We start from the raw sequence: 72,089 nt of genomic DNA, 5'->3' as shown, positions 1-72,089 counted from the left end.
CTTTCTCCAGCAGCAGCACCTGAAGCATTGAAAACACAGGGAGGGAAATGGTGGGGAGCTGAGTACACCTGGAGGTGTGTAGCAGACATTGCTCTGAAGGCAATGGAGGATAACAGTGGGGGGTTACATGTATATATATGTAAAGAATGGAGATACCTACATGCTTTTATATCTGTGCTCTCCCTTATATATATATATATCCCTACAATAGCTACCTATAAGAAAGATAATAAAATGAGCTCTCTCTCCCTTATTATATAGGTTCAAATGCGTACCTGCATACAGAGAGATTTATACTTATAGATGTTTATGTGGGGCCTTGACATAGTTCCAAGAGAAACCTTTCTCTTCAGCCTGGAAGCATGCTAATGGCCCCTAAGGCCAGCATGTCCTCCCTTAGCGCAGGTTCTGTCCCAGAGGTCCCAGGTACCCCGGTGAGCTCAGAACTCCCTGTTTCCTCTGGTTGGGCATTCCAGTGAGCATCAGGTAACACCAATGCCCTTCGGCTGGAAAGCTGTCTGACATCCCTTGCAAGAAGGAATCACTTGACTGAGAAAGGACAAAGGAGGAAACATGCTGTTTCTCTGAATGCCACTTCCATTTTATCTTGCTTTCCGCCTCTTTTGCCATCTCTCTCTTTCTGCCTTTTCTTTCCCTCGTATATCTGCAGCCACAGAAGCCCAGAAGATTCTTTGCTCCTCCTGCAGGCAGTGGTCGCACATTTCCTGGAAGGCCACAGAAAGGCATTAGCATGCAGTATTAGTCTCAGCTCTTTGTCTTTCTTTCTTTTTTTCTTCTTCCTTTTCAGAGGGGTAGCTAGTGCTTGTTCTCTCTTCTGCCCTTTCTCTTTGTGCCTTTCTCTCAGCAGTGTTTTGCGCTCCAGGCACAGCTGAGAGGCCCTTGTGCTTTGACCAGAGATCTAAACGATCAGTGATCTACAAGGAAACTGCACATTTTCTATCCCACAAAAGCCTTGCAGTGAACATTTCTAGGAGAAACAATGCCCAGAGAAAGTGTTCTAAAGCGTTTTCTGAGGCTATAGGCATGAAGAATACTCTGTAAAACTATGGCGCAACTGGCATCTTTGAGAGTAAGAGCCAAAAGAAGGAACGGCATGTTACAATGAGCACGTAGGAAGGGCTCAGTCATCAATACCCATTCAAGTGTGTTCAGAGAGCTGTCTGCAATGTGACACAAGAATCATACCAGCCCATACAATGTACCTGTCCGGCTGTCGGACATCCTTCACAAACAGGGTGTGCTGCCTGGCGCTGGGCTGGCACAGGGGTTTGCTGCCCTCGGGAGCTGCTGGCATACGGCAGCAATCTGAAAGTACACAAGGAGAGGAGTTCATGTGAGTACAGGATGGGTTTGTTGTCCCCCTTGTGCTCGCAAGCTGGGTGCCTGCTTCTGCAGCAGGAGGTGCTCCTGCAGGGGTGTTTTACTGAGCATGATAAAGCAAAAGAGGAAGGCGAAACCTCGAGCTGTAATGCTCAGATGTGCCCCAGCACTCCCCAAGTATAGTGCAGGTAGCTCAGGCCTGGGCCCTCTCTTTGAGAGAGAACAAGAATCAGTGTCATTGCTCAGACAACTGCCCTGCTGGGAAGCTATCTAGAGAGCATTCTGACTTCTCCCCTTGTCCTGAGATGCTTATAGATCCTGGAGATGGCTCTTGTGAATCAAAAGGATCAAGTTCCTCTAAATGCAGAAGGAATGAGGAAAAGCTCCTAAGCCTCTAGAATGGTTACTTGCACTTAGTTCCCAAAGAGATCTGTGACTGGAAGCCCAGTCAGCAGAAAAACGAGCTCAACATGGGAGTCTCATAACAACCTGTGACACACTTCCCACCCAACAAGAAAATGCAGCGATGCCCAGCATTTGTGACAGGTGCTAATGCCCCTCCAGAGGTAATACGGCCTCTGTGTGCTGGGGAAACATCTCCCTCACACAATACAAAAACACTGGGTCACCCCACCCCACTTCTCCAAGAGTCTCACCTGACAGAAGGCACTGCTCTGCTGGCCACCTGCTTTGCTTCTTCCTTGAGGGTGGGCAGTATGTGAGCTTGTGACCGCTTTTGAAGATGAAGCCTCTTCAGGGTAAGGAGGCACTTTGCGGGACTCCCTTGAAAGGGTGAATCAGGAGAAACTGCCCATTGGGTAGCTGAAGACAGTAGTACAATGCTCCCCCCAGCGCCAAGGCCCTCTCTTCTCAAGACAGAACAAACCCAGATCTCCCAGCCTCTCCTGGAACATCATGGGTGCCTGTCCCCTAGCGACCTTAGTGGCCGTGCTCCCTTCTTCCTGCGGCTTACTACCTTGGGCGGGTGTAGCATGGAGGATGGTAGATTTGGAGCCTGCTCTTTTAGGTGCCCTCTCCTGCTCAGACCTGGAAAGAAGCAGCAGATAAAGATGGACCAGACAGGAGAGTCTCTCGGAAACCTGCTCTGCACATGCCTGCCACGCAGTGGGAAAACAGAGGCCATTGTGACAAGGGGCAATAACCTTCCAGAGCTCAGAGAGACTTTGTGTCCAAGGGAAACATCTCTGCCCATGTGCAAGTACAGTATTGTCCAAGGCAGAAGTCTCACCACATGCTGCTCCATGCTCCCTCTGCAGGAAGCAAGCACAGGGCATGGTGGCAGGGGATAATCACCTTTTAGAGTTCAGAAGGACTTTGTGTCCCAGCAACACCTCCCTCTCACATGTACCAGACCACAGTATTAGCCCAGTCACCTTCTTTCAGGCTCTCACCTCACAGGAGACTTGCTCCTCTCCCTTGCTTCTGCTGGCCTTGTGAGCCCAGTTATGCTCCAGGAATAATGTCTCTGATGGGGAAACAGGCGCTTCCCAGGAAGGCTACCTGAAAGGAGGATAGGAGAGAGAGCTCATCAGCTGCACTAGTCCCTGTACTATTCCTGTACAAGCATCTCGGCTAGAATTCCCTAGCAAGAAGAACAAATCGAAAGCCTACAAACCTCTATGACAGCTCCCATCAGTTCTTACGTTACCTTTCCTTGTATTGTCATTACCAGCCTCCTCTTCCACATTCTTTTTTGTGGTGGGGATAGCTGCATGGGCCACTCCAGGGGGTCGTGGTATTGGTATCAGCTTGAATTTGGATCTGGAAACAAGAAGACGAGAAAAATAAGCCTGACAGGAGAGGCTCACAAAACCCTGCTACAGGCTTGCCATGTTGCAAGAAAGCACAGGGTATGGTGGCAGGTGATAGTAATGTTTCTGAGCTCAGAAGGACTTTGTGTCTCATTTCGCTCCCACAAGTACCAAAGCACACTGTGGGCCTAATTGCCTCCTCCAAGGCTCTCACCTCACAGGAGACTTGCTCTTCTCCCTCCCTTCTGCCGGCACCGTGAGCCCAGTTATGGTCCGGGAAGAATGGCTCAGTTGGGAAATAAGGCACTTCCCAGGAAGACTCCCTGAAAGGGGGACCAGAGCGAGCTCATCAGAACAGGAGCTCAGGATCACTTTGAAGAAAAACACCGTTCAGATCTGCTCCAGCCTCATAGAAAACTGAGGCAGCAGTCTGCATTCCCTCCCAGCCATGCTTCTGAAGAGGTCTTTGGGCTCTTTTACACCTTGTGGCTAGCACCCCTGCCTCGTTTCCTCTTAATGTCCACAGTGTAGCATTATTCCCTGGGGCGTTACCCTTTGCCTGCTTTTTCTAGTCCCTGTTCTTCAAAGGGTGGATAGCATGGACTTTTTCAGGAGCTGACATATTCTCTTTTAGGGGAATAACTTCACACCAGGGGAGCACATTTTGGCATGTCTGTATCACTCTCATATACACAATCTTGCTAGCAGCACGTTCAGCCCTAGCCCCCTCTTCTCATGAAAGGAATACAACCAGTTGTCATGACCTGGGGTCAACCCCTTCCACACTTTAGCACTCCGGGTAGAATTTGTCCCCCAGAAGGCTGATGGGGCCTGCCTACAGGTTTACTCTTCTCTACGGCAAACCAAAGGGCGGTTTGCAATGTCTGTGAGCCCAGTGGAAAGTGTCCTCCAGCCCTGCCAACGGCAGTTTGGGGTGCTGGGCTGTCCTCAGAGCTTGATTTGTGTTGCGTTTCTTGAGATTTGTCGTGCTGGGTAGGTAGTGTCGCCACAGGTGGGTTGTCCTCTCCCACGCACTGCATTTAGAAGGTGTCTCGAATCCCATAGCAAGAAGGCCAAGATGAAAGTGTACAAAGCCCGCTCACGTGTCTGCTCTTACGTTACCTTGTTTGCTATTGTGACCATCAGTCTCTTCTTCCACGGCCTTTTCTGCTCTGGGCTTTATGGACACCGTGGCCAATTTTGTGCCTCTTCTCTTTGAGGGTAGCTCGAGCTCGAACCTGGAAACGAGCAGACAACATCAGTTTGAACACAGGGCTCCAGTTCCCTTTGCACCTTGTGCTAGCAATTGGGTTGCATAGGTATTTCAGGGCTGTTGGGAAGTCCATAGTTTTCCAAAGCAGAACGTGCAATGTCTTGGGGGTCTATATTCAGAAGCTGAGTTACGCAATAAAGAACTGCAGCGCCTGGAGAGGCAGAAGTATCTTTGCTAGTAAGCTCAGGGGCTTTGGGGGCCTTACTGTGAGAAAGCGCATTCTAACGCCGGTGCGCTTTCTTGTGCTTTTAGCCCAACTCTCGCCTGCTGTTCATAAAGTTTGTGGAGAACAGGCTCTTCTTCTCCCATTTGCCATGTTGAAATTGAATTCTCATCTTGCCCTTGAGTTCCCTTCCAGACCCTCCCAGAGTAACGCCATGTCATTGCATTTGGGTGGAGTAATGTCAATCGCCTAGGTCATTAATGGAACTTACTAGCAGCACTGGATTCAGTTTGCACGCATCACCACAGAGACCCCCCGGACGTTTTGCTGAGAAATCTCTCCTCCTGTACACTTTTGGCCCAAGATGAAGGGCATTATGATAACTTTCATTTACCAGAGTCTCACAAAAGATGTGGACATGTCACAAGCAGATGACCTGTATGGACCTGCTCTTTGAGCCACCTTCTAAGAGAGCAGTGGGGTGAAACTGTATGGGAAAGGTTGCCTTAGTTCCTCTCTTTGTCACAGGCATGGTGTTACCGGGGAACCGTTCCTTAGAAAGAGTTAGCTTTGAATTACTTCACAAGTAGACAAGCCTTGGAAAAGTGCTGCTACCATTCAGGAGCCGAGAAGCTGCTAGCTTGGCCAGCCGTGGGCTACAGAAGGCAACGTACTCACTTTGGAAACATGAAGACACCACCAGAGCGCATCTGAAATACAGTGGCTTCGCTGCTTCGTATGACTGAATCCATTGCCCACGGAGTCTGCAACAGTGACAGAGACGGATCACCACGCTGTGTTAACACAAAGGGTCTCTAAGCCATGGCTTTCTGAAGGTGCGTGTGGGGAAGAGAAAGGGAAGCACCATGGAACAGAGAGGTGCTCTGATCTTTGGTCTGACCCAGGACACCTCTTCTGCATTGCAAAGACCACCAAATGCTGGAGAGTAAATCTAGAGAGAGCTTGCAATATTGCAGAACCTGCTGAGCCCATGTGGCTCGTTGAGTCCTGGCAGGCCAATGGCAATCAGATCAACGGAGCTTTGACAGGCTCTGAAAGTAACTGCAAGGAGCACTGCGGAAACAACCAACTTACACAGAGGAGAGATTCCAGCAGGTATCCAGTCCTATCCATGGTCTGAAGAAAGTCCTCGTAAAACCTCATTTTCACTTTCTTTTCTCTGATAACCAGAATGCCAATATTTTTGAAAACAAAGTCAGCATCCTTCCCGTTTGCTAAGACCTGGGAGAAAAAATGCAGCGTCTCTCGGATACAGGCTTCCACTATGTGCTGCGGGTACCAGGTGTCCAAGGTTATCAGAGCAGAGTTGAGAGGAACAGTTGGCATAAAACCTAGAAAAGAGCAGAAGAGGGTTGCAGGACAAGTCAGGGAGCATATTAGAGAGCACCAGTTTCCTCTAAATTCACAGCCAGTTGTCAAAACCGTTCCAAGACGGATAGTCTAACTGTGTGCTACTTGGTGGCTATTTGTTTTTCAAAAGCTGAAGCTCTTCTCAGGACCTCTGTACATGGATCAGCCACGGCTAGAGCACAGGGAGTGTACGCTCCACATAGGCTGTGAGGCAAGGCAAAGCAACGCAAAGCAAAGCAAAGCAAAGGGCTGAATCTGTCTGCTTACCAGACAAATCCCCGTAGACAGGTCTGAGCCCTAATGACTGTGCGTAAGACACAGACAGATCAAACACAGGCCTCCGAACAGTCAGGGGGGCACGGTTTTTCATATAGACATCTTGATCAAGAAGATAGAATGTCCCTATTTCCATTCTGACAGCCTGAGAACAGAAGAGAAGGGCAGGAAGAAAGCATATGTGTTTAGGCAGGCAAACTGACTGATGGCTTGTGAGAATGTGGCCATGGTGCTTGGTGCCTTGCCCACTCCAGAAGTACAAAGGGGCTGTCTCACTTGGGAGAGTTCTGGAAAAGGTGTGGAGTCTTGTCCTCTCTTGCCTTTTACCCCCTCTAACAGACAGCTGGTGAAGCAGAAGCAGAGCAACTGCCCTATGCTATCTCAGATCCACGGGGCGTGCACCAACTGGGACAGACCCTGAGAAGTGTCCAAGGCTGTCTGGGCTTGGTCCCTCCGCTCTGGCAGGGTGGCCTCAAGAAGCCCCCAAAAGTATCCAGCACTTTCTTCCGCTAGAGCTGGGCTTTTTTCTTTCTCTCAGCTGACAGAGCAGCTGCTCTGTGCCACATTGGTTGAGTGCAGGGCACTGCTGGGCTGCCTTTTGTGCCTTAAAAGGAGGGGAAGCATTATGGCACTTGATGGCACAGGGGTGTCAGGGCTACACGCATCATCAGAATTTGAGGGGAGAAAGAGGGTACCTTGTCCAGAATAAGTTCTCGGAAAATGTAATCCGACACACCACCCCAGATAGCAACGATATCTGGAAAGCAAGTGAGAGACATACATGCTCTAAATCAGCAAGCCCACAATCATCCTGCTCGCTCCGAAGCAGGGAGGCAACAGATGCAAGCAAATCAGCCAGCCTTGCCTCCTCCTGTGCCCTCCCAAATAAAAAGCACCTGAGACGGGGGCTGCAGAGCCAAGATTTTGACTGATGTTAGACTGTCAGCCTCACTGTGACCCCAGGAAAGGTGCCAAGCGGAAACAGAGAGCTCAAAGTGCTCCTGAGATCAGCCGGTCAAAAGTACAATGTTCCACTTCACAGACATGCCTTTCAGGCAGCCTCCCTAGTGTCTGGCCAGAGCTGCAACACAGTTCAGCCTTCTGGAAAGGCGACTCCTTTCCCTCTGGTGCAGCTCTCCAAGTGTGAGCCATTCCCTAGGGAAACTCACCAGTGGCCTTCCAGCCTGGCAAGAGGATGCTGCTGTGCCCACAGGAGTCTCAGAGGCTCAGAGAATGCCCAGGTTTGTCCCCGGCAGGGGCCAGTTGCATCCATATTTGACCCCTGCACGCGCAGACTCGGCACTTCCACCGGGGCCACTCCAATTCTTTCTGGCAGCGGGGAGCTCAGGGTGGCCAGTGCCTTCTCCGAGGCTACAGAACCCAGGAATCCTGGCTGCCAAATTGACCCCCAAGCCAGTGGGCACAACATCTCTCAGGGCTCTCTTTACAGCTCCCAGTCCTGCCCACACCTGGCCCACAGGCTCCAGGGTCTTCACAGCACTTCTTACACTTGCTTCTCTCTTCAAATAGACACATGAATTGCTCCTGAAGGCCTTACCATCGGTGGTGAGATCGCAGAGTGTTGGAAACATGTTGGGCTTCATGCCTGCCATCTTGTCACACCCTCTCTCTAGGTTAACACCAGCAGAAGGAGGGGGAAAAGGGACTTCCTCCTCTCCAGCCTCCTCCTCCTTCTCCCCTTGTACACTTCAGCAAACAGCCCTCCACCGCTAGCCCACTGCCTCCCTTTGCCTTCTCCGTCTCTCAGAAAAGCAGCTCCTGAGGAGGAGAAAAGCAGCACAGAGACAGCAGCTAGCGACCGGGAACCTGCAGGCCTCCCAGTGAAGTGTGGGCAGGGGCCAGGGGTGCTGCGGGGAGAGGGGAGCCGTGGCTATGATGCGTGAGTGCCCCACTGTGACCCCAGACCTTGTCACACACAGAGGGGCTGCAGGGCCCTGACAGGCCTCAGGGAGACCCTGCCAGGTCATGCCCTACAGTGGAGAAGGAGGTGGCACTGGCTGTTTTAGGGAGCTGCCCTCCTCCTGCTCTCCCCACTCCCCAGGGGAGGGAATAAATAGAGAGGCCTGCGTTGTAGGCCACGCTCATACAACTGCTGGGAAGGAAGGGCTGATGCTGGTTGGTATTTCGTTAGGCCATAAGCATGGAAATAGCACAGCCTGGCGAAGGAGCAGAGAGATTTCCTCTGTCACCCTGAGGAACGGTTCCTTCCTCCCCTCACCACAGGGATTGTCCAAAACTTTGAAGCAACTCTTATCGCAAATGCCTCCAGGTGGTGCCAAAGCCTGTGAAAAATCTCAGCTAGGACACCAGACAGTTTGCTTCCGCTCCCTCTGGGCTAAACTCCCCCTGCCCTGAGGAACGCTGAGAAGGCTGGGGGTGGGCGGCTGTTTTGGTTTGGCATTGGGTTTTTTTAACAAAGTCCTCGAAATCACATGGGATGAGACCGAGGAAAGTGTGGGCACAGGCTGAGATTAGTACGGGAGGCTGAACACCAACTCGAGCTGCAAACTGCTCATTTTGTGCAAGCAGGACATGAAACTCGCTTGCAGCCTCCAACAGTCCTGTCCTGTGGAGGACTTTTGGACCCACTCCTAATCCAGACCATGGTGATACAACAACAGAGACCCCAATGATGCATGGAAATAGCGCACGCGTGTAGCATGATCTGATGGTTTACAGCTCTTTCTGGGTCCTTCTCAGTCACACACGAGCCTTTGAAAAGCACCAGGGCTCTATCCCCGTGCAGAAAGGAGAGCTTCCCTCTTGGACACCTCTGCAATGGAAGAGTCAGGGCAGGGAGCAGCGTGTCCAGAAGAACAAAGCTTTCCTCCTGTTTTCTGCCTCACCAAGTTCCTTCCTGTGTGGCTGCCCCACATCCACATGCAGGAAAACAAGGTGCAAGGGGGTGGCATTCAGGCTTGAAGCACAAAAGCACTGTTTCTTTTTAAGCAGCTGTCCACAGGTGTCCAGCTTATCGCTCAGCCTTGAGACTTAAGCAATAGATGATACACACAAGAAACTTTCCAAACATAAGCTTTCCAGACCCCTTCGCACAGGCAGAAGCAAGGCGAGTCGTAAGTGCAAAGGAGGACAAAGGCAAGCATTGAAGTTCAACCTCACATTGATCTGCTTGTGAACAAAAGCCAGTCTGACAACTTTGCCCAAGACAGTACCCCATGGCAGGGAGGAGGAAGGGGAGGTATGAAGGTGGAAAGAGCTGGTTTTCAGAAGTGTTCACTTGTTTGAACGGGCCACAAGTTTTGTGGACTGTATTTGAATGACGACAGCCTGGAGAAGCCAAGCTTCCCAGCCGGTGTTTAGTCTGGCCTTTGAATCCTGAGGCATTAGAGGATGGCACCGTTGGTTGGTACTGAAGAGACCGCTCCCCTTGACAGCAGTCATTTAAACTGTCTGAAGTCACATCACAACCCCGGCCCAACCAGGGACCTGGATCCCTGGATCACCTGGATTGCTCCTGGATCTGAGCCCTGTTTCTTCATCAGAATCATTCAGAGATGCGACCGTCTGGAAGGAAAGCTTTAAAATGTAGCTGACACCACACAGAACGGAAGCCCGTTACAATCCCCTACATGTCAGGCGTAAGAGGCAGCTTCCATGCTCAATTTAGCAGTCACGGTCATTTTCACATACCCTTCCTGGAAATCAAGCCAGTGTTGGAGCTGGACAGGTAGTTTCTGCTTGCAGCATGGAAATGGCCTCAGCACTGGAAAAGCCAGCTGCCATTAACACAGAGAAGCCCTAAATCAAGATGCCCACTTTTAATGGAAAACCGATTTACTGTCTAAACTGGCAGCCACTGTTTGGGAAATCAGTGTAAGCATAAGCAGAGCCCCCAAACCATGCATGACTAGCTAGGACACAAGCTACGTGCTCATTCCACATGCCGGGAAAGAAGTACTAGCTGATCTTTATCTCTCTGGGGACTCTTTTGGTCCTTGTCACTCCACCAGGGTGCCTGACTGTAACCATGCACATGACCGCTAGGAGACAGAAAAGGGATATTATGGCAACATGTTTGCAAAAATGGAAAACCAGAATAAAATGCCAACTTCTGAAGAACATGTGCATGGGGAAAATAAGAAAAAGGTCATAAGGGATTCCCAGAAAAGCTATGTGAACCAGAAGAACCGGCTAACAGGCCTGTGAATTGCAAACTGTAATTTGAGGCAAGTGTTACACAGAGGGGGCCAGTGGCGGTAAGGGAGTTCCCTTTGCCCATGGTTGTGTGGATCTTACAGCTAGCTGTAAGACCATTATGGAGTTCAGGCTGAGGCAGCATCTGTTTGCTTATCCTTAGGTTAGTAACCATATAGAACATTTCAAAACGTTCTGGCTGACTGACTGAAAAGGGAGAAGTCAGATGTGTGCTGTGATCTGTGTTCATTCCTGTTCCAGCCTGCAGCCACCAAAGAAAAGAGAACAGACCTAAAAGTGGCAGGGGTGTTCATGGAAAAAGGCTAGAGAAGCCTAACTAGCAACCCTGTTAATAAAATTTCTCTGTACTTGAGTTAAATTCATTCTCCAGTGTTCCATTTTGTACATGTGTGTAGCAGTGGCGTGTTGGTAGACATGTCTGTGCCACCACTTCTGTTAAAAGATATTTACTGTGCTCTTGGGGAGGTGGGAAGGTTTGAGGATATAAATCTCCTTTTAGAAGCTGCTAAAAGGCCAATTGCCAGTCTGAACAGAAGCCAAGTGGCAACCTGGCTTGCAAACCAGCATGCTTACAGCCTACAAGGCAGCAAGAAAACACTTGAAAAGAAACCAGGTGATTGTGGCAGAGCTGGATGCACAATGGCAGGCAGTCTTCGTGGATAAGCATCCATTTTTCCAAACACAACAATGGCATTAAGTGCATCTTAATGGTGATAGACATATTGTCCAAGCATGCCTGGTCCATTGGTCTAAAAGGCAAACCAGATTCTGAAATAGCTGGGGCTTTTAAAACAATTTTTAGATGGAAGTATAAGTGCCAGAAATTACAGATTGACTAGGGAAAACAATTTTTAAACCAGCTTTTAAACAAGCTGTTAAAACAGTATAATGTTCACCATTTTGTTACTAATAATGAAGTAAAAGCCTCTGTCACAGAGCATTTTAACAGGATGCTCCAAACCAAAATGTGGTGATATTTTATAGCACCCAACACTTTCCGCTACATTGATGTATTGTTGGAGTTTATAAAGAGCTACAGCCACAGCTTCCACAGAACTATCATAATCAGGCCTGCAGACATGGACCCTTTAAAATCTGTGAGGCTCTGGAAAACCGTATTTGGGATGTGTTTAAAATTAAAGAATCTGCCCCTCTGCTCAAAAAAGGAGACGATGTCAAGGTGCCTAGAACAAAAGAGAGATTTGAGAAAGTTTATGAGCAGACGTTCACAGCTGAAATTTTCATAGTAGCTGAAAATGTATGAAGGGGACACACACCTGTGTACCGCTTAATAGACTATGATTACGAAGCAATCCTGGGGACAGAATTCAAACAGTCAATCCTGACAAGGAGAGAATCTACAAATTTGAGAAAATCACTGCTGTAAAGGGAAAGGAAGGAAGAAAGAAATAGATGCTGTTGAAGAAGCATGGCTGGCCCCAGAAATTTAACCGTGGATGGAAATCTTCCCAGTCCATGACATCTAGTGATTTGCAGTTGAGTGTGGGGAGAAAAGAAGGATGACAGATGGGAGTTTCTACATCACACTGCCCAGCAATGCCAGCACCAGACTCTTCCCACAAAACACCAGCTCAATTATGGCTGGAGAGCCCCCCCCAGAGCTCTCAGACAAGTGGGAGGTGTGGCTGGCAGAAATGCAGCACCTCCATAGCTGTACATCAATGTAATGGTGCTGCAGGATCAGAGATGGCAGTATACTTTGCGGAAAGGCTATTATCCATCCCTCTCCATGTTGACAGAATGTGTGAACCATCTTCTTAACTCCCACAACAAAGCTTCAGCTCTCACCTCGCTGGCAGTACGTCTGGTCTACAGCCCCCGCATAAGGAAAACATAGCTTAAAATAGATGAAAATCCTTCTACAACTGGGGATTTAGCACATATTTTGCGGGCTTCTCCAGGGGCTGCTGCTATGAAATTTCCCTTTGTGGTGAACATCACCAGAGGATTTAACTTGCTCTACACATACACAGCTCTTGTAGAGCACCAGCTTATAGGGACTTTGTGGTTCCATTATTGCATTGTTCTGACTTGTGATAATAACAATAAGATCATTACAGTGACATATGATAAACCACACTACATGCCAGTATATCACCAGCACCATGACACGATCAGCATTGAAGTAAAGACTATGATTGGGAAGCTGCATCTTTGGCCTCAGAAGTTTCTGATACTTTAAGAAACCACACCAAAATGGTAGTGGTAAAGAATTACAGGACCCATCCTTGTATGCAAGTTACGACAGAGCCCAGGCTAGCAATAGTCTCCCCAGTTTTCAAGGCATTCCTGTGATGTATGGTGTGGGTGTTGGAGGTAAATCCCATAGCCTATTTAGAAAAGTTATCCTGCTTTTGAAACAGTGCTTGGAAATTGTCAAGCCATACGTTAAAAGTGCCACTCAAGATAATGGAAAAACATGTTTGGACGTGTTTCCAAAGTTGCCCTGGACATGTTAGAAATGCCAGCAAATCAGGAGGGCTCGGGGTTTGCTTATATTCAAAGAAAAAGCCTTAAAAGAAAGAGAGACATCATGCCCCTGGAGGGAAGGCCTGCCCTAGCCCTTTAAAAGAAAGAGGATGGAGGGTGCCAGACAAAGTCTGATCAGGACAAGAAGGAAAAGAGAAACAAGACAGTCTGAATAGTGCAAAAGAAACAGAACACCCAGAGCAAGAGGGCCCATTTTACCACTAGAAAAGGAAATATATTCTAACAAAGATGGCTTTTGTTCATATCTACTCAGAAGAACATATCAAGTGAAAGCTGGATTTGTTTGAAGTGTCCCCGATGCAAACCAGCACTGAGAAAAGCCTGTTTATTGAGATGCCACCACTTTCCACTATAGCAGAGTATGCATCCCTGGACTTTTTTATAACAAGGAATGGGGAAGATTGCATAGATCTGAACAACATTCTTCTGTACCTTTGCTGCAATATTTAAAAGCTGATGGGTCCCACCTTGGTGCTGGTGAGGTCATGGGCCTTGTGAATTACTTGCTGGACATTATGCTGGGGGACCAACTGATAAGCCAGAGCAAGAACTGCTACCCCTACTGCACCTTCATTCATATGTTCCTCAATTACAGCCCGGACACGCTGTCCGTGCACTTCTCCATGGGGCTGTCCTACAAAGACACAGCTGGGCAGCAGAAGTGTCAGTAATCAGGGGTTTAGGCCACGCTTAGCTTTGATGGCCCAAAATAGGAAGATTGAACTATTGGGACCCCTTCCACAGTGATCTGTTCTTTTAAGCTTTTGTTGAATGGTGTGGATATAAAAATTAAGCTGATGTGCAGCAAAGACAGCCTTTGTTTGATGAGCTCCTCAGTGGCAGGAGCCTTCAAACTGTTTATTACCTTTGACTCGCTGCTTGTGAAGGAAGTGTGGGTGGTGCCCAGAGTGCAGTGGGACACCCAGAGCCATTACTTATGGCTGGCGCTAAATACCTCGTAGACTGGGTGAGCATGAAAGAATTCAGCATACTGTCTGGCAGTCATGTCAGCAACCAGGAAAATTTGTTTCTGGGACACCTGCCCAAGCTTATTGTTCTTGGATTCATAGATGCTTTTAGTGGCAATTATGCTAAGAACCCTTTCAACTCTGAACATTATGATATAAATTTTGTGTATGTGGTTGGTGAACAAATGCCCACGAAACCACTGCAGGCTCATTTTGAGAATGGCTGCTTTGTGAGACAATACATGCAGCTCATTCAAATGATGGGCAGCCATATGAAAGATCATTCCCTGCTTGTTGACAGGGAAGAGTTCACCTGTGGCTACACCCTGTTCACCTTTGACCTGTGTCCAGAACCAAGAATGTGCTGATCACTATTCCCTGATTAAAACAGGAAACCTAAGAGTAGAAGTATGCCTTCCAGGGGACTTGACCACTACCATTAATACGATTGTGTATGGTGTATTTGACAATGTGATAGAAATAAACTGGAGATGTGTTCTTCAACTATATGTGAGAATAGACACCAAACACCTCTCCTACTTTTTTTGAGCAGACTCCTACACCAGAGAAACATTTCTAGGCATGTAATCAAGTGACTAGCTCCCTAGGGCCTGTATTTCTCCAAGCCCAGCAAGCATGGCTGTGAATATGCATCCTCATAACCAACTGGGAGAGCACTGGCTGGCAATTTTCTGGGCAGATCAGGACCATGCAGTTTTTTGACTTGTACAGGTACTCCCTAAACAGTGCTCTCTTTTCTGAAAGCATCATGTCCTTTTTAAAGCACAATGCTACAGATACTGCTTTCCAGAGGAAGCAACGGCAACATCCCCTCTCCATGCCCCATGGATATCACTGCATCTTTTTCCTACATCATTGTAACAAGGGACTACCTTTTGACAGCTTTTAAAACTGTATTCTAACAATCATCTAGTACAAAATGACTGGATCGTGATGCATTTTGTTAAAAATGAATATGGAGCTTTCCCCATGACCGGAACTCATCAACCCACCTAAATAGTCACCAAGTGGGGGTTTCCAATCCCCTGGACAACTCACAAATGTCACAGAGTCTGTGTCATGATAAAAACAATGATCTTGCAGGGCATCCAAGAGCCCTGTAGACTGTAAAGCTCTAGGTGTACATATGCCATGGTGAAGCAAGCTATAAAAGTGTGTGTTGCACTCCAGGGTCACACGTCCTTTGGCATGCTTCCCTGAGACAGTGGCTGCACCTTCATCAATCAAATCACAGGCGGACAAATCATAAGCCAGAGAAAAGAGGTAACTATACAACTCTGCTTGTTCTCTTACAATGGCATTGGGTAGGCTGGATCTCCATCCACTTTTCCTCACAGAATTTAGTAACAGTTTTGCAATTTGGCATGTGACAGGGTTTTTCTTAATATGTTCAGGCTGCAAAATAACATATTCTTTCTGTCTGTAATCTTCAACACATTTTGCTTCTCTGTTATCATCCATGCACTAGCCTGGATAGCCTAAAGCTTCCTGCTTCTGGTGGTATAGTTTTATATAATCTGAGAAAACACTGTTACCCTTCTTTTCAAAAGGCCAAACCTCATTGATTTCACAAACCTCTCCTCCAGAGCCTTGTTCAGTTGCAGGGCACACCAGTGCCCACAAGGGCTCTTTTCTTCATCACTGTGGATGCAGACGGGGGGGGGGGGGGGGGGGGGGGGCAGGCTTTCCTGTACAAGAGCAGCACAAGAGAAACAATAGCTTGCCATTTACCCTTACAGGAAGCACAGGGAAAAAGTGCCCACAAGGTGGGTACACCTTTACTTTGACCATACCAAGTAGGCCACTGGGGTGTCAAAAATTCTCAAAAATAACTTTGGGATGCCCAAGAGGGTATTCTGTTTTGCTGGTGAAGGAATAGAGACTAGTAAAATCACAGTAATATATCTTTTCATCAGAGGTTGCTTTGTAATACAGAAAAATGGCATTTGTCCTGCTGTTGAAAAGAGCATCTCTGGGGATCAGCAGTATAGGCAGCTTGGTCCTGGCTAAGATCTCTGCAAGCTCCCCATCTGATTCTGTCATAGCAACCCACTTATGCTCCCATATAGCATATCTGATGTTAAAACCCTATCTCTTTAGGTGGACCATCTTTTGTTGTGTTGTGGAATATAAATATCCAAAGGTGGCCCATGCCAGAATGTTCCAATCATTTTCATGGTAGCATTTTAAGCCATGGAAAAAGCACCCATTAAATTCAAAAGCTGTCAGCACTCCATCAATGACTGCATAGTCATCCAAGAAGTAGGATCCTACTTGATATTGCACTCTGCAATGTATGACGGTTTTGAATATTTTTCTTTTCGGCCATGTACACAAGCCATTGACTATAGGGGGTCAAATATCTCTTTTTCCTCTGATGATAGCCATCTGGAGGGAGGAGTGTTACCGTGTTAGGTTTAAGAAACGTAAACCAGTACATGGACATGCAAATAGAGGCCAGCATAATATACTGAAAGGTATCCATACAGTGATAAGCTTTCACCTTTTTATTGTCCTCTTTTTCATAGAATGTGTGATGGATCATCACAATAATCTCATTCCTGTATGATCTGCAGGTCTCCCTCAAAATCTTTACATCTTGCTGGCAGTAGTAACTCAGTTCCTTTTGCAAGTCAGAAATCTTCTCCTGATTAGCTATGTGCCATGCCAAGAATTGCTTTTCCTCTTCAAGCATCATGCTCTCTACCCCATAACATGCCAGTGGTGGAAGAGGGCCCACGTAACTTTGATTTTCAGCAGTGATGAAAAAATGGGGGAAAAAACCTTTGCAGCCTTTGACACCCAAAGCTTGGGGAAGGCTGCCTAGTATATAGGTAAAAAATTTTAAAAATATATGAAGTGTATGCTCAGGCTGGGTACTACTATGCACATGAGTTTACCACCTTGGGAGATTACTTGCACATCCATTTCTTCTTTCGGAAGCTGACTAACAACGAAGTAAACATCATAGCTTTTGGCATTATGTACTAGGAGAGTGTAGCCCCAAAACTTTGTGTCCATAATCAACTGAATAAAGCCCATGAGAGTCCCCTTTAAGCTCTCATTGTCCTTCAGTTTTCTTTTCTGCCCCTTCTTCATCCCAAGGGACATCCAGAGCTAACTTCATGGCAAAAATGTATTTCAGGATAGCTGTCCCAGTTTCTTGCACACACTCCCTGTCATAAACAATATAGCCCTGCCCTGCTTCTGGATTTTTGATCACGGGCATGAAGTACTTACAGATCTGTTCACAGCACATTCCACACTTAGAGTCTTTACATTTGTTAAGTTTTTCTACATAGGCCTTATGCTTCTCACAGAAAATCATAGCCAAGCAATTAATTTGTTTTTTAATAGCCTGGGTCTTGTGGCTCTATAAACATTCCTCAGATCTGCATAACAGCGTGCAACTGGAGCACCTTATCCTTGTCCCAAGTTAACTGCACAGTCACGAGACAAGCAGAGCTGGCAATAACATTTACAGCTATGGCTACGGTTATACAAAGTATGACAAAGCTCACAAAAGTTTATCACCCCAAATACCTTCCTGACATCCTTATCATCATGATAATGTTCATTGTGTAAAAGGTGGAAACAGGTCTTGGGATATATGAGACTGTCATTTGACTTAAAAATACCCCAACCCTTTTTTTCTTGCAGATAGGAAGATAATGCATATATTAACATGTAGCAGATCCTCATACAAAGGGGTGTCACTTGGTGTGACACTCAGGTGCACAGACCACCCCAGCTTGTCCTTTACCTCTTTGCTCTGCTTAACAATCCTGCATCTGTCAGGTCCCTCACTGCTGTAAGCACTGTGAGACTCCCAGCAAAACGGATGTCATTGTTGCTGTTATTTAGATCAGTTAAGTAGCACTGCTTTTTGACTGTAATTTAGGAATGAAGGATAGACTGTAGGGTTCTGTGTACCCCACCTCCAGTGAGTACTTCCTGCTCTGATATTCTCCTGGGGTAGACAGGATGGGGTGGCTGGTTCCGCCAACCAATCACAGGGCTGCTTGGAAACACGTGGGGTATGATGGTGCCAAAAGACAGCCATCAGTCAATCACAGAGCAGTATGAAAACATATGGGTTGACACTTCACAAAATGACAGCTCCCTACCATAGACTGGCAGCAGAAACAAAATATTGGCCCCTGTGTTTGTAGGTGTAAAGGACTTCCTGTTCTGACATACTTCCAGGTAAACCAGAAGGAACAGCCGGTCCTGCCAGCCAATCACAGGGCAGCCTGTGGACAGGGGTGGTATGATGTTTTATGAAATGGGGATCCCCAGAGCCAAAAAAGAGGAGGCATACACATGCCATGTGACTGAAGGATGGAGGGACCTCCAGGGTAAGCAGGACACATGACCGCCAGTAGAGACTGGGGCTTCTGCTGGAAGTTGGGGGCAGGGCACCTGTCACTTATACTGCTAGTACTTATCCCTTAAACCAGGGTCATCTTGGAGGCTGTTGATTTCAAAACAAACATCAAGGATCTCTTTCTGAAAACCTTCCATTCTCCCAAGGCTTCTCACTGTCTGTTTCTCCAGGAAGTGGGAGAAAATAGGGAATAAATATGGCTTGCCTGCTTTGGAAGTCTAAATACTTACTGGAATTCATTATGAATTCAGTCCCAGGAAATGTGTCACACATCTCATCTGAAATCCTGCATAGAAATGCAGTCATCTCCAGACAATTACCAGTTTCCTCCATTATCAAATGCCCTGACCCTTACATTCTATTAATGCCAAACTAGCTTATAGTTTTAAGATCTCAAAGGCTGTCCCTTTGGTTAGATGAAATAGGAAGTCTTGAAATAAATCACTAAGTGCCATTATGTAGGATTATATTTCATTTATATGAAAGACTGGCATTTTGATTAGAACAAATTTTTGTTTTAGAGAGAGAGGAATGTCTAGAGGACATTCACACCATCTCTGTTGTTTGCCTAACATAAGCTGGGAAGGCCCAAATACTAGAGCTCTCTTTGTCTCCACTTAACATATAGGTAGCCTAGATAAAGCTAGTACAGACTCCTAGTTGCAACTGTTAAATATGTGAATGATGAAGCCTCAAATTTCAATTTTTTCAAAAAATTCTTTTATTGTTTAAATAAAAATTCACATGTATGACAGAATTACAAGAAAAGTATGTGCAGTAAATACATTGTTTGCTTCAGTTTTACACTTTGTGTTAGACATGAAATGGAGCAGAGCAGGTGGTTCCAAAACACCGGATGCCTCAAAAGGACAAGGAAGAGGGGAGGAAAGGATGGGTCTGAAGAAGCAAAATAGAGTTCCTTCCCAGGCTGTGCTGTCCCGTCTGACTCAATCTGATCACAATTCCATCCAAGAGTGCATAGGGGGCTCTTATATAGGGAGTAAAGTGGGAAGTTCGGTAATAGATAATACTCTGTGTTTGCAATGACGTGTTAACTTGGGGCTGAGGTTTGTTTTAGATTCCAAATGCCATGGCTTTCAGTTCTGCTTCTAGACTGGCCCTATGAAAGCTCTTGACTGGATTTACCCTTGAAGTTTACCAAGGTTAAACCTGCGCCTAGAATAATTTAAAAAAAGCCTAGCCATCCAAAGCAGTGTCAATGCAGCTCAGTAATCAGTGGTGAAAGTCCCATCTTCCAATCTTCTAGGCAAGTACTAACACCCAAGGAGTCAGGTCTTCTTGCTCCAATAGATATTACCTAAAATGTGGAGTCACATTTAAAGCAAAGTAATAGTATTTAGATTATCAGGATTCTAGCCAACCTCATTGGCCCATATTTTTTAACTGTAAAGTAGAATTATATGTTACTATTTCTATAGTTGCATGTTTATACGGAATACTCTTAATAGCAAAATCATGATTACAGGGAAACCTTACGTAGGAAAGAAGGTTCTCATTCAAACCATCATTGTAAGATGCACACATATACACAGACTTGTTAGGAAACAGTTAATACATATTGCTAGCCCTTTCCCCATAGGAAAGTAACACTCAAAACCAGTAACTTAACAGAATCCATCTTTCTTTAGAATCATCTTTCCTTTTAATTCAAAACCAAATACATACAACCCTCCTTCCATCCCCACCAAAAAAATCTAACCTAAATATTTGGGGGAAAAGATAAAGCTGAAAATCCAAAAGTCTCTTCACGAGGAGTGAACCAAATACCCTTAGAAAAAGGAAGGATAAAATCCATGTGTTTTCTCCTATCTTCTTTTTTCAGATACATTGAGGAGATCAAGAATCCATCCCTCTGAGGGAAAAAACCCACATGACAACCCTTTTCGGTACTTCTTTCCTCAGAGTGTAGATGGAATGGCTGAGCAATGGCATCATCACTGCCATCAAAGCAGGGGCAGCTGTGTCAAATGCTAGGGAATAGCTTTGGTTAGACTGGACATGCACAGGCTGAGTTGACCTGTGCGATGAAGATACAGATTTCCCCCTTAAATATACATGGAAGAATAATTTTTTTTTGAATGCACTTTCTCAGAGGACCCTATAAATCTGCTGATTGCATCAAACAAGACCTTCTTTTCTTTTTCATTTCTGAGGCTACAGATAACAGGGGTTCAACAGAGAAGTTACTACTGTGGTGAACAGGGAAGCTACTTCGTCACTAGGGCGTCCAAGCTAAGGACTTGGTATGCAATGGTGACTACAGTGGTGTAAGATATGCAGAAGGCTTTTTTATGGCTTTGCACAGGGGGTATGCTCAGGATAGTGGATATTATGTAGGTGTAAGTGATCAGTGTGAGGGAGCTCAGCCATGATGGGAAGAGATAAGAAAATCTAATACTTCAAGGTAGCTGGTGTCTGTGCAAGCTGCTTTCAGCAAAGGGGTAAAATCACAGAAGAAATGGTCTAGAACCAGGGCACAGAAGAATCACAGAATCAACCAAAGAAGTAAGCATGATAAGAGCATGATTTATCTCATCCTAATGTAGACATCTTGAACAGGCTAAATCGATTCTGGTCCAGATGTATTGGTTTCTCTCCATTAACTAGAGGACATTTAAATGATCATATCAGATAGCATACAGATGTAAAAATTAGCAAGAAGAGTCCCAACCAGACATTCTATGATCTAGAGTTGGCTAACATGGTATATCCAAAATTAGATTAGATTCACTGAAACTCATATAGATTTTTGAAATTCAACAAATCAGATCAGTTACTTCACTTATATTGAGGGCTTCAGGGAAAGGATTGACATTTAGTTCTTAGTTTGTACAAGGCCTAGAGTAATGAGGACCTTAGTACAGCAAGTGGTCTCACATCCATGGTAACAATAGGAGTAAAGGGTTGGCAGCACAAACCACAAGAATTCTTTGAAACAAAACAGATATCTGGCATCCCTGGAAAGAAAGCATGTAGTTCTTGAATCCTCACGGTGACTGTACTCTGGATTCACTAAATGGATCTACCCTTTGTTAGAGTTATATCTTGGCTGTGTATTTAAGTATATCTCATCACAGGGGTTCCAGGAACAACTGAGCATGAAATCTAAGCTGCAGCATGAGAAGATCCTTAGACCAACAGGCAGAAGACAGAACTGTGATCAGAGACAAGTAATTTATAAACCGTAAGGGAACAGAGTTACGAGATAAGGGAGTAGTTTGGGCTGCAAACTAGGCAAGAGGCACATAAATAAAGACAGAAGATACACAGCTGGGAATGGATTGTCTCAAGACAACACTAACCCTGTCGTTCCTTTGGCTGTTTCTGAAGGGGATCAGAAGAGGGATCTTCATCATGGAAAGCACAGTGGCAACTGTCGCGGCCTGAAGGGAGTCGTTCAGGACGACCTCCCTCCCCTTGGGACCAAACAACCAAGTTCATGATGCCCTTGGACTGAATTAAGGTGAAATGACACCAGGCAACCAGTTTTAAGATTTATTAACACAAAGATCTTGCCCTCTGTTCAAACAGATTCAACAAAAGAGAGGGAAAAGGAGAGGAGAAAGAGAGAGAGAGAGAGAGAAAAGATATCACCACCCGTGGGTCCAGTGTTGTCCCGTTGGTTCTCTTCCTTTGGGAGTCTCAGCGGTGGGGGGGGGGGGGGGGGGCTCCCGTCTGGTGGTAGGTGGGTCCTCTTCACACAGCTCGAGTTGGGTACCTCTGAAGAGGGACCCCGAAAAAAGAAATCCCTGGACAATTATACCTTCCAATCTAAGCTCCCCACCCCTCACGCAGTAGTTTGGACCAATAGTAATTTTCTGGGTCTGGGGTCTCCTGCTCCTTATTGGATCTCATCGTGTTCCTAGGCAGGCTGTTTTCTGCTGCAGTTTCTTCCACAGGTGTGTCTCCATTCCTCAGGTTCTGCTATTATCTCTCCAGGTCCTGACAAAGAGATGGTAACTCCAGCAATTAGCACTGTTTCAGATGCAAATTGCTGGTAACTCCCTTATCGTTCCCGCCTGCAGCAGCTCTGGGGCCCTTTTCTCACCGAACTAGGGAGTGTGGCCCAAGGCTCCAGCAAATTCAGCCACTCATGTCAAGCAAGTCTTATAGAAGTTGTGCTAAAAATGGACAATAATTTACAGTCTAGATCCCAAAGTCTCTGCCCGATTGTGGTCTCGTTCAGTGCAGGCTCGGTGTGTCCCAGGTGGTCGCAGGGAGACCATCTCGGGGGTCGCAGCAGCCCAGTCCTGTTTCTGCCAGGGACAGATGGCTTGCTCAGGGTTATGGCCTGCCTGCACCCCATGCACCAAGAAATGTTTAAGGCAAAAAGATTCATTCATCAGTCCGCCACAGCAACTTCGCCAGACTCTAAGGAGCTACTTTGCTCAGGTCAGATGTACCAGAGGGCAAGAAGATGATTGGGAGTAGTCAGCATGCCTTGATGAAGGGGAGATCACATCTGACCAAACTGATACTCTTCTATGATGAGATGACTGACTTTGTGGACAAAGGGAGAACAGTGGATGTTGTTTACTTGACTTTCACTAGGCTTTTGACACTGTCTTCCACAACATCCTCATTGACAAAATGGTGAAGTATTGTGACCGAGAAATAACTCCTACAATGTGAGAATGCTCGAAGGGTGAGGTTCCCCATGAAGTTCAGGAATAGTGTAGAATGTGGCTTGTTAATCACAGCTGTTTCACAGAGAACTGACTTTATCTCAACACAAAGGGGACCAGAGGGTGACCTTCGTTTTAGATAAGGAGCCTTAGCCATTAATTGGACCAGGTAGTAAATGTTTCTTTCTGAGACAGCCAGAACAACATGGGGGAGGTGTATATGTGGCTCAGCCCAAAAGAGTATAAAACCTAAACAACTAGCAAAGGAATTTCAAAGAGAACAACGGATTTGAGCTGACTTTAACCCATGTATTCCTTACCGGTCTTGAGGATGCCCAGCGTTGTGATGGTGAACATATTATAGAGACCAGTAATGGAAATCACATTGGTATTGTGATTGAACTGTATAAGTGTATACACTTGTATTGTGATTTCAGTACATTGCTGTATCACTCTGCTAAATCAAAAATCCCATGTAACATCAAATATCTTCAAAGTAAAATTTTATATTAAACATTGCACTCTCCATGTGTGGAATATCTAAAAGAACCTGGTCAGAGAGTACTGGATTCTGACAAGTACGGGCTAGATAAGTGGTCAGTGTGGTGGATTGTAAACTGGCTGAGCTGCCGGGCTCAGAGGGTTGTGATCAGTGGCACAAGGTCAGGCTGGAGGCCGGTCACAGGTAGTATGCCCCAGGGGTCAACACCATGTCCAATACTCTTCATTAATGACCTGGATGACAGGATAGAGTGCACTCTCGGTAAGTCTGTAGATGAAACAAAACTGGGAGGACTGTTTGATAGAGCAGATGGATATGCTGCCACTTGGAGGGACCTCAGCACACTCTTTCTCCCTGAAATAGATGGGATTGTTAGTATGAGGAAAATGGTGAAGCTGGAGAAGACATTCAAAAAGGAAGTGCTGAATGGAGCAGAATGGAGTAGAATAGAATGGAAGCAAGAATGAACATCATTCATTCAACATGGTAGATTTCAGTGCATGCTAACTTCAGCAGTGGCCAAACATCACAGGACAAGTGGTTGACGACTTTGGAGCCACATAGTGGCAGCTGGAACACCTGAATACTTTGCTCGAAGATGGTCAGGAAAGACCAACCCAAGCACCACAAGAGGGATGAGCTATCTGTTTTCTTTTTCTCTTTCACTCATGATGATAGTATAATGGACAGGGCTGCATATGGCTCTATGGTGACCAAAGGATATGTCTGTGAGGCAGAACAACTCAGTTGCATTGAGGAAAAAAATAGATGGCTTGAGCTTTGCAGCCAATTGTGCTGATAGATTCTTTGGCATCCAAGAGATTTTCCAGGAGTTTGGAGATTATAGCTGAGGCATGGAGTATTTCCAGGAATATTCAGGAATACTGCTGTGCCTCATTGACAAGCGTCAGAGAGTCTCTAGGAGGAATGTGGGGCCTTTACTTGTCAGGCCCACCTTGGGTCCAGTCACCAGCACCGCCTTGGCCTTGCCTGCTGCAACTGGAGCCCATCCATATGGCAAGGGGAGGCAGAGACAGCGGGCAGCAGGATGAGCGAGGTGGTCACAGCTGAGAATGAACCCCACAGATATTTTCTCTGGTCCCTGTTTCCCCTCATTATTTGGCCCCAAGTCATTGGGCCAGAAAGCTACCACATAATCCTGTGTCCCCTAAGCTGCCTTCCTGCCGGCCAGTAGAGCACTGACAGGACTGTGGCTCACTGGCCTGTGGCAGGGAGAGTGAATTCCCTCAGGCCTGTGCTGCCCTTGTTCCAGCCACTGTGGGAGGATGCTGAGCAGCTGTCAGGCCATGGCCACAGCAGATGCAAGGTTTTTAAAATATGTTTTTAGAAGAACAAATGTCTCTCCTATCTTCAGAAAACTACAGGCTGGTCAGCCTCAACTCAGTCCCTGGTAAGGTGATGGAGCAAGTAATCCTGGACAGGAATGTGATCAGGAGTAGCAGGCATGGTTTCACAAAGGGGAAATCATGCTTAACCAACCTGATAACCTTCTATGATGAGATGACTGGCTAAGTGGACGAAGGGAGAGCAGTGGATGTTGTTTACCTTGACTTTAACAAGGCTTTTGACAGGGTTTCGCATAACATCCTCATAGAAATGCTGATGAAGTGTGGGCTAGATAAGTAGTCAGTGAGGTGGACTGGAAACCAGCTAGACTGCTGGGCTCAGAGGGTTGTGATCAGTGGCACAATGTCTAGCTGGAGGCCAGTCACTAGTGGTGTCCCCCAGGGGTTGATACCGAGGCCTATACCATTTAATATCTTCATTAATGACCTGGGTGATGGGACCAAATGCACCCTCAGCAAAGTTGCAGGTGATACAAAGCTGGAAGGAGTGGTTGATACACCAAAGGGCTGCGCTGCTATTCAGAGAGACCTCAACAGGCTGGAGAGATGGTGACAGGGGAACTTCCTGAAGTTCAGTAAAGGGAAGTGCAGAGTCCTGCACCTAGGGAAGAATAACTCCAGGCACCAGTACAGGCTGGGGGACAACCAGCTGGGGAGCAGCTTTGCAGAAAAGGACTGGGAGTCCTGGTAGACACCAAGATGACCATGAGCCACCAATATGCCTTTGTGGCAAAGGTGGCCAACAGTATCTTTGGCTGCATCAGGAAGAGTATTGCCATCAGGTCAAGGGATATGATCCTTCTCCTCTACGCAGCCCTGGTGAGGCTGCATCTGGAGTCCTGTGTCCACTTCTGGGCTCTTCAGTACAGGAGAGACATGGATTTACTGCAGTGAGTCCAGCAAAGGGCTACGAAGACAGTTAAGGGACTGGAGCATCTGTCATATGAGGAAAGGCTGAGAGAGCTAAAATTGTTTAGTCTGAAGAAAAGAAGTCTTATATATACCTGACGACAAGAGGAATAAAGGAAATGGAGCCAGACTCTTTTCAGTGGTGCCCAGAGAAAGTATGAGAGGCAATAGACACAAATCTAAATACAGGAAATTCCACTTATTTTACTTAAACCTAGAAAAAACTTTTACCGTAAGGGTGATTGAACACTGGGACAGATTGCCTAGAAAGGTAGCTTCCTTTCTTGAAGATATTCAAAACCTGACTGGACTCAGTCCTAGGCAACCTGCTCTAGCTGACCCTGCTAGAGTAGGGGGATTGGATCTCCAGAGGTCCTTTCTAACATCAGCCATTCTGTAATTCTGTGATTATGTGTCTTCCTTAATCTGAAGTGAAACAAAACTGCTTTACTGTCCTCAAGGAGTTCTGCAATTTAATAGGAGTTTCATAATCAGTTACACTTTTCTAAGTGTGTTTCTAACCCCACATTATAAACATAGTTTTAGATACATGTTATAAGATTTTAAATATATATTTTCCTCAATTCACATTAACTCCATAGCACAGAATGGCTTTACTGTATGTTCATCACAGCTGGGATTAGTTTTAAATGTCTACAGAATTTCAAAGAATCAAGAAGTTTGCTCATAGGATACTTATAATCCCCTAAAATTTTGTTTGGTTTATTTTTTAGCTTAATGTAACCTAATATCCCAGAGGCAGGATCCTCCCTCACACCTTGGGGCAGGATCTCCCTTCACACTCCCAAGGGCAGGATCTCCCCGCTCACCTTGGTGGACCACAGGCCAGACATTATGAGAAAGGACAGGATAACAGGTAAACCTGCAAAAAGAGGCCTCAACATTAATCACAGAAAGGTAACTTGAACCTTGCTTCTTTCTCCTCTCCTGTGAAAGACTGGGGAAATGAGAGAAACTGCTCCCTCACTGGGACGGCGGAAAGTCCTCAGTCCTTCCCCTTCTTGCCATGCATTTATCCACTATTGTTCATAGCAGAGGAAGATTATGGGCATGTGTGAGTGTGCTCAGAGCTGGGTGCTGAGGGAAGGTGAGAGGTCATGGACTACCACCAGGGTGGTGGTGTTGGTGGTCTGTTGTTGGCAGATGATCTCCCCTGGGAAAAGGGACTTTGGTGGAAGTAAGGGTGGCTATATTGCCTCTGACTGGTGCCTTGAGCTGCCAGGTGCCAGGTGGGCACTGTGAGAGGGGAGATGGGGGCCCTGGGACTGGAAGAGCACAGGACGTCCTTGAGAGTGACAAGAACTTGGCAGGATGGGTGGGGTGGATCAGGGGTGCTTGACTTTTCTCCTGTGGATAGAAGGAAGGAGGGAGGTGCTGGGCTGGCTGGGGTGGAGGGAGTAGTGCTGGGAGTTGGGTGGCTTTGTGCTGAGTGCGGCCATAGCAGGGAGTGTTGAGTTTACAGGGCCCTGTGGGGTGGCTGTGGGAGTGAGAGGAGGTGGGGGGATAGGGTAAACATGAGGTAAGCTGAGGGGCTGCAGTGGTTAGGAGGGTGGAGGAGGGAGGGCCTGAGGAGCTTTGGGTGAGGGGAAGAGGAAGAGGAACTAGGGATGTACAAGGGCAGGGGCTGCCTTGGCTTTGTGTGTGGCATCTCAGAGCAAGAAAAGAGCTCCTTGTGGTGTGGGGCAGGAATCTGGAGAGTGATCGAGCAAAGGAGAAAGGCTGAGTAGATGGGTGAAGTTTGTTGCTTGGCAGTGTCTTGCTCTGGGAACCTGTGGCATGACCTTTCATTTATGTTTGTTCTTTAGTCTTTGTGGAGGAACCTGTGACAGCAAAGGAGCCAAGAGATTTGTGGAAGGAGGAATGTGTGGGACAGGCTGGAGGAGAGAAGCCCAGAAAAGAGGAGAAAGACTCAAAGCTCAGGACCATTGGTAATGGCTCCTCAGGTTCCCTTCCTTTCCCGCCTATATCCTCCACTCTAATGTGGACAAAGGGGCCCAACTCCATGCAAGTGCAGGGTGAACTGAAGGCTCTTTCCCTGTGAGGGGCCCTGAGATGGTGGAGGGAAGCGCCCTGAGTTTCTGTGTTTCTTACCTTTCTTGCAGGTCCTCACTGTGCTTCCGATTGCCCTGGTGCAGTGTGGTAATGTGGGTAAGGAGCAGAGATGAGAGTGCTTGTGCAAAATGTAATGCCATGTTTGCTGTCTGTGTTCCTCTGGTCCCAGATGTTGTGACCTCTTGTCTGCAGGTTTTCCACTCTGCAACATTGATTGTGGAGATGGAGAATGCCCAGTCCCCATCACAATCCTGGGTCAGTTCTCCTCAGAACTGGGCCCACTGTTCCTAACACTGAGGATGGCCTCTCATGTAGCAAGATGTCCCAAGGATGAAATAACACTGTGAAAGAGGGGCTAGTGGGCAGGGGGAGTTTTCTGCTCTCCTTCTAATTCTGGTTGTGTGCACAGGTGGTGCTAGATTAGATCACCGGAGAGTTTGGAGCACTGACCCCTTCCAGCCATCTGGGGTTGCTGCTACCTGTTTGTCTCATTACATGCCCTGTCTGTCCATGCACAAGTGAGTGTGTGTGATGGGCTGGAAGGAGAGTAAGTGTCCAGCAAGAGTGACCCTTGGCCTGTGCTTGCAACTCATCTATGGTTTTGTGTGTGTTCCTTGATTGTGTCATTGAGTATATGGGCAAGCTGGTCCCCAGTGTCTTCAGTAGGGACAGAGTTGACAACATCTGCTTCTTGCAGCCTCCTCACCCAGGATCCCAATCATCATTCCCCTGTTCTTGACAGGTGATTCAGTACTTACACTTTTAGCAGTGTGCCACCTCCCTGTTTCCCCTGAAAACCTGTTCGTTGGTGAGCCAGAGGAGCCTTGCACCTGGAAAAGAGTAAGCAATTACTGCCCTGACAAGAAAAAGCAGATGGAGGTGGCCAGCAGAATTTCACACTTTGGCTGAGGATGCAAAATGGAACCTGTTGGCTGGGTGAAGTCTGCACCTTGAAAGTAAAAGGCAAGAGGGGATTTTGCACGGAAACAGCAGTCTGTGAAACTGATATGCCCTTTTGATTGCATCTTCTTAACTTCTCTGACTAATTTTCTGAAATAAAGACCTGTGTTGTGTTAAAGCAACTCACATGGCTGTAGGTCTTCTAGGTGGAGCTGGTGGAGAACCAAGAGAGGAATCACTGTGAGAAGACAACCTAAGCAGCAAAGTATGTGTAAGGGTGAGGCGGGGGCACCACCTGGACTCCTGGCAGGGACAGGTACACAAACACAAGGCACACTACGGTCGATATGGAGCATTTATTACCTCTGCATCTGAATGGGGGTTCCCCGGCCTTTTCTTGATTGAGGCAATAATGGAGTGGGGGATCCCTGGCACCACTGAGCACTGGTCCAGGGTGAGGAACGCCAAGGGGGGCAATAGATGAAGTTTGCACATACTATACACATGTGCAGTAAGCATGTTGAGCTCATTGTTATTCTCAATTCAAAGCTCAGGTGCAGCGCCACCCTGGCACAGGCTCAACCATGTGACTATGGATAAACATGCCCTGTTGATGCTCCTTTTCCCGCGAAACAGTCTGGCTAGCTTCCATCGTCTCTCCTCTTCACATTCTTCCGCACTTTCCCATACAGTATGCATGCATCCTGCCTTCAGAAAATGCTTCCCCCTGCCTGCCCTCTTCCTGTACCCAGAAAGAGAGATGCAAATGGGTGTGGGGAGCAGCACCATGGGTGGAACATAGGCATGAAGACTCCCAGAAAGGCTAGAAAGCCCCTGAAAGAGAGGGGAGGAAACTGCTGGACTCTCACCACAGAACAGTCTCTACCCATGGCCTCCACAGCGCCCATGGCTCTGCTGCTTCTGGCCCCATTGATAAGCAGTGCTTGGAGCCTGAGGGGACCTGCCAGAAAGGCTGGTGCTGGTCCTAGTACAAGCAGAGGGAGTGGCAGGCAGGCTGTGACTTTAGGGAAGGGGAGGATACTGAAGGGGGTGATTTTGGGGCAGGGCTCTGGCTCACTTCTGCAGCTCTTTCTGCTCTGCAAAGCTGCAATGCTTCCTGGCAGTGTGTGCAGGAGCTGGGGACACCCTGGCCTGGAGCAGTGGGTCATACCCAGGGTCAGCCCTAGCCTGTCCTGCCACATCACTCAAGGGCAATAATGCACTGCTGTGTCCCCTAGCTGGGCTGGGTGAGACTCACCATGCTGAGCTATGGGCTTATGGCAATGTTGTCTTCCTGCAGGCTCCAACCTCTCTTTAGGGCCTGTATTCTTGCGCACAATAACTGCAGGGCCTTGGATCAGGACCTGTCCCAAGCAGTGGGTGTAATGTATCCCTCTATGGGAGTGGAGGTGCTGATGAAATGCCCTCCATTGCCTTTGCCTTTGACTCCTGCTGGGCCTCAGCTGGGCCTGCAGCTATAGCTGGGAAGGGAAAGAACCACCGAAAAAAATCATCTTCCTGCCTGTTCCTGACTTCCCTTTTCTGAGGCACATTCAACAGAATCAGTCAGGGAGAGAAGACAGCGGAAAGAGAGGGGCCGGGAGTATGGGTATATGGGGCCTATCCCTAAACTGGGATGGAATCAGACCACTGCAGGGGGCATGTGGAGGGATGAGAGATGGAGGGACAGTGGAAGGAGGGATGATGGAGGGATAGGACCATGACAAAAGCATAGGGAGAGGAGGAGAGCTGTGTAGCACTGCAGGTAATTGTGAGCAGGAAAATAGGTGTGTAAGTTTGTATGTGTGTGTGCATGTGTGTGTGTGTGTGCACATGAATGTGTGTGTGCTTGCGTGTGTGTGGTATGATGTGCATGTGTGATGGGCGTGTGTGGGAGTAGTGTGTATGTGGTGTGTGTCTGCATATGGTGTATGCATGTGTGTTTGTGTGTGTGCATCTGCGTGCACCTGTAATGGGCATGTGTGCATCTTGTGTTTCTCTGTGCATGCCTGTGTAGGTATGCTTTGGTGTGTGGTCCCCTGTGCCCAACCTCTTCTGCCTGCCTGTGACTCCCACCCCAGCAGAGCATGGTGGAAACAAACAGGGAATGAGAACCCAGGCTGGGGGGGCACGGAGATGCCCAGGGGTGGGGGCAGCAGCCAGAGGGTTACCAGCCTGAGTCCATTAGTGGTACCCCCTCGACTGTCCCACTTGCTGCACCGTGGGGCTGGGCTTGCAGCCAGAGGCCCCTTGGGAGCATGTGGTGTTACACTGCCCAGCTGCCCCACAAGACCCACAGCTGGGGAATGCCCAGGACTTGCCTGGTAAGGCCCAGTCAGCCAGCACTGAAATCATGGCTCCCAGAGCCTTTGATGTCCTTTTGTGGGAAGGAGCCATCAGATAAAAAGAAAAAGAAAGAGAGAAAGAAAAAATGTTCACCTTGTCCAAATGGCATCAGAAAGCCATTTCCCAGAGACAACAGTTAAAACCTTCACAGAAAAGAGATATTCACTAGACAGAGTTGTCTTCCACCATCTTGACCCAGACGTCAAAGGCAAGAATAGCCTGTCCCACTGCAGCTCTCTGCACAAGTGGTACCAGAAATATGTTCTTAACTTGGATAAAGATTTAAGAAGTGGGTTTTCAGGAAAGGGTTTTTGCTTTTCCACAGTAGACCCAGCCTAGCAAGTAATCAGGCTTATGAAAACAAACCATGCATTAAAATGAACAAAACCAAAAGATGTAAAAAGTGTTTAGAAAACAATACTGAGACTATATCTCGTCATGTCATATATGACTGGCACAGGTCAGACCCCAGTCCTGCAATCTGTGAAGAACTGAAAGTGAATTCCTGGGCTTACGAAATGCTGGGCAAAGCCTAGTCCTGTTCTCTTGCTGCAAGTGCAACACAGTTGTGATGACACAGCTGCAAAGAAGGAATTTAGAAACACTACCATGGCACATAGGGATGGAGTTAGGAATGCCAAAGCTTAATTGGAGTTGAGACATGCACGGGACATCAAAGGGCAACAAGAAGAGCTTCCACCACTGCATTTGTAGTAATAGGCTGAACAAAGAAAATGTGAGCCTGTTTCTGAACAGCACAGGTGATTTAGTGACAACAGATGCAGATAAGTCCTCGATATTCAATGCCTCACCAACAAGGTCTGCCAGGCCTCTGTGATTAGTGGAAGAGTTTAAGGAGATGAGCTATCAGGAATGGACGAGCATTGAGACAGGTATTACTTATGAGAACTCAATCCATACCAGTTCATGGGACCCCTTGGGCTCCATCCAAGGGTGCTGAGAGAGATGTCCTTGCAAGGCCTCTTTCTGTCTTTGAAAAATTATGGAGATTGAAGGAGGTCCCTGATGGCTGGAGAAAGCACATGTCACACGCATCTTCAAAAACAGCCAAAAGAACAATCCAGGGAATTATGGGTCAGTCAGCCTCACTTCAGTCCCTGAGAAAATCATGGACAGACCCCTGCTGGAGTATTTATGGGCACATACAGAGAAGGAGCCTGGGTCAGTGTGGCTTTACCACAGGTAAATCATACCTGACCAACCTGATTGCCTTCCAGGATAAAAACACTAGATCTGTGAGCAAGGAGAGTGACCAAAGATTCTTTTGATTGTTCACTAACTTAAGGGAGACCGTAAAAAAAAAAGCAAGTACTCTAGATGTAGCATGGCCACAAGCAATGAGCATTTATTATTCAGTCTTAGATTAATCTCTCAGCCTAACTGACTATAGCCAGGCATAAAATATTATTCAGCGTGCACTTCAGGTTCACAACTAAGTTGCTGCCTTACAAATTCCGATTCCTCAAGGCCCATCAGTCATGGAGGAATCACGGTGCAGGTGTCCCCTTCTCACTGAGTGGGGGTCCTGTGGCCAGTTCAGCTGTCCAGAGGTGGGTCCACACTGTGTAGGATAGTGTTAGTCTCTTATAGTTCCTCCTGTTGTTCCCCTGAAAGCAGCAGTTTAAACTAATCATAAGCCAAATTATCTTTTTATCCAATCAGGTCCTGTTGTTCCCTTACAATTTTTGTTCCTATTTCTCATCACTATATTCTCACATCTACCAGCGTTGAGAGTTTCTGCAGTATCATCTCATTTCTTACCACTATGTTCTCATGTAGCTCTGCAGTGTGGTACCTCAGGCTGTAGAAACCCTAGGTGATTGTCAGCTGGTGGGAAGCACCAGTGCCACCTGCTGTAGTAACGGCTGTGCTATCCATGAGGCACACTGTTGCCTGCCAGTCTGTGACAAATGGGACAGCAGTGGATTTCATTTGCCTCAGCTTTAGCAAGGTGTTTGACACGGTCTCCCACAATGTGCTTGAATACATGTTAGGATGGTACAGTCTAAAGTGTGTATGAATAGACAGGTAAAAAGTGATTGTATAATTCTCTGCAGGTGCATGGCTGACCTCCTCCATGCCTACTGCAATGGTGTCTGGACTGACATTCTCAAGGCTCAATGAGATTGACCACTTCTTTCATGATTTTGTTTTCCTGGCCCAAATTTCCTGCTCATGCACTTATCCCAGAAAACTATTGTGCCTCTCTCTGTCACATGTAACACCTAGGAGCTCCTTCCTCCTACCTGCTACCTCTTATGTTGCCTATGGACAGGATGGCTCACATTCGTAGAGCAGATTCCCAGAGTAATGCCTGTGATACTCGTCTCATGGTTGCCATCATATTACTTGCTTTCTTTGCTGAATCTCTTGTGAAAAAGTCACTAAGCGTGGACAGAACTTGTATTTCTTTTTTACTGTTTTGAAAGCCCACTGTTGAACATCTGAAAGTGAAGTCAGCTCATGACATAGAAACTGACTTACAGAAATATTGATTTGAAGGAAACTCTGGAGGGCCATAGTTTTAATTTACAGTCAAAGTGGAATTAACACCAACATCATATCAGGCCAGCCATAGTTTTGTCTTGATTACATCATGGCACACGATACAGAGCAATAAGTGAGATCAGATTGGATCTATAGTTGTATTCTGCAAAAGACGAGATTACTCTGATCCTTGGACATCTGTTTGATCTCCCTGAAGATACCCTCCCTTCTCACTAATTATAGGAGCATCCCAGATGATTCAGTAGCTCTGTAGATGTCTCTAGTTCTATGGGACTTCCTTCCTGCTCCCCCCTCTCCCCCCGAAAAAAAGCTATTATGTGAAACAGAAGACTCCAGGATAGATCAAGGGCATTGACAGTAATCTAGGACCACATTCAATGAGGATAATTCATAATACAAGTTCAAGACAGTCCTAAAAAGAAGACATCATCCATGTTTACAAGAAGACAGGAACTCGCCTAACTCCAGCTGTGCCTCTGAGCTGGGAAGGAGGAGTTGCTGCCTCACCCCCAGTCTGGTGAAAGGCTTACCATAATGAAGTCACGGCAAGCACTTGCATAGTGTGCACAGGTCTCTACCAGGGTACATCAGTTATACTCAGTTATACCATATCTAATCACTTAGGATAGGATCTGCCCTCTCAGCAATTTATCCCTGAATTCTACTGCCTTTCTGACAAAAAGACTCTACTCAACATTCTCCTGATGGCTGCCTTCATCTCCAAGTTCCTCAGTGTGTAGATCATAGGGCTCAGCATTGGTGTGACAACAGTGTAAATGACAGATAATGACAGGGCTTGTCCAGGGGAAAATTCTTAAACGGCTGAGCGTAGATAAAGATACTGGGAATGAATGCCAAGCTTACGACTGTGAGCTGGGCTCCACAGGTAGACAGGGCTTTCCTCTTTCCTTCTGTCACGTGTCCTTATCTTCAGTAAGATAGTGCTGTAAAAAATGAGTAGAATGAGGAATACAAATATGAGAATGAATCCGTCATTGAAGACCATCTGCAGTTCAGCTACATATGTGTCTGTGCAGGCCAGTTTGATGATCAGAGAGACATCACAGTAGAAATTGTCAAGAACATTGGGTCCACAGAATGGGAGCTGGAGAAGGAGTCCAATTTGTATAACAGAGCGAGCAAATCCACCAAACCGGGCAAATGCCACCAGCCTCGAGCACACCCACTGATTCATGATAGACAAGCACCGCAACAGCTTGTAGATGGCTACATATCTATCTGTTGCCATTGTAAGTAGGGAAAAGACAATAGCACCAGCAGTGAAATGGAAGAAGAAGATCTGGAGAACACATTTACTGAATGATATGATTTTGTGTTGGTTTAAGAGGCTTGGCAGCAATTTTGGAACACTGACTGAGGAATCACTGACATCTAGGAAAGCCAGATTGGTCAGTAAAAAGTACATAGGTGTGTTAAGTTGGTGATCCGTTGCCACTGTGATGATGATGGCAAAATTTCCCAGCAAAGTTATCACATAGATGACAAAGATGACAAAGAAGAGTAAATACTGCAGCTGAGGATTTTAAGTAAGGCCCAGGAGGATGAATTCTTTCACTCTTCCAGTTTGGTTATGCTCTTCCATTGAATGTTTTTACACCTGTATATCAAAAAATCATAATGATACTATCAATATCCACTCATAATCATTTCCTTCCTCTTTTACCAGCTGGAAATTATGGCTAAGTAGATACTAACTTGGTATTATAGGAAGTCCTTTCTTTCCTAGTCTTTAAATGTTTCTTTTTCATGTTTTTCATGAAAAGGCTGAATCCTATGAACATGCCTCCAGGTATTCATGATAGGACTTACAAATATGAGTTTCTAGAATTCAAGGGTGTTAAATGCCCACTGGTGTCTTGTACTAAAGATGTATTGATCTGTTACAGTGAAATTAGAATTTAATTTGTCAGTGGCAACACACGGTAAAAGCCAAAAGTGTCTTGGCAAAACATATGAGAGCTTATTTGCTGTTATCTGTAAGCATTAGACAGGGAATAGGAGCCATCTCATCAACAACATGTTTCTAAAATTGGAGTCTTTCTCTCTGCAAGCACAGGGTGTTTATCTGATTGGAATAGAAATCTGTTAGTCTAAAAGAGCTGTCTACAATATGTGGGATGAATGGCCCTGCTGAGGTCCCTGTGTCTCTCTATTGACTTCAGCAGGAGGCTGCTAGATTTTGTTCAGCTTCCTCAGCTGCTTTTGGACTTCAAAGGAGAGATGAAGTGAATGCCCCCTCATTCTCTTAATATACAGTTCTCTGAGATCAGAACTTGTTCCACTCACCCAAATTGGAGAAACCTCCGCTTGGTCAGATGAACCATCTTCTAGACTCTGTGGATGGTATTGGCTCGATTTCCATAGACCAAACAAAATGCTCAGACAAACAGCTCACTGGACAAGTCCCAGCATGTGAGGGAGCTGGATCTCATGCATAAGTTTAATGTGCATTTTTGTGACTTCACTTCAGGAGCAGGATTCAGGGTTTGAAACAAAGGCAAACTGTCATTTCAGATATTGTCAAGACTCCAGGCGACCTTCCCCTCCTTCTGCCTACTCCTAGGTAAGCTGCCTCCATTTGACTAGGTCCCATGTCAAATGTGCCAGTTAGACCTGTGAACATGATTTGGATACCCAAGAGCTTCTCAAATGACATGAGGCACCTCCACACAGGAAACAGAATCCTGCTGAGATACATCACTGTGATTGTATCCATATAATCTAATTGGAAGTCCTGGATATTGTTTGCAGAGTGCATCTCACTTGATACTAATGTAGGCCTCAGAAACAAGTCACACCAATCATGTCACAGAATTGACTTCTTTCCTCCCTGGCTCACAAAGCAAGTCTAAGTGCCTAGCTCATATAGAAACACTGGGGCTGTGTGTGCCTGAAGTCCTATGACAAGAATCCTGCTCTGAAGGAAACACAAGATTCCAAAATTACCCACTTCCAAAAAGCCTGTACATGTCAAGTGAAATGCTGTTTAAAAGGAAGCAATGTGCAGAAAAGTCTTCCCACTGTGAGGGGGCTGAAGAACTGTCTCCTTCCAAATCTCCAGTGCTCATGTAGAATCATGTTGAAATTTTGCCTTGGGAGAAACCTGAAGTGGTTTATCCTCCTGCTGGAACAGGATAAAGAGTAATGGCCTCCAACCTGCACAACTGAGAGCTTCTAGATTTGGAGCAAAGAGGATATTTCTCATTGTCTTAAGTTAGATTTTTTTACTAGTCCCTAAATAACAGGTGGATAATATGCAGTGGCAGAGTTATTTTATGTAGGGAGCATTTATCCCAGAGTCCTAAAAACTGCCTGAATATAGACTGTTTCCTACCTTGAGTAATTTATTGATTTAGTCCCATGTTCGCAGTAAACACATTACTGGGAGTTACACTTTTAGCACTTGGAGCAAAAGGAGTTTTTTTTCTCTGAGTGAGATTTTAATCCCAGCTCTGACTCAAGAGAGTGAAACATTTTTTTTGCTTGCAGAAGACTTTTGGCAAAGGTAAAAGAGTAATGTCTGTGTATGAGGTGAGTAAGGTCTCCAGTGTTCACACTAGTGGGAGTTCTTCATGTTTAACACTATAAACTGTAATAATATGGGAGAAATTAAGAAAAGCCATCAATAAGAATAGAATGGGACCAGAGTAGATGTGTCCATTGTCCAGATGCTCTTGATGCCCTGTAGAGAGAAGCAGGCACTGCTAGGATGTGATTCATCCTCCTCTGCTCCATCCTCGCAATATATGCCTACACTTGGCCATGCCAGTAATGCCTGGGATGTGCCTATTTTTCTTTTCATAGCTACATGGTTAGCTTCCATGGAGATACAGACATGAGAGCTGTGTAAAGCTAGGGGAGAGAATTCTCAGCATTCACCTCTGATGACATCCACAGTTAACCCTTGAGCTAGACTTCTTTTCTTGCATGTCCTCAGTGAATGGATGAGAAAGAGCTGGCAATTCCTCCTTCTCCTCCACGCACTTCTCTACACTTCTGACATACTACAGAGCAGCTGAGGGATGGCTGGTTGGAGGGTGAAACAGAAACCTGGAGAGTCAGTGGGTGCTTGGTGAGACAATACCTTTTTCACTCTCCTTGGTGCTGTACATATGTCAATCTATTTCCATTTTTTAATTGTTTTTTTCCCCTTACCATGGCCTCTCATCTCCACTCTTTGTCCTTCTCTCTTACCCTATTGTTCCTCTTTGACTCAGTCCAAACTTCTCATCACTCTCCTTTCCTCATCCCTGTCTATGATCAAACCCATTTTTTTCATTGTGATTACCTCAGGAAAACACCTGGCCTTACCGAATGACTCCATCCTATCTTTTCCCACCCCAGTGTTCCTGTTACAGTTCCTGCTTGTGCATGCTATCCTGGGCTGATTGAGAACAGCACCACTATTTCACTCTGACATGCTTAACCTAATGTCATGAGGTATAGTCTGTTGACTCTGTTGTCTTCCTTGCTTTCCACTTTGCCATCCTTCCTGATGACATTCCCATTTCATAACCATCTGCCAGGACCCCCATGCAGCCCAAACACTTCCTGTTGGCTAACCCAGATATCTTGGACGTCTGATACTTGCCCATCATGTGGACTGACTGTAAAGCCAGAAGGTAACCTCCTGTCTGAGTTTCATTTCCCAGCTCTTGTTCGTGGATTTTTAGGGAACAGAGGAAATGTTCTGCCTCACCATTCTGGCCTATGACTGCTACATGGCCATCTGCAGACCTCTCCATTATATAAGTGCCATAAACTGGCACCTCCATGCTGTTTTAGTGCTTGCTTTTTAGGTGAAGGGTTTTGTCCACTCCTTCACCCAAGAGTTCTCATCATATGTCTCTTACTAGGTGGCCCCAAACAGCTGAACAACTTCTGTAACATAGTTGAGGTCCTCAAAATCTTCTCCAAAAAAGTGGGCAATGATCTTCTCCAGTGGCTTCACCTTGATGGTTGCCTTGTTGACCATATTGGTCCCCTAACCCTTCTTATTGGCCATGCTCAAAAAGACCACTGGTGATATCTCAGCATAACCCTGCCCACATATTATTTGGGAGAGTAGGAGAGGGGAAAGGAGGAGAAAAGCCAACTTTCTGCTAAGCTATATGAATTGCTAGGGAGTCAGGGAGCACTTGTGTGCTTGCAGATCCAGGCCTCAGGAGAGGAAGGGAACAAAGGCATGATGGGTACAAAAGACAGGAGTCTGGTCTGCACGCCTTGATCCATGCACACACTAGGAAAGGCAACCCAGGGCACTTGCCAGACACACAGCCCCTTGCATGAGCCATTTCCAGCACTGGCCATTTACCCAGCCCTTGGTACATGGGCCTCCTGTCCTCTTGCTGGTTGCAGTGTCTGTATTGGAAGGAAACAGCCTTGAATGGCCTCTCTGTTGGCACACACCCTGGGAGGATGTCTATCTGCTAACACTCACATGGGGCTCAGCTCCCATGCCAGCAGTGTCATTCAGGGGAGCAGGACAGCAGGGCTGAACAGCTCATGATAAGCCTTGTCCCCCTGCAGTGGGGCAGCCCCACACACCTGATGCAATCTCTCTGAACATGAGCTAGCCTCGCTAGCTTTTTTCCTTCAGTGTCTCACTGCACCAGCTTAGCAGATGCATCAGGACCAGCTCCAGACACAGCACTGCGATTATGGGCAGTTGCCATGACACAGGGCCTCATGGGCACATCTGGCCAGTAAGCAGCATCTTGGGATGGGGGACACCAGTGCCTCCATGGGCACCATTGTGGGTCATAGTGCAGTGAGCAGAGACCTCTGTCCTGAGTGAGCCAGAACCACAGGAGCTCCAGTCACTCCCAGGGCAGGGGCAGATGCTTCATGCAGCATACTACAGGATTTGATACCTCACCCTGAGCAAGGAGAGTGAGGCTGGGAGGTGGCAGGACCTGCAGAGAGAAGGAGGGACAGCCCTGACACTGCCTCTGGTAAAAGAAGCTCAGGGAGTGATGGTCCACATAATCCTAACCCTTTCAAACACATCCCAGAGCCCTCATCCCCTCCCTGTAAGAGTTTGGGTCTGCTGGTATTCGCAGACCACACACAATGTTTTGAATGACATCTTATAAAAATATTATTTCATGGGAAAAATAAATCACAGCTTTTTGCTGCAGGCAAATAGTCAAAGCCACGATTTTCATATTGCAGTGGCACCCTCGCATCCATATGAGCTGTCCCCAGGGTTGTGGGACAGGCTGTCCTGTCTGTTGGGTGTCAGAGGGGAGGCTGCGTTCATCAGGGTCGAGCATCATCACATAGTGCAGTCAGAGCCATCTGCTTCTTGTGATGTGTTTTCCTATCACTAATCTGAAGTTAAAGACTGAGTATACCACCGTGAACCTGATCAAATAGCAATCTCATAAAGAGCTTGTACTTGACAGTCTGTTTTGAAGTATTTTGTATGTTCTGTATCTCACCTTCAGTGACTTTGTACAGCAACAAGCATCCCAATGAACACAGACATTAGCTTAGTGGCGAGGATGGGGAAATCTATGAAATTTAAGTTATAAAGGTCATGCAAAGAGGAAATTAAATTTTGTTGTTTAGTTACAGTTGTGATCTAGCTGGGTGTCTGGGATGTGATTGTCTGCGTTCCCAGCACAGTTAGCCATCAATTCCCTGGACAGACAAAGAACTCCACAGCTGCTGTCTGCATAAAGGAGATACTGGGCTGACTTGAGAGTAGGTGATCAATGTACTCCCAGCCAGCTTCCCAACAAAGCAAATCACCAATAGTTACAGGAGCTCTTCAGGTGGGACTTCTGGACATTTCCAAAGATTCTCTCAGGAAGCTCCTGTTGTGCGTAGACCACCTGCTGAACACTGTTGGTATGCTTTGATGTGTTGATTAGCATCCCAGGTTTTAAAACCTAGCAGTCCCAGTGACTTCCCCAGGCAGTTTTTGCAGTAGATCAAGGAGATGCGCAAATTGTAGATAATGCTAAATAGTTAGTATAACTATTATACTAACTGCATATGCAGGGATGGTCATGTAAGACAGTCTTTTTTGCATAGTTAAGATAGTATGGAGTTGTTTTATAAGTAGTTTATAATAATCAACAGAAATGGATCAGACATATGCTGGAGTAGTCATGCAGGACCACAGGCCAGCTGGATTATAAGAATTCACTTGCATAACAGTCCCATGAGTCTTATCTGATCCAGCTAAACAAGCTAGTACAAGAATGTTTGCAATGAAGACTCCTGTTGCCAACCAGACAGTGCCTGATCATCCCATTCAGGAGATTTGATTATCCACATGAGAGTTACCCTATGCAGAAGCTCCCAAGAAATTATTATTATTATTATTATTATTATTATTATTATTATTATTATTATTATTTTTAACACTCTGTCCATGAGTGTCTTTGCAAGACACAGCAGGGATGTTGATTGTGAGGCCACTTCTGTTGCAGCAACCTGACTGGCCACCAGACGGCAGCATGGCATTTTCAGGTCTTCAAGCACATCACAAAACCAGCACAGCTGACATAATGATACAGTCAGAGGGGCAGAGATAGGCAAGTAAAGACAATGTGGTTGGCATGTTGATTGCGATGTCATTTCTATTACAAAAATATGACGGGCTCACAGCAGGCAGGTCAACATTATGAGTTCATGAAGTGCATCACAAAGCCTTCAGACTAAAGAAAATGCTGTGAAAGGAAAGGAAGAATCAGGTAAAGGGGACACAGGTAGGATGTTGATTGTGAGGTTACATCTGTTACAATAACCTGACTGGCCAACAGCAGGCAGGCTTTGTGATATCCTGAGGTGCATCACAAAGCCTGCCCAGCAGTGATGATAGCTTGACTGGAGGGGAAAGGAAGAACCAGATAAACCTAACACAGGTGGGATATTGATTATGAGGTGACTTCGGCTACAGCAACTTGATTGTCAAGCAGCAAGGAAGACAGCATCATGAGGTCATCGAGGACATCACAAAGCCTGCTAAAAGAGATCAGAGCTAGTGAGAAGGGGCAAGGGTCAGGAGGGCTAGTGGGACATGACAAGGATGCTGATTTTAAGGTCACTTCCTTTCACAGGATCATAGGATGATTCAGAATGGAAGGGACCTTGTGAGGTCTCTAGTCCAACCTCCTGCTCAAAGTAGCATCAGCTATGAGGTCTCACCAGGTTGTTCCAGACTCTATATAGTCTAGTCATGAATGCCTCAAGTATGGGGACCGCACAACCTCTCTGGGCAACCTGTTCCAGATCTTGATTGTCCTCATGTGACGCGTTAATAGAGGTGTGTCAAGGATTCTTTCAGATTCTGGGATTAATCTCACTGAACTTGAGAGATCATCGCTAGTCAAGTATATGAGTTCATTAAAGATAAGAGGTTCTATACATTTACAAACTACAAATATAACAAAGCTAGAAGTATAGTAAAGCTAGCCATGCAACAGGACTAAAGAAAAAGAATATATATGTATCAGAGTTCTATGGTCAAACCATGGGTGCACAGTACAGTAACCGCTCTTAACCTTTCCTTGTCCCTGTGGGCCACCCCTCTGGTAGTTTTCCCTAGATTGTTCTCACCGTGCTCCAGTGTGCAGGGATGATTCATGTCTTCCCTAGCAGCTGTCAGGTCAGCAGGCCAGCTGATGGTGATCCAAGTCCAGATGAAGAGGTTTATTTTCTTTTATCTTTCCCTTACTCCTGGACTTAGTTCATTATCCAATCAAATAATACCAGACTATAGTTCCACAGTAGTTGTATGAACTCAGTAACAGTGCGCATGTCAACAGATAACCCCATGTCTGGTTCTTACCAGTCTGAGCTGCCCCTGCAGTTTGACTCTTGTATGGTTTGACTTTTATATGATTTTGACTCTTGTAGGGATTCACTAACAGGTCATCTAGTGGAAAAAATCCACAGTGCCTGGATGCTTAGGATGTGAGTCTGTGGTGTCACATAATCTCCAGCAGGTATCCCTTCCCCTTTGCTGACTTAGTTTGTTCAGTAATCATGGGGTCATTGGAGGATGTGTCACTAGGCTACAGCAACCCCCCAGTGTGGTGACTCCTGCTGTGCTATGCCTGTGGTTCCATAACTCTTGGGGAGCACCCCAGAGCAAACCACTTTTCTATGGGCTGCACCATCCTGAGTTCCATGCTTGCGTGTGCAGCACCTATCACCTCGTTGTGAAAATTTCAATTTAAAACCTCTCCTGTTTCAATTTATGCTCATTCTCTCATTCTCTCACCATGCACCACTAGGTGAAACACCTAGTTTCTGCTTGATAATTTCCTTGCTGGTATTTGAAAGCTGCTCTTAGGTCCCCCCAAAGCCATCTCCTCTCCAGGCTGAACAAAACCCACTTCCATCAGCCTCCCCTCACAGGCAAGTGCTGCAGCCCCCTGTTACCTAGGTGGCTCTCCAGTGAACTTGCTCCAGCTGATCTTTCTTGCATTGGGGACCCCAAAACTACACAGTATTCCAGATACAGTCTAACAAGTGCCCATCAGAGGGGGATAATCACTTCCCTGGATCTACTGGCTGTGATCCTGTTCATACAAGCTCAGGATGCTGTTGGCCATCTCTGCTGCCAAGGCACACTGCTGACTCATGTTCAGCTTGCTTCCCTTTCACAAGGCCCCTCCAGCTCCTTTCCCTCAGGACTGTTCCCCAGCTACTCCGTTCCCAGCATGTGTTGTTGCAAGGAGTTCTTCCTTCCCAGGTGAAGCTCTTTGCATTTCCCCTTGTGGAACTTCATAATCCTTCCTGTTGGCCCATTCCTCCAGCCTGTCCAGGTCCCTCTGTGTAGCGGTCCTACCCTCAAGCATATTGACTGCTCCCCCCTCCATCCCCCAGGTGGTGCCAGCCAAAAACTTGATGTACGTGCACTCTGTCACCAACTCCAGATCATAGATAAAAATGTTAAATGGGACATGTCCCAGGATAGACCTCCATGATATTCCACTTGCCTCCAGCACCCAGGTAGAGCATGACCCATTAACCATGACCCATTGAGCCCAATCATCCAATGAGGTTTATTTACTCATTTGTCTGGCCACCCATCCAGACCATAATGTCCTAACTTGGATACAAGAATATGGTGGGATACCATATTGAATGCCTTGCTAAAGTTGAGGCAAATGACTTCCACTGTTCTCCCCTCATCCACAAATCCAGTCATTTCAATATAGAATGAAGTCAGGCTGATAAGGCATGATTTATCTTCGGTAAGTCCTTGCTGACTGTTCCCAATTGCCTGCTTGTACATGTGCCCGGAAGTGTGGTCCCAAAGGACTTGTTCCATGATTTTCAGGGGCTGAAGAGAAGCTGACTGACCCTTAGGTCCCTGGACTGCTCTTTTGGCTGTTTTTGAAATTGGGTGCAATGCTTGCCTTTCTCCAGGCATCAGGACCACCTCCACTCTCCATAACTTTTCAAAAATGGTAGAGAGTGGCCTTGCAAGGACATCAGTTTTCTTGGCACTGTTGGATGCAGCCCATCAAATACTGTAAACTTGTATGGGCTTAGATCTTGCAAATAATCCTCAATGCTCATTCACTGCTGGTTCTTCTCTTTGAATCCTTTCACTAATCAAGGTCTGGAAGATCGTGTTGGTTAAAACTGAATCAAAGAGGTTATTGAGTACCTCAGCCTTACATGTATCTGCTGCCATTAAATCACCTTCCCCATTCAAAATGGGCTCTTAAAAGTTCCTGTTGCCCTTGACATCCCTTGCAAATGTCGAAATTATACTTACTGGACTACACAAGCCCTAAGCTGCCCATTACAGCTCCAGAGCAAGAAAGTGATGTTCTAATAGAAGGTTAGATGAAATTATCATCTGAATGGTCAGCAGTGGTCAAGAAAAGCTACTCAGATGTTAGGATTTATTAGGAAGTATATAGAGGACAAAACAGAACACACTCCTATGTCCTGGAGAAATTTACAGCTTACCAAAGCTGTAGTGCCTTGTTCAGGTCCCCTCAGAACATATATCTAAGTGAAAAAGGTCCAGAGAGTGACTTTCGTAACAAGAATAATTCAGTAGGGTAAAACCCATCTGCCTACAAAAGATGTTAATTGAAGGAGCATATGATAGAGATCTACCAAATCATGAGTGTCATGCACTCATGAGCTGAAAACGCTCAGAGGCTGGCAGAATGCTGGAAGGCGATAATCACATATGCTCTCCCTACTTTTACTTTCTCTAGTCACATGTTTATGATCATTGTTTGAGACAGAATATTGGAAAAAGGGACTGTCAGTGTGCATGAGTGCAGCAGTGCTTACGTACTTTTGGAGAAGAGCTGCTGAGCCTGTGTGATAAAGATGCTGAATACTATGACAAGATCTGAAGATATGATGCATTTGCAAACACAAAGAAATTTTTGTATGTCTATATGTATTTATCTGCCAATAAGAAGCATGAAATTGTTGTTGAAGGGAAGATAAGTCAAGCACTTAAGTTGAACATAGTGTTCTAAGCTGCCATTTAGATTCAGAGAAGAAAGGGAATTTCTCAGAAGGCAATTCTTCTCATTTTGAGATAGGAATGCAAAAGTTTACATTGTAAATAGTAGGATGAATCTCCATCTGCCTATGTTAATCTCCATTACAAATTGGAAGGGGCTGAGATGATAATCTTAGACAAATACATTTCAGACACCTATGACTAAATTAGAGTGACTACACTCCAATAGTCTGGAGTGCCTCTAACTCCAAGGGTAGCTTTTGTCTCCCTAAACTTTATATATATTTTAAAAAATAAACAAGTCAATCTGAGGTATTTACCCAAAGTTATCTCTGGAGTCAGTGAGTGGTAAGCATTTTCAACCAGTTCTACTGATTATGTGCTTCTGAAAATCCAAGAGAAACTAGCTTTGCACTTATATTTAGATAACCACAGGGTCTAGATCTGAGCTAAACCTCTCAACATCCTCCGGTAAGGAGAAAAAGATATTTTTAGGATGTGAATCATCTCAGTTATTTTAGCCATTTCAGGGTGAAAAAAATGGTGTATTAAAACTGCCATATTTCTCCATTCGTAAAGACAGGCAAGGGTGATGCATAAAGCTAGGTAAGCAAGATCTGATCTCAGAAAAACTCTAGATGCAGCAATGTAGTCATACACATCTGAAAGAGTCACCTGGAGTTTAATTTAGTTTCCCACACACAGATGTGTCTTTCCATTTGAGATGTCCTAACATGTACAACTTGGTCTCCAGTTGTTGCTCCAGAAGAGCGTAAGTCTCTTGTATGTCCTGCACCACAGCCACCATGTCCAAGCTCATATCTTCAGTATCCTTAGTCTCATCTCAAATGGAAAGACATACATACATGTAGACTGCTGAAACTAATCAGTGCATGTAGGTGGACATTTGTGTAGCCGCTGGAGAGAATCGGGGTATCTCATCTCATCTCATCCTAAGATAGCATTTTTTAACATATTTGATGACTGGTGTTCAAGAAGTCCCTATTCCTCTCCATTGGATCTAAGGGCATCCTAGGTAGCTAGTTCAGATTTAATTTTTATACTGTAGCTGTGTGGTGTTAGGTGAGATCAAACCCCCTCAGTATGTAGGAGAGAGCGCCCAGAACCCTTTTCTTGTTCTTACCCTTACTCTGTCATCTGGACTGAAAAATTCTCATGAGGAGCTAGGAGAAAATGTGTAACATGGGACAGGATGGGTGAAAAGGAAGTGGAAAAAAGTCTCCCCTCCACCCCATATCTTGGGGACACTGGTCCCTTAGGAAAACAAAAGATTTCAGAGATTCACACATTAATGGATGCAACACATTAAATCCTTGGATGATTCACTGCAATTTAGTTTATCAGGATTTGTGACAGAATCCTTCTCCCACAAACCTATACGTAAATGAAGAGTAACACCTATGAAATCACATTTGTAAGAGATCCTGTTTAGGTCCTTGTCATCATCCTGCTCAGGGGCTTCTTGTATTTTCTTATTTTTTAAGCTATAAGCATTTGGGTTTATTAGTGGTGTAATAATGGCACACAGCACAGGTGCCAGTAGATCCCAATAGGAGGAATGATATCTATCTTACATATGAAAAGTTTTCCATGCCAAAAATAAGCTAATGATGATGCGAGAGAGGCAAGTGGAGAATGCTTTATGTCTCTTCTGTCTGGATGGGATTCTCAGTACAGTGGAGAAGATCTGAACCTAGGAGATGATAATAAAGATGAAACAGCTCAGTGTGATGCACACCCCAAACATGATCACCAAAATCTTGTTGACCAATGTCAAAAAGGGCCACTAACATAATTAAGTGACTAGAGCATCTCTCATAGGAGGAAAGGCTGAGAGAGCTGGGGCTTTTTAGCTTAGAGAAAAGAAGGCTAAGGGGGGAACTTACCAATGTGTATGAGTATCTGAAAGGAGGGTGTAAAGAGACTCTTCTCAGTGATGCCCAGAGATAGGACAAGAGGCAATGGACACAAACTGAAACACAGGAAGTTCCATCTGAATGTGAGGAAAAGCTTGTTTACTGTGAGGGTGACTGAGCACTGGAACACGTTTCCCAGAGAGGTTGTGGAGTTTCATCTTTGGAGACATTCAAAAGCTGTCCGGGCAACATGCTCTGGATGACCCTGCTTGAGCAGGGGTGTTGGACTAGATGGTCTCCAGAGATCCCTTCCAACCTCAACCAAGTTTGGCCAGCCAGTCAAGGGGAGTTATCCCCCTTTTACTCACCACAGTATATGCTCTGGCCACATTTGAAATGTTGTACCCAGCTGAAGGCCCTCTTGTCCAAGAGGAATGTCCAAAAAAAAAAAAAAAAAGTGATCTGTATGGACAGATTGGGAGAACTGGGCTGCTTTAGGCAGGTGAAGTAGAGGTTAAGGGAAATAACAGCCTATAACTAACTGAAAAAATGATGGAGACAAACTCTTCTCAGCAGTGGTAAATAGTATAGCAGAAGCAACAGACACAGACTGCATCTTGGGAGCTTCAAAGTGGACATTGGAGAAAACAAAAAAATTATTAGGAAGGTAGTGCTACACTGAAACCATTAACCTCTGTTTCCATGATCCCCATCTTTGGAGATTTTCCAGATTTGACTAGACAATATCACAGGCAGATTGATCTAGGACTGAGGTTGGACTAAAGACTTTCAGCAGTTTCTTTCCACCAGCAGTGGGATTCTTTGGTTTGCAGTGTATCCTAAGAGAAGGGGTTCAGCTGGAGATGAAGATATCTGAATGTTCACATTTAGGTACAGAGTCTGCATATAAGCTGGGCATCAGAAATACCATTATAAAAGCTGAGATGTAACATCTGATCAGCTCCCTAAGTTTAGATATAGGTGTGCCATGTTGTTTGAGATTCCCCAGAATACCTCTCTTCTAGTCTATAGGAGAATAGTTCATCTGTAAGACTCTGGCATGTCTAACTGTGCTATGTGCCTGCTTTAGTCTTTAAACAGAATCTAAACAAAGACACTGACTATGGTAGTTTTCAATTAAATGCTGAAATATAGAGCCGATGAAGAGACCTCAAAGCTGTTGCAGAGTTACGACTTCAGAAACTAGAAATCAAAATAATAACATTTAAAGTATCACAACCTATAGGTCATTCTACATGCAACAGCCACTTCCCTAACTGGCACCAAAAAACTCACTTTCCTTATCTCAGCAGCTAGGTTTTTTGAAGAAAGATACATTACTTTGACCTGACAGCAACAACAGCAACATTTCCTCTCCTTCCAAAACCTTATACACTGAGGGAAATAGAGGGATAAGAATGAAGAGAGGGAAGTCATCACCTTTATTTCACTACATATAAGAGTATCACAGTCATAATTTGATAATTATGATTCGAGTTAGTTTTACTACCAAACTTAACTTTTCAAAAGAGTTCAGTGGAAGTGTGGATCTATTTTATGGAATGAAGACAGCTTAGAATGATTTCATCAAGTTTAGAGCTCTATATCTGTAGAGTTTATTAATTAAGTGGTACAGCTAAACATTAGGTGAAGTAACAGAGGCACATAAACATCTTTATGGGTAGAGGCCAAATAAAAAAAATTGTAATAGCAGTCTATTATCGCTGTTATCAGTAGCAGTAGCATTAATTCCAAAACTTAATTGAGACCCTCTTTATTTTTCCTAGCTTTCAAAGTTCATCCTGCTTAGACCCAAAAAGAACAACCTCGAACTTCTTCAATCTCCCCTCCTCCCAGTTTTTTTTCCCACAGGACATGTTTCCTCATCACTTCATCACACTTTCTCTTCAAAGAAAACAGTTAAATTACATGCTTTTCCCCAACCTTCTGGGTAGCCAGCAGGGTTGTTCCACACAATAGCCAGAGTCAGAAAGAAGATGAAGGCAGTATGAACTGAAACTATTAAAATAGTTTTGGCTCAAATTAAAGCTCAAGACTGGAGCTAACAATGCAATATTACTTGCAATTAGACATAAGCTACCTGACAGCATCATGATTTTGGATGTAGTTGTCAGAGTTTTTCTAAACACTATGCTAAAGAAGGCAGGGGTGAAAAAGAAGTGAGCTTTCTTTATTTTCCCTAATCCCAGAACAATGGTCAAACTATGCATTCTATGCTGGCATTTCATTGCTTGGGGAATGAATTTGATAGGGCTCCTGTCCATAGCCCTTGAGGTGTTTATGTGGTTTGCACAAGATTATCTGTAGCTAAGAAAAAAAGCACTGATATGTCTAAGAATAGATACCAGCAGTTTAGAAGCCAGCATATCTGTCCACCCTTCTGAGCACCTTCTACAGTCAGTGTTCATGCAGTGAATAGGATCAATACAAAGCATGATTCCCCATCCTAAAGTACACAGCTAAAATGGGTCAGATGAAAGGTCAGCTTGCAAAACTCATACCTTGAATCCTCAAATGAATTGGACACTGATAGTTTTCCTCTATAGAGAATGGCAAATGTTGAATCCACTTCTCAGCTGAGAAATTCTGCCATGAAGCCACAAACCTGAGCTGTTCTTCTTGCACACCACTCAGCTTGTGCACAGATTGAGTTCTGCTTCTGGGCTCTGGCTGTTTAATGGCCTGACAGCCATGTAGCATTAGGCATGGAATAAAGGGCAGGATCCCTTGCAGATGTCCATGAGAAAAAGGCACCTAGAAAGTGATTTATCCCACCTGTCTCCTTCTGCTGACTGGAGAGAGAACACAGGGGTATTCAACTTATGTATTTCAAGTTCCCTTAGGTGACTCTACATCTGTGTATCTGTTATTACAGAGGTCTGACTCTCCTCCTTTTGATCAGAGACCTGAGACACAACTAATTCAAAAGTTTACAGTGTTTATTGTTAAGAAAGACATTACTAAAAACCGATAAACCAACACTATGATAAAGCTCTCTAAATCCAATTAAAAAAAACCAACACCACAATCGATAAACAAAATCAACAAAATAGTCAAGCCTGAAAACTAAAATCAATGAAATGATCTAAATGCACAACTAATAAATTGATGAAATAAAGTCAATAAATCAATGAATTCATGATCTAAAAACACACAACTATCACTGAATTAGTTGTAGTATCGGTACATTAGAGCATACAATTATAAAGCTATTAATTCTTAGTCTTAAATCTTATGAATCATGTATATCTACTATCGAATTACAATCCTATATCCTTTCCCTGCTTATTGGTTAGTGCTAGGGTGCAAGATTATCCCTCCTTACCCCACCCTCCCACACAAAGCCTTTCAGAAATAGACCTGAAGAGGAGTCCAGCCACGTGTCCAAGGGCTTTCTGATGGTCTTGGTTCCACACGTGTCTGCACTCCTACTGTCAGAAGCTCCTACCCTCCTTTCTCCTTTACTTGATTCTGTATTTTATTCCCTATTTTTGTATTTCTGGACCCACCTTTTTGCTGCTCTTGTACCCCCTTTCCTCTACTCAGACTCTTCTCAAATAAACAAGCTGGCCCTAATCACCTTTTCCTCATTGGTTCTGATATCGTTACTTAGGCACTCGCAGCCTCATATGCTACTGATGATATGAGTACTCAGATGAACTTGCAAAACTCTGCACCTCAAAATTTCCCTAGAATTATCTGGTTTATACTGGTTACATATTCATCACAACCTAAAAGCTCTGGAGAGTATAAGGAAGATTGTGATAAGCACTAGAAAATCCAGGAAGCTCAAGGCTTCTTTTGAAGAGGCAGTGAGTTAAAATTGAGGGCAGTGCTAGACAGTGTGGAGGGCTGGGATAGAGAGTTAGAGGGAAAGGTGATGAGATAGACAGTGGTAGGTCAGATCTTCAGTGAATCACCACACTGAATTACACTTTGAGCCCAGACACAGAACAGAATATGTGGGTGGAAGATGAACAGGTAATCATGGCTGAAGGCCCCTAAGCAAATCACAGATGGTGGATTAATTTCCAGTTTGCATACATGTTTCCTGATCTGGGAGATGGTGACAGTGTGCTGCTGTCTGAGGCAGACAAATCTCATTCATGTCCCATGAGGTAATCTTACTCATTTCCTCTCCTTTTTCAATGAGCATAGAGGATGTATGAACCTCCTGGAGTGGGGTCCCGGTAGTACAGAGGAAGAAAGAAGGGTTACCAGGGCACACTGGAGTTCAGAGAGAGAGCTGTGTACGTGTACGAGAGTGTGAATTATAGGCGGGACAGAGAACTCATGAAACATGGGGTCATGGTTAAGGAGTGTAGTTAGAGCTGTGTTCTTAGAACACTACAGGAATGAAGACAGGCAGTTTGCTGCTAAGATGTACATTTAAATCTGGGAAGACAAAAACAAGTTTAGGACTAGGATATCTTCAGTGAGTAAGGATGATTATCAGAGCTTTGAAAAAGTCCAATGACTTAGTGGGACAGTCACAAGCATCAGCAAATCCCAGCAAGCCCATGGCTTTTTATTTCAGGCCAGTGAGGACAGTGAGATGTCAGTAAAGCTAAGGAGATCCCAGGGTCAGGGTAAGGTAGATAAAAGATTAGTGATAGCTAAAGTCCATTGAAAAACAGGAGCAGGTATGGAGCAGTGTAAGACAATTTGTGATGGAGATCACCAAGGGCCTTGAAAAGGCCAAAGACCTCCAGATAGACTGAGGTCTTTGTCACCTTGGCTACAGCTGTTGTTTCTGTCACTGAAGCCTTGAGAAGACATAGTTTTCTTCCAGCACCTGGGCTTCATTTTCTCTTTGACCCTCTGGCTAAACCAGGAGATGTTGTATCATTGTACTCTATTGTGCGTTGTACCTACACCCCCATTGCACTGCCCCAAGGAAGAGTCTTGAGCAATTCATGAGGAAAAAGATCATTTTTCTAAGGGGTTTGACATTAGTGCTTGACAATTTCTTTTGATAAAAAGCATTAAAGGTTTACTTCGTGTAATAGTCACTTGTACTTTTCCTTTGTCTGGCAATTACTTTGCAGTCAGTGCCTTCAATTTTGTGTATTAATCAGCCGCACAGGGAAGAGCATTTCAACTGGTATTTCCCATAACACTTCATTGCTAATGGGTCTCAGTAGGACCCATTTACACAAAAAGAAACTTTTGAGTTTGCTTCTGGCTTTAATTCCTTGAGTGGTTTAGTCAGCCTCCTTTAGTATCTGAGCTTCAGGGACTCAGCATGAACAACACTGAAGAACTCATTAAAATTCAAGTAGTGCTAACAAGTCATGCCTCTTTTAATAATTTTCTTCAAGTGTTCAAGGACTGTGTGGCTAATTGAAGAGATTTCAGGAGCATTGATAAAAGAGGAAGATTTCTAAGAATATCTAATAAAAAAAAGATTTATGTTTTTCTGTCTGTCTTTATATTTCACAGAATCACAGGATGGTTGAGGTTGGAAGGGACCTCTGGATCATCTAGTCCAACCCCCCTGCTCAAGCAGGGTCAGCTAGAGCATGTTTTCAACGATTGTGTCTAGATGGCTTTTGGACATCTCCAAGGAAGGAGACTCCACAAGCTTTCTGGGCAACCTGCTGCAGTGCTCTGTTACTCTCAGTAAAGTTTTTTCTGATGTTCAGACAGAACTTCTTGTGTTTCAGTTTGTGCCTGTTGCCTCTCGTCCTATCGCTGGGCACCACTGAAAAGAGTCTGGCCCCTTTCAACTTAAAGAATAGCAGTTATTATCATTCTGCAATTAAAACTGATCCAGACTGTCTCGTAATGATGTCAGGATATATATGAAAAGCAATACCATTGAGGTCAAACACTTTATGCTCCATCTTCCTTCTGATCCCGCTCTTATCAGACATCTGGAGCTTTAATCACTCTTTTTAACATTCAATCTATTTTCACTGAAGTTCATAGCTTAATGTTAGATTTTATATCCATCAATTACCACCTGCTTTATTTTGAGAACTAGCTGCACAGAGACATGGAAGGAATTTTCTTAATTATAAAAAAATTTTAAAAAAACTAATAAAAATAAAATACACTCCTCATCTTTATATTATATTAAGTATAATAAGTCCAAGTTTCTTCCGCTGAAGATCTTATTTTGCAGGGATAGACCTACTAGCAATGTGATTGATAGATAGATAGATGGAAAGAAAAAGAAAGAAAGAAAGAAAAGGACAGATAGAATTAAGGAGTTGACTGAAGAGACCATTAGACAGACTACTGAAAGACAAGGCAAGCACTGAACTCCCCAAAGTTCAAAGAAATAACTAGATAGCTGATAACTTAATGGGCAAAGAGCTACAGGAGGAGGAAGATGAGTAGTGGAAAACACGTATGTCCCGATAGTCTGCCTAATAAATGATTTTGGAAATGGTCAATTTAACCAGAAAGTGTGGAAATATGTGGAATATTAGTGAGGTTACACAATACACAGTTGTAGAGAGAACACCTGCGGAAGTTCTGATGAGGAATCAGGTGACTGACAGCTGGTAGTATACTCTCTACACACTGATCAAAATCGGTCAGGGCTGAACATGCACATTCCATTTTGTCAACAGTGTCTAGCTGTTTCACAGCCAATAACTAATCAAGCTTTGTATAGCTGAGACAAGGAAATAACTCTAGTAGATAAAAGAGGCCCTTAGGACACACAGAGTGAGTCCTGCCTGGGTGTCTGACCCATCAGTCCAGCAACCTCCCATTGGCAACCCCTCCTCACAGTTTCTGGGACTCCCTGTTCAGTCTGGAGTGTAAGCCCTTCATTAAATCTAATTCATTTAACCGCTCACATGCCTTGAGTGTCTCTCTGTGCTGGTATCCGACCCTCCTTTTCCCACCTTGCGGCCACAACAGTGTTAAGGGAAGTTAAAAAGATGCCACCTCTAGCAGACCCCAGAACCAAAGGATCCCTCTTGCCCAGCCTCTGGAGCTCAGCCTGGTGCACCCTTGAGACCTGAAGGTCTCTGTCCCAGCTGATGGATGTGGCTGCTACTTTCCTGCTATACTTAAAATGGAGAGGTAAACTGCTTCTTCAAAGTTCAAGAAAGTAAATTATGAAAAAATATTTTCAGTATTTTATACCATTTAGAGATATATTGGGAAAGATTCTGTTACCATAACTGTCTAATGCCATTTTAGATGGCCATAGTGTTGACAGATATAACACAGCATTTATAAAGAAACCATTGTCCTTCTGGAATTGCCCCTAGAGATCATGCCAGATGCCCTGGAAGAAGACACATAAATATTAGCATCTCAATTATATACTCCTTTTTTCTTCATTTACTTTCTGACAATAAATTCTGCTTGTGTTTTCAAGAATGAGATAAACCTCATGGTTTAGATATCAGCAATGTGTTCTGCATTTGCACAAAAAACCTTCTTCAGCAGGAGATGAATCATACTTTAGACTTGATTCCTACAGTGACTAAAATTGACTGAGCATAAAAGAACCCCAGGATGACTTCTGCTGTAGATGCCTATACAGTTAGGTACGTGAAGCTCACTCTAACAGTGGCTTGTAAATAAATGTTATAAATGCTATCCTGAACAAAAACCTCTGAGGCTCAAAGTTGAATCTGCACTTCTGTTCCTTTCAGAATCCAACTCTAGATGAAGAAGATGAGAAAAGAACCACTTCTGTATCATTGACCTGTAATGTGTAAACATGAAAGTGACCAAATTTTCATCTTCTCTGAGCCAGTGCCAGCATTTCTGTACACAACTCAGATATAAACTGTTTCAGATAGATTCAACTTATATTTCTGAGATCGGAGTCTGGCTAGCTGGCATACCTCAAAAATGAGTGGTGGATACTTCTGGGAATATTTTACCCTATTTTCCTTTGTTTGGTTGTTTTTTTTTAATTTGTATGGTGTGATTCATTTGTCCAAAACATTGACGGGATTTGTACATGGGAGCTTGTCAACTTAGTCTTCCAGAGAGAAAGAGAGTGGCCTCTGAATCAGCTTTATGATGTTCTGTACTGCATGATCCTGCTAAGCAATCAGTAACATGCTCTGTGAATGTGAGGCATGGAAGAATGAAAGGAGAGGCCACCATAGACCAGATCCCACCATGCATAGCCACAGCTTCAAAGACCTGGCCATATTCGAGCTCTGGGGTAAGGCAAATTGGGCAGGTGGCTCTTCTACGCAGGGCAGAAAAGAAGCAATACATCCATTTGCCTGTACTCTAAACACATGGGAACTATGTTTCTCTAGCAACTCTGAAGAAAGTCACTTTATTGTCACCATCACCTTTTCAGGGGAGAGCCCCATCACCACAAGGATCAGTTTTCACTGTGCCAGCACTCCTGTGCAGCACTCCAGCTTGACAAGGATGTGATTGCCACCAGGTTCCCTGGTTTCTTGTAGCTGCAGGATTCAGTGCACTTCTGGACCCCCTCTTGGTATATTGCCACTTGGAGGTGCCACTACAAACAAGAACCCCTGGGCTTCCCACCAGGACAATTCCAAGCCTCCGTACCTAGGGGCAGCAACACTGCCTGCCAGGAACAGTGTCAGGATTACTGCCAGCAATTGTGAATCAGAGATCTTGTAAGGGTAAGCTGGGGAAACGGTCAGAGTTCAAGAGCCTTTCCACAGGAAAGTTCACTCTTTATCCCATTTCTTCCTAAGTCATTGGCAGAGGGGTTTCCACTGAGGCAGAAGAGATACTGGTTCTTGTCTTTCCCATCTAATCCCCTCCCGGCTTCCCTTTCTTTCCTTCTCCAGCTGCAGTGAAGCATGGTCAATTGATTATAGAACTATCTTGTTCATGTTACTATTTTGTCAAAGCCAGACCTCACTGAGCTGAGGAAAAGGGCATTCAAGCTTCTAAGTTAGGATCCTTAATGAAGTCCCTCAGGAGAAATGGCATGCATCTGGGTTCTAGAGACAAAAGCAAAGGACAGCAGAAGCTGAGCCTACTCACTGTTGGACACTAAACAAATGGATGAGATACTTCTACAAAAAAAAAAAAAAAAAAAAAAAAAAAAAAAAAAACACCAAATAAAAAAAACACCTTATCCCATATATGAAACAAATAAGCAATGTGGCTGTAATTTTCAGCCCTTGTATTTTTCTCTCTTGTGAGCTAAGAATCTGGAGCTGTGAGCATTTATTTTTCTATCTAATAATAAACATTTTATTAATTTCACTTGTGTGCAATTAGAAATTCCATTAGCCAATACTGCAGTAAAGACAGACCTTTCCTCATATGTTATTCTGTGTTGTGGTGTTCAGATGTTGTTCTGCAAAGCCCACTTAGTAATAAAATTCCGAACTATTTTTTATCTGCTTGCTTTTTTAGGATTTTCTTTTTGTGGTGAACTAGATGGAGAAGATAAACTGCACAAACTTGGTCATGTAGATGGAGAAGATAAACTGCAAAATCTTTGTCATGTTCTTGATGATGCAAACGAAGATGACCCCTGAATCTTCTAAGAGAGTCCTCCAAGAGGTAACATACTTACTAACATTTCTCCTCTTATAGACAAAAGTGAGATTCCACTCACTTAATTTCAGAGATAAAAGTTTTCTCCAAGACTGGAGTATTTGTGTAGGATTCTGCTATAATCATGAGAGAAAAACTGACACCATTAAAGAGTATTCTACAGTGTCTCTCTAGGACAACCATGTAAGGATGCTGTGAATCACCTTATGAGACTGCCTTTTCTCCTCCATGGACTGTACAGTGAACTTAAATGACTGAGACTAGTCTTCTCAGAGATAAATAGTTAAAATTAAGCAAGAGAAATCTCAACAAAAAACATCAGAAGGAAGCAAAAATCCTCCAAGGAACATTTTCCATTTTTCCTGTTCGTGAGCCAAACAAAGACATTTCTGAATGATTTTTTTATAAGATTATTTCTTTGGAAGAGAGAAGAAAGAAGGTCAGTCTTGCTTGGAGTCTGTGTATGTTTGGAGCTTCCATGTATAATTGCAGAATTAAATGATCTTGTGACAATGAAGACAGTGAAAGTAAGTGAAAGTAAAGATGAAAGGAACTGCAAAATTGTATCATAAAGCTGTTAAATGTTAGGTTGTTTAATGCTTACTAGACACAGATTGATCAAAAAAGGAAGACTTGTGTTCTTGATTGCTTTTAAATTTCCCTGTTTTCATTGCACTGTCAGAAATGAAGATCTTCCTTTTTTGTCCTCTTTTTTACAAAATTTTGTTCATCCTATGACATTTTGAGTTGTTGTATTTAGCAAATAAAACAGCTAAGAGCATTTTTCTCAGATAACTCTTTCTATTAATTAATTAATTAATTAATTTTTATAAATAAACAAATTCAGGATGGGATAAATCCTGTAAATTAGGATACTTTAATTTAGATGCAACAATTCTGGAGGACCTAGGATGTCTCACTGGCCACCAGCAGCTGTTCCAGAAATCATAAAATCTCCAATAGGACCTGTGCCATATCTTTCAAATCTGCATGGATATATCCCAGTGTGTCTAAAATGGCACTGGACATCCATAATAAGGAACTGAATTCCACCCTATTCACTGATTTTTTCAGTGTAGCAGAAAAGGCAGGGCTTCCACAGAAGTTGGGGTTGGAACACCTGTCACTTCTTATTTTGCATAAAAGTTGTTTCCATACTACTTCCCTAACTATCTTTCTGGTCTCAGCTGGACTTGCTCCAGTCTTTCTTGTCCTGGGGGGCTCAAAACTGAATACAGTACTCCAGATAGGATCTCACAAGGGCTGAATGTGGAGGAAGAATCACTTCAGGTGCACTTAAGGCTACCCTCTTGCTGATACAGTCTTTTTCTATTAATCTTGTTATTTGAAAGGACCCTCCCACTACCCCATCCTTCCCACAAAGCTGTCTATCTGATTAGCCTAAATGTAGACATCTTAACTTACATCAGATGAAATCTTCTTTCTTTCTTGGTATTGTCAGATGAACTATATTGTATTTTTGATTTTGGATTATTCTGTTTCTTCACGACACCAGTGTTTCACTCACTGTTCTCCCCAGGGCCACCTTTCCTCTTTGTTTCTTAAACTTTATAAGAGAGGGCTGAGCAAAGAATTTAAGAGAAAGCAGAGAAGATTATGCTAAAAATCTTTCTGTGCCTCAGTCTGTGGAAGACTGTAAATAATGAGTACAGCTCAATACAAGATAGATAGCTCATTGAGGTGAGAAGACAGGTGGAAAGGCTTTTTTTTCACCCTTTAGTGGAAGAGATCTCCAGGATATTTGTTCCAATAAAAAATATAGATTGTCAAGATGAAAAACAAGTGAATGTAAAAGCTTCTTCAGGCCATAGAACAATTCGTAAGTCCCTCTATCTAGCTGCCAGTACAAGAAAGTTTAATCATTGGAAAAGAATCAAAGAGAATAGTCAGTTTCTGTGGGGCACAAAAAATGAAGTTTTTAGTAGAGTGTTAGACAGAAAGACATGCCCATGGTGAAGTAATCAGCTGGAGACAGATTTTGTTGTTGATTATTGTTGCATAACGCAATGGCTTTCAAAGAGCTAAATGAAAATCGTAAGTCATCACTGCTAGGATCTAACACCATGCTTGTGAAACAGTAAGTAATATTGTAGTAAACACTTGTGGACTGAGATATTATTATTCCCAGTCAGAAAGCTGACCAGCATCCTGTATAGGATGTTGAGGTGTAGCAGATCTTCAATCAAGACAAATTCTCAAAAATGATGTGCATGGGAATGTATAGACCTGAGATGTCCTTTATAATCAATGGAAAGGAATTCCTTCTTATGGACTGCAAATCATGTGGTTTGTTTTAAATGTCCACCATGGAGGAGGGGATATACACCCTTAATTTGCCTATTACTTTTTTTTCTTTTTAACTATAAGGTGATGTAAACTAGATGAGATTCAGACATTATATTGTAGACATGTACATATAACTAGCTGAATGTGGCAACCTCTTCAGAATGGAATGCATCTCATCCTAAAGTAGATGGTAACAATATTTCAAGTGAGTGAAACCTTCAGCTTCTCAAATCTTTTCATAATTATTACTTCAGTTCATCTAACATAGATATTTATGAAGTAGACATTTATGTTTAAGCTAGTAATCAAGATCTCTTTATACTCAATAGTGATGAAACAGCACTTCTACAGTGCAGCTTTTTTGCATCCAAATGTGAGGATCTATGTTTATTCAAGGAAAAAATACTTACACATTTCCACAGTTTTTTAGAAGATATAAATAACTGCAACTTTTTTCAGTATTTCTACAGATGTTTTACTGTTTGTAAGCCAATTAGACTCAAAATCAATTAATCTAAAACAGGGCCAAGAAAAACAGTTACAGAAATTATAAATGAACACCTGAATTATGAGGAGTCATTTGGCAAAAGCATAGAGCATGCAATAGAATCTCCATGTTGACCTACATTGCAAAACATCTTTGAATTCATGGACCCTCTCAGAGCATTTCAACTTAAAAAGCTACTTAAATTATAACTTAGGAAAAGACAGTTTGTTGCTAAAATTTATAGTTCCATGTTTAGATGGTGTTGTTTAGGAGAATGTTATGGAGAACCAAAGCAGCCTGACAGAATTTGTTCTCATCAGTGCTATTTATTTCCATTGATTTTGCTTGGAATCTAGATGACTACCTTAGAATCAGACAGCTTTAAAAATTTGAAATTGAGAGAGATGAATTCCCAAGCTGAATTTATTTTTTTAGAATATAGGATTAAATAATTGGTCCTATACACCCATTCATCTGTACCTCCAGTTTATTGTGCATGTTACTATTTTTTTGCTGTAATGGGGGGAAATGGGGAGTTTGAGACACATCAGACCCAGTTACAACAGACATTCCAAGATAAAAAAAAAAGCTGGGCTTTTTCAGATGTCTGAATTTGCATGAGATATGCAGGTGATAGAGGAGCCAACAAAGAGAGCTGCTGTGCTGGATATCGTACTTAAGAGGAAGAAAGGGCTTGTTGAAGATGTGAAGGTTGGGAACAACCTTGGCTGCAGTGACCATGAGATGGTGGAGTTCAGAATCCTGAGAGAGGGAGGAGGGCAAAGAACAGGATCACAGCCCTGGACTTCAGGAGAGCAGACTTTGGCCTCTTCAGGAACCTGCTTGGAAGAATCCCAGGGGACAGTGTCCTAGAAGGAAGAGGGGTCCAAGAAAGTGGCCAAGGCCTATTTGGAGTTAATCTGGCAAGGGATGTCAAGGACAGCAGGAAGGACCTCCATAAATTCATCAGTAACAAAAGAAAGACTAAGGAAAATGTGAGCCCGCTGCTGAATGGGGTAGGGGTCCTTGTGACAAAGGACACCGAAAAGGCTGAAGTACTGAATGCCTTCTTTGCCTAGGTCCTCACTGGTAAGACCAGCCCTCAGGAATCCCAGGCCCTGGAGACCAGGGAGAAAGTCTGGAGAAAAGACTTTCCCTTGGTGGAGGAGAATCGAGTTAGGGACCATCTAAGCAAACTGGACATACACAAGTCCATGGGCCCTGATGGGACACACCCAGTCATTGAAAGGCCACTCTCAATCTTCTTTGAAAGGTCACAGCAATCAGGAGAGGTGCCTGAGGACTGGAAGAAAGCCAGTGCCACTCCTGTCTTCAAAAAGGGCAAGAAGGAGCACCCAGGGAACTACAGGCCAGTCAGTCTCACCTCAGTCTCTGGGAAGGTGGTGGAGTAGCTTGTCCTGGATCTCATTTCCAAGGCATGAGAAGGACAAGAAGGTGGATTAGGAGTAGTCAGCATGAATTCACAAAGAGGAAATCATGCTTAACCAACCAACCATTCTGTGATGGAATGAGAGGCTGGGTAGACGAGGGGAGAGCAGTGGATGTTGTTGTCTACCTTGATATCAGTAAGACTTTCAACACTGTCTGCAATAACATCCTCCTAGGCAAGCTGAAGAAGTGCAGCTACTGCACAGAGTCATGCACTGCATGAGTGGTCAGTTAGTTGGCTTGAGAAGTGGCTGAATGGCAGCGCTCGGAGGGTTGTGATCAGTGGCGCAAAGTCTAGTTGGAGGCCAGTAATTAGCCGTGTACCCCAGGGGTCAATACTGCGTCCAATCCTGTTCAACTTATTCATTGATGACCTGGAAGATGGGACAGAGTGACGCCCAGCATGTTTGCTGATGATACAAAACTGGGAGGAGTGGCTGATACACCATAAGGCTGTGCTGCTATTCAGAGGGACCTTGACAGGCTGGAGAGATGGGGAGAGGGGAACTTCATGAAGTTCAATAAAGGGAAGTGCAGAATCCTGCACCTAGGGAGGAATAACCCCAGGCACCAGTACAGGCTGGCAGCTGGCTTGCTGGAAAGCAGCTCCTCAGAGAAGGACCTGGTGGACAACAAGTTGACCGTGAGGCAGCAATGTGCCCTTTTGGCCAAGAAGGACAATGGTATCCTGGGTTGCATTAGGAAGAGCATTGCCAGCAGGTCAAGGGAGGTGATCTTCCCCCTCTACTCAGCCCTGGTGAGGCTGCATCTGGAGTCCTGTGTCCAGTTCTGGGCTTCCCAGTACAAGAGAGACATGGACCTACTGGAGCAAGTCTAGTGAAGAACCACAAAGATGATGCAGGAACTGGAGCATCTCTCGTAGGAGGAGAGGCTGAGAGAGCTGGGACTGTCCAGCCTGGAGAAGAGAAGGCTCAGGGGGATCTTATCTTTATGCATATAAATATTTGAAGGAAAGGTGTAAAGAGAGTGGGGGCAGACTCTTTTCAGTTGGTGCCCAGTGATAGGGTGAGAGGCAATGGGCACAAACTGAAATACAGGAAGTTCCATCTGAACATAAGGAAAAGCTTGTTTACTGTGAGGGTGATTGAGCACTGGAACACGTTTCGCAGAAAGGTTGTGACGTCTCCATCCTTGGAGATATTCAAAAGCTGTCTGGACATGGTCCTGGGCAACCTGCTGTAGATTACCCTGCTTGAGCAGAGGGTTTGGACTAGTTGATCTCTACAGGTCTCTTCTATCCTCAACCTCTGTGATTCTGTGGGATAAGAACCTAGAAGAGTTTACACTTCCTATTGACTGTAAAAGAAACTATTCGTGAATTGGTCAGATAAAGAAACCTGCATTTTAAGTGTCTAAATTTGATAGCTATATCCCATTCATACTTATTCCAATTTGTGTTTAAAGGGATGTTCATAAATGGAATGGAAACTGGAAACAAGACAGAAGTAATGGAATTTGTGCTCTTGGGATTGTCCCAGACTCATGAAGTGCAACTCTTCCTCTTTTTCCTTTTCCTGCTTTTCTATGTCATTGTCCTTCCAGGAAACATCCTCATCATTCTCACAGTCAGGAGAGATCCACAGCTAGACTCCCCTATGTACTTTTTCCTAGCTCACCTGGCTTTCCTGGATATCTGCTACTGCTCCATTACACCACCTAAGATGCTGGCTGACTTCTTCTCACAACGCAAGACAATCTCCTCTAGAAGCTGCATAGCACAACTCTTCTTCCTCCACTTCCTGGGAGGAGCTGAGATCTTTCTGCTCATAGCTATGGCCTTTGACAGATATGTGGCTATCTGTAAGCCTCTTCATTATGCAACCTTAATGAAGAAAATGGTCTGTTGGATCTTGGTGGTGGCTGCGTGGGCTGGAGGATTCACACATTCACTCATACAAGTTGCATTTGTTGTCCATCTTCCCTTCTGTGGCCCCAATGAACTTGACAACTTCTTTTGTGATGTTACACAGGTGATTAAGTTAGCTTGTACCAACACTTATGTACTAGAGTTTATCATATTTGTCAACAGTGGCCTAGTCATCTTGATATGTTTCATTCTTCTGCTCCTTTCCTATGGTGTCCTAGTAATCCGTCTGAAAACAGGCATCTCCAAAGGGAAGAGAAAAGCAGTATCTACCTGCATCACCCACATTATTATTGTCTTTGTTATGTTTGGGCCAGCTATGTACATATACTGCCGACCTTTCTGTAGTCTGCCACTGGACAAGGTGGTGGCTGTGTTCCACACAGTGGTTTTTCCTCTCATGAACCCCATGATCTATACTCTGAGGAACAGGGAGATCCTTGGTGCTATGAAGCAGTTGTTGGCACGATGCTGCCTGGGGAGAGGGAACTAAAAAGAAATTGCATTCACAAAGTACAGAACTGTGGTATTTTGGAACAGTTTTCAAGTTAGATTACAGTTATGAATGGTCTGGAATATTTGTGTAGAATTAACTTGATTGACTATCCCTCCAATATACACCAAATCATTAATATATTAGCAATGCATTTGGAAGAACTGCAAAAATCTTTATTACATAGAGACAAATATTAGATATCATTGCCTGGCTTTGTAAGGACTAAATATTTCCAATGCAGTGAGTGACAATATGTGTGGAGTAACTCAACAGTATGTGTACAGATGTCTGTTCATAATTCGATAACACCCTTGGAGTAACTAGCAAGTTATTTTATGAGCTGCTAAAGGAATGCAGAACTAGCTCTGGTACAAGCGCAAATAAAATTATCTGCAGAGCTATGTAGTTGTACCTGTGACTCGTTATGTCATGGCCAAGTAAAAAGTGTGCCACTTACTAAGAGTTTTCCTGGAAGTTTTGCCGAAATATTTACATTATGTTTTGTACTGAGTATCTCATTAGTATTTAGTAAAATTAGTATGATTATTCTTACTCCTCTTTTGGATAGGCCAGACCTGCTCAAAAGCTTCAGTGTTTCCTGCCTCTCTGCTAGAAATGTAGGCAGTTGCTTTGGAAAGAGTGGTACAATAGGCCAGTAAGATCTCAGTTCCAGCTACGCACCTCCCTAAAATCTGTGCTTAGTTTTAGTTCACAGATTCAGAGGATGAGACTTTCCGAGATGGGAAGCAAGAGGAAGCAAGAGGGAATCTAGATCAAGGATGAAATGACCTAAAATACTGAAAATGGGATTAATTCTGCTATCTGTGGAGGTCTGCAGTGTAGGCACCTGTATCTGAGCTCCTTTTCTAGGGTAGGACTGCATTTCTGGAATAGCTCTTTCTTTTTGCTGTCTATAGAACAGACCTGCAAGGCTGAGTTAGACAAACTGTCTACATTTTAAGCATCTGAATTTTGGTGATAGGAATCCCATCTTTGGTGTATACACAGCTACAGAACCTTTGTTAGCAAAAAGGCAATAATGTTCCTTACCTGTACTGAGCTGGTAAATTGGAGCCAACTGTTTAAAAATACATTTAATGGTCATAAGAACTTTTGTCTCATTTCCCTGAAATTTCCATTATTTCAACCATTTCCTGGCAAGTAGTTTATTTTACAGCAATGAAGGACTTGAGATTACCAACCTTCTTAACAGTGAATGGAACCATGATCCTGGAATTGAGCATGGCGTGCTATTATTAGGTACCTTACAACCTAGTTAAAGATGGCAAAGCCATATCTAGGATTAGCTGAGAGGCAAGGAACTTCATCTGACAGCAGCATAATACTTTAGTGGAACATCAGGATCTGATCAAGATGATACTCATGTTTACTTGAGTCAAGGACACCGAACGAACTCCAGTTCATCATGTAGGTGAGATTCATTTAACTTGTCTTCATTGCACAGCTGTGGAGAAGCTTAATTACAGACTAGAAGTTTCTTTCCACTGAGCATGAGGACTGTCCCGATCCAATATCGGGGGGGGGGGTTCGTTACGATCCCAAGGATGAGATTAAGACGCTAAAACCGGTCAAATATCGTACAACCTTTTAACTTTATTTTCCACGGAGTGGGGAGAAAAGGTGGGGGGAGAAGGCGAAGGGGAGGAGAGAGAGAAAGAGAGAGAGAGAAAAGGGGGAGAGAGAAAGAGATATCACCACCCGTGGATCCAGCAGCGTCCCGTTGGTCCTCTTCACCCTGGGTGTAAATTTTAGCGATGCGCGTGCAGTAATTACAACTCGAGCAGGGTCCGACCCTAGGTTCCCGCTGAAAAGTTTGGAATGACACGCGTGCAGTAGTTACAGCTCGAGTTGGGTGCCTCCAAAGAGGGACCCTGAACAAAGAAATCCCTGGGCAATTATAGCTTTTTTCAAATTAAGTTTCCCGCCCCTCACGCGGTAGTTCAGACCAATAGTAATTTTTGGGTCTGGGGTCTCCTGCTCCCTATTGGGTCTCATCATTGTTCCCAGGCAGGCTGCTTTTCTCCCTTATCTTTACTGTTGCGGTTTCTGCTGACAAATGTGTTGATTCCTCGGGTTCTGCCCTTCTTTCTCAGGGCCCTGACAAACAGGTGTTGTTCCAGCAATTAGCACTGCCCCAGCAGTGACAATAGGTGTTATCTTCCAAGGTCCTGACGAGGAGGATATAATCCAGACCCCTCCCCCCCCCAAATTAACACTGTTTCAGCAGTGAGGGGAGGCTTTGTTTCCCAGGGTCCTGGCGCCCAAGCAGGCCTTATTTCAAAGCCTTGACATCCTCCCTCCTGGAGTGTGACGCATAGGAATGCAAACTGCTTGTAACTCCCTTATCTTTCCAGTCTGCACCAGCTCTGGGGCCCCTTCTCACTGAACTAGGGAGTGCGGCTAAGCAAGTTTTATAAAAGTTGTGTTAGGCGGCAGTAATTTGCAGTCCAGGTCCCAAAGTCTCTGTCCGATCGTGGTCCGGTTCAGTGCAGGCTCCGTGTGTCCCGAATGGTCGCAGGGAGACCATTTCAGGGGTCGCAGCAGCTCAGTCCTGTTTCCGCTGGGAACAGATGGCTTGTTTGGGGTTTTGATTTGCTTGCACCTTATGTACCAAGAAATGTTTAAGGCAAAAGTTCACTCATCTGTCCGCCACAAGGACTAAATAGAAATTAGTTGTGTTTGTCTTGTTTGAGATCTGCTCCAAAGGCTGATCCCTCTTCTCTTTGGTGACCTCATGGCTGCATTGCTCGTGGAACATAACCATTTGCAGACTACAGTGCTCTTGGAGCAATTCATGCCTCCCTTTGCCTTTACCTCCATGCCTGCTGTGACCGCAAGGCGGGCAAGAGAGGGTCAGATACCAGCAGAGGACACTAAAGGTTCATAAGGGGTTAAACAGGACAGATTTAATAAAGGACTTACACTACAAACTGCATGGGGAGCCCCAGGAACCATGAGGTGAGGTTGACGATGGAAGGCTGCTGGAGGCATGGGTTGGACGCACGGATCGGACATCAGGCAGATCTCATGGGTCAGACGCACGGGCAGGACTCCACTCATTGTTCATAAGGGCCCCTTAAATCTACTAAAACTATTTCCTTATCTCAGCTGTGCTAACCTTGAGAAACTACTGTCCGAGAAGCAGCTAGACATGGTTGACAAAATGAAATATGCATGCCTGTCTCTGATGGGAATTTGGTCAGTGTGTAGTTTCACATGCTGGGCCTGTTAACATGTACTCTGCCAGTCACTGACTCCTTGCCAGGTCTTCCGCAGGTGTTCTCACTACACCTGCTCACCCTAAATCCCTCAGATTTCCTATCCAAGTTGTGCATAACACTTGCCTTCCCCACTCATCCACATTACCACCCCAGTTCTCATCACACAGCTTTTTACTGGGTTTGTTTATGGAACTTCAGTATTTGGGGAAGGATATGGGACTGTGATAAGCTCATATAGACACAATATGTCTAGCACTGTGATGTAGACACTTAGCTCTGAAGAGGCGAGAAATACTCAGGGATGGTGCTGGGGCTTGCTCTTGAACTGAAAGGCAATGAGATTGCTAGTATCCTGATATTAAGAGTAGAAGTCCCTTAGAAGGGAGGAGGTTTGTAATGAAGATTTCTTTCCTGATCAGCAGGACGTGTAAATTTGGGGAGTGGCATTTTGGCACCTCAGAGATCCTTGTCTCTGCTGTCTTGCTTCTGAGCTCTCAGAGGGAGGGGTAGGAACACTCTTCAGGTTGGAACAAAAATGAGGAAAAACTTCTCTGGCTCAAAGTAATACAGTGGCCAATCAGATCATCCCCTTTGTCCCACTTGTCTCACCTCAGGAAAAAAAAAGAAAAGAAGAAAAATACAAGAGCTATGGCCTTATCCTTACAGTACATTTTCAGCAAATATGATACCTATGTACCACGTTGTCCTTATTTTGTCTATTTGAAACATAATTCAATGTTACTAGTGTGTATTAGGAAACATGTGATGTTTAGCCATTAAATTTGGGCATTTAGAGCCTCTCAGGCATGAAAACACACTAAGAAAGGTTTTTCTGTATTATTATGGCAATAGTAAAGGTGATAGCAATATCACGTATCTTTAGACATCCAAGTCTAGATGTCTAACATCTGAAGTGGTTTCCTAGATTCCTTTTACATGCTTGGAAAAGAAATAGACAGTTCTAGGGAGTACTTATTTTATCTGAGGAATGGTCCTTTTCCTCTATTTTAGAGGACTCTATTAGGATGAAATGAAATAAATCCTGGAATTGTGCAGTCCTCTTTTTTATCTTCAGTAGATACCAATTTGTACCTTTGGACCATGTATATCCTGCAAAACTATGTCCCCTAGACATTTAGTGGTAAAATATGTCCAGTCTTACTGAGGTACTGGAACAGATGTTTTATTGTGACATGAGATGAATTTCTGTATCCTGTAATTAAATGGCCTGCCAGCCTGACCTGCTTTTCCAAGACCTGAATCTCTTTCTTACCTCTGAGGCATAATTGTTGGTGAAATTTGGAAATGGATATATGCTTACACTAGTCAGCAGTGTATAAAGGCAAGTAAGGGATTACCTCAGATTAGAAGAGGAGATTAGCTCAGATTTAGAGTTCCAGCTTTTACCCCTTAATTAGGGGTAATGGAATCCCACAGCTAAGTTAGTTTTATAGTCAGTTGCTTGAAATAGGCACTTACAGACTGTGAACACCTCCCCCATATCAAAGGTTTAGGACTATTTGGAAGAAACCTCCCGTGAAGACACTTACATCTTTCTTCTGTTTGTACGTGAAGTCTCCACAGATAACCAGCTAAGATGAACAGAAGTTCCCCCTGTTGTGCTTAATATGGAACTTTTCAAATGTTGAAAAATATCTGAGACAGAAGGTGTTTGATTACTTAATGAATCACAATTAGTGAAAGAGTCACCTATGTGGAATGTGAGAACATCTACTTTAGTAAGATTATCTGGTCAATGCCTTTTTCAGTTCAAAGCGAGTCATAAGTAACACGGAAAATGATAACACACAAACAAAACACAGAGGCACAAATCTGATAGACAAGAGATAATGGATACAGTGACAAAGGCCAGAAGTTTCCAGTCACTAATTGCTAGGCCATTAGGAAGCTACAGGCATAGCTTTGGAGATAGCCAACCTGGATTTTATAACTGATAAGAAGGGTGGAAACAAGATGGACATGGGGATTTCGGATATTCAAGGCGTGCCTGTAGGACTCTACAAAACTTACTAAGGAATATTTGGGAAAGGGGTGGGGAGGAAGAAAGAGGGGGAATTGAGAGGAGGGGTAGAAAAGGGGATGGTCGCATGTAAGTAGTGGCCATTCAGTATGCCTGTCTGACTGAGCCCTGCACCTGATTGCTGCAGGCTATCCCATCTTCTTATTACATCCTTTCTTCACTAGCTTTCCATGTAATCTCACTTTCTACCCCATGTGTGAGTGATGTAAGGTCTAGGTGCCAGCAACTGGGGCAATAAGAGTGAGTAAATTTGGGGCCAGCAACTGGAGTCAGACCTCAAATGATAAAGGCTCCTATGTCTGTGGTGCCAGCCTCTGGAGCAAGAGAGGGTCCTAGTGTCAGTCACTGGATCAGGAACATGGATCATCGGATGCATGTACCGGGGTGCCAGCTACTGGGGAGCAGGGTGGTGAGTGGAGTGAGGGTGTCTGTGTCAGCGCCTGGATCAGGGACCATGGGTCATAGGGCCTGTGTGTCTGGGCAACACTTGCTGGGGGAGAAAGGATGGAGTGCTTGTATTTTTCCCTAGCTTGGTGTGTGCATGGGTGTGTGTGAGTGTAATTCAGTAGCAAACTTCAGGCTGGACTAGCTGGTGAGTGGGAGGCACATGTAGCAGTAAGGGGGACCAGGATCCAGGCAGGGTTGTCAGCTGGACAGAAGGGCTGTGCTGATATTTGAGGGATCCGCAAATGTGCATGTGCCTGTGAACTAGAGAGTGAGGGCATATGTGCTTTCACTAGTGAACTTCAGCCTTTACTAGCTAGAGAAGAGGAAGGGGACTTGGCTACCTCTGCTTAAGTTTATGTGAGTTCTGGTAGTTTTATATATAGGTGTTGTTGAAGGCAGAGCCTCGTCTGTAGTAGTCTGTGTAACTGGCCATGTCAGTGTCCTGTGTGCGTGTGTTTTTCTGTGTTTGTGTGTGTGTGTGTGTGTGTGTGTGTGCGTGCGTGTCTGGGATATGTGCTCTGCCTTGCTGCTGCTTGAACCTGCAGATGAGACAGCAGCAGCAGAATCCATCAGCCTGGCACAGAGAGACCCCTGGATCTCCAAGAACACCAAGCTAGGCTTCAGTGGTGGGACAGCAGGGATCCGCAGGTACTGGAGCCTGCCAGAGGTTGTGGCCCATATAACATCCCTTAACAACTTCAAAGAAAAAAAAATAGCAACAACTTCTGCATCTATACTCAGGGGAGCTCAAGAGCTACCAGAGGTCCTCTCACAGAACAAATTGTTCAGCCCTGAATCAGGGGGAGGGATCCCTGACATTCTTTAAATAGGATCAGGTATTGCAAGTTAGAAGTCCACCCTATCATTTTTCTCTCAAAGACCTTTGTGTGTGTGCCTGTGTGTGAGATATATATGTCAGTTAATTGTTAATTCCTTGTAGTCAACAGAGGGGGAAAGAAGAATTACTATGGATACATTAATCTAATCCTAATGGAGATATTTTTAAAATAAACCAGAAAAATCACACAAATACCTATTTCACTGACTATGAATTAACTCAAAATTGACTAGCTTTGAGGTAGATTGCTGCACTATAAATTTGGGAAACAAAGGCAAATGTATTGGGAGAATTTTTTTAGTAAATAATAAACTTTATATTACTCATTTTATGTTAGCAAAACCTAGTTCAATGTGGCAACTGCTTACTCCTCTGTTTCTCCACCAAAATGATATGAAAATTAGCAAAGTTTTTTATTGCAACTTCTTAAAAATACATATTTAGGGTGCATATTTTAAAAATTAACCACTACTTACTGAAAGGCTGTTTCTTACATAAAAATGATCTATTTAAAAAGTGAAATATAATTGGAAAATATTTTAGTAGTGTTAAGGTATAAAAATGAAAACATTAATATTGACATCAAGAAATTCCTTGTGTTAAACCAAAATATCGTTTCTCTATTCTTTTGTTTTATTCTATGCTATTGTTCAAAATCTGTTTTAGTTGGGCTGAAAATTCCTTCCCCCCCACCCCAGTTGGGGCTTTCTGATCCACCAGGTGGAATAAAACCTCACTATTTGCACATCTCTAGTCAAAGAGCAGTAGTCTCATGAAACACCATGTAACCTACTTACAGCCAACCTCAAATGGCTGTATAAAAGTAATATGCAAAGTGATGTAAATCATAAGTACATTGATGTCAGATGTGGTACCTCAGTGTATAAATGATGCAAGAAATAACAGCAAAAGACTGCTTGAATTAATTTTGAATATTTTTCATTGAACTTCAGTAGCCTTCATGGCCAGCACTCCTCATCCACAGAGAAGCATGTCAGAGGTGCTCAATGGGAAAGTTAAGTAGGTCAGTTAAAAAGCAGAGGTTCAGCCTTCCACCTATTTCACAGGCAAGGCCATAGGCAAAAAGTGGATTGAATTCCTTAGGTTGTAAATATATTACCTATCTTTGCTGAGCTTTAATACTGACTTAAGCTAGCTTTCAGCCTCAGCCAGTTTCTGACTTCTAGTAGGAAAATCCATTGGCTCCCTCAAGACCATAGTCAGTGCCTAAGTCAGCTTCTGGACAAATTAGATTCTTTATTTTCTTCCAAGTCCTCATCCCTGGTACATTATTTTGGCTCAAAAAGTGATTCTACTCACCCCTAAATAGTGATGTAAGAATGACAAGAAGTGTTTTTATCTCGTCTGTTGAGTATATATGGAGCCAGGGAGATAGTCCTACCATACTTATCCCATGTTGGAGTCTGCAGTTTGGGGGGAATGAAACTGATCCTTAGTCTTCTAAGACTCTATCAGGTTTCTAGAGACAGATTAGGCTGAGACTACTATTTAACCTGAAGTCCTTCTTGGGAGCTGTTACATGTTGAACCAGCATGAAGTTGTCCCTCTGACTCCTAACCAGTGACTTGTATAGTGTTATTTATACACCCTTGACCCTATAAAATATTTCTTGACTGATACATCATAGGCTTACATTTGCTTCCTCTCCTAAAGTTTTTGTCTTTTGATTTTATCAATTAACACTTCCTTTCTTTTCTAGCAGAGTCTTGGCAAAAAAGCTTAAGCAAAATCAAACTGTGGTGACAGAGTTTATTTTATAGTGTTTTTATTTATTTTTCTGATTACACTATCTGAGAATGTGCTTTTTCTGTTAGTGATAAAAGCTGATCCTCTACTTCACTCCTCCATGTGTTTTTTTCTGGGTGCTCTATTCTTTGTTGACATTTGTTACTCAGTAGTGACTGCTGCTGAGATGCTGGAGAACTTGTTACCAGAGGAGAAAATGATTTCTCCCAATGGCTGCATGGCACAAGTATTCTTTTTCTTTCTGTCAGTTTGTGCAGAGGTTTTTTATGTGCTTAGCAATGGCTTATGACCACTATATTGCTATATGCAAGCCTTTATACTACAGAAGGCTGATGAATAAATCTGTATTCAGCTAGTAGCCAGGGCATAGACAGTGGGATTTTATCTGCCATAATAAATACCCTTCCTCTTTTCAACTTAGATTTCTGTGGACCCAATAAAATCAGTCATTTCTGCTGTGAGCTTCCATTGCTGCGGGACTTATCCTGCTCTGAAATCTTAATAAATGAGGTGATTCTTCTAATCTCTGATTTCATCTTTCGGTTGAGTTCATTCTCATTCTGATCCCTTATGTCTGCATTAACTCCACCATTCTGAGGATGTGCTCCACAGATGGCAAACAGAAAGCTTTTTCCACTTGCAGGTCCCATCTCATTGTGGTTGAATTTACATATACAGCACGTTTTCTTTGGTACATGAAACCAATCTCAAATATTTT

General features: G+C 44.3%; 2 protein-coding genes across 2 annotated transcripts; one reads left to right on the top strand and one right to left on the bottom strand.

The window, feature by feature from the left end:
- Nucleotides 1-34,213: 34,213 nt before the first annotated feature.
- On the bottom strand, nt 34,214-35,155 carry LOC112994174 (olfactory receptor 4D9-like). Its single transcript, XM_026118363.2, is given in 3 exon segments — nt 34,214-34,345; nt 34,348-34,474; nt 34,476-35,155. Coding segments are annotated over 3 exon segments (939 nt in total).
- Nucleotides 35,156-62,097: 26,942 nt separating this feature from the next.
- On the top strand, nt 62,098-63,033 carry LOC112994169 (olfactory receptor 4N5-like). The gene has a single exon (XM_026118361.1). The coding sequence runs from the start codon at nt 62,098-62,100 to the stop codon at nt 63,031-63,033; it is 936 nt and encodes a 311-aa protein (XP_025974146.1).
- Nucleotides 63,034-72,089: the final 9,056 nt, after the last annotated feature.

Source organism: Dromaius novaehollandiae, chromosome 23 (genome assembly GCF_036370855.1).
Source record: "Dromaius novaehollandiae isolate bDroNov1 chromosome 23, bDroNov1.hap1, whole genome shotgun sequence".
NCBI lineage: Eukaryota > Metazoa > Chordata > Aves > Casuariiformes > Dromaiidae > Dromaius > Dromaius novaehollandiae.
The sequence above is the reverse complement of the archived record's forward strand: the minus strand, read 5'-3'. Positions and strand labels throughout refer to the sequence as shown.

Excerpts from the sequence above, each read along its gene's own strand:
- LOC112994169 (XM_026118361.1), top strand. The coding sequence starts at position 62,098 with ATGGAAACTGGAAACAAGACAGAAGTAATGGAATTTGTGCTCTTGGGA.